Consider the following 51918-nt stretch of genomic DNA (forward strand, 5'->3'; position numbering starts at 1 on the left):
GTCTGGTTGGGGCACTTTAGCCTCTCTCCTGGCAGGAGATCTCCCTCACCCATTCATTCATTCACCATGCACACAACCATACACACACTCGACACTGCGACTTGCTGCGCCTGGGCCGCACCGACGCGCACCGCCTCAGATCCGCTCTCTCTTACTCGTTGAGCATGCTGTGTCTCGGCAGCTGCAGGCAGCACCCCCAATGAGAGGATTCGATGGCTGCTCTAGCGCCCTGCAGTCCTCCTGCAAGTGTTCGCCATTCTGAGCAGCAGACTTGCAACAGGGGAACCAGCAAGCCCGGCTCCTGGCGTGACTTTGGCTTTCTTCTGATCTCTGATCCGGTGGGCTGCTAGTGGTAGTCTAGCAACGATGCTAGCAGAATGGTGCTGACGGGCTGGGCTGGGCTGGGCTGGCTGACGGGCGGTGGAGCGAAGCGAAGCAGTGCGATGTGCCGCCCTCGCACGTACGTCTCGTCTCAGTTTCCAGGCAGCAAAGCCCCGTCCCTCTCCCGACCGACACGACGAGCAAGCACAAGCAGAGACTCCACCTATTCAATGACGGGTGCGCGTGCCACAAGGCTGCCCAATCCTTGAATCTCGTTGGCCAGCTCCCGATGAGATGCCGGCCCCTAAGCAATAAGGCAGTCTACGAAGTAACAAGAAAGAGTCTGGGGCTGCAGTAGGTACGAGAACTAATGCAGTTCTGGGAGGGAGGGTCCTGGTAGCTCGATGGAAGAGGAAGAAGAAGAAGAACAGCTCTGCCGGAGGAACATCGCAGGCTGCTTATCGACTAAGTTGATTGAGGTACTGTGCAGTCCAGGCAGCTTGGTCGACCTATACCACTGAGCCTTATTATTCTAATGCAAGTGAGGCTTTGTTTCGTCCCATACCATCCAACCGTCCATTCACAATAATACTTAAGAAACGCGCTGTTTCTTTCGCCCCCAGCTTCCCCGCGTCTTTTCTTTCTCTCTTTTCTAGGATCGCTCGTCGGTCTCATCTGTGCTCGTCTCCTGCCGGCGTCTCCCCCGTTCCTCGCTGCAATCTGTGATTCTATCGATTGGCACTTACTTGATTGTGTGACTTCCTGTTGCCCACCATGGTCTACGACGATATAAAGGTCTCGCGTGAGGCCCGCCGCGTACCTGATGATCAGGAAACTTTAGCCAGTTTCGATTATCAGACGGAGTATTCTGATGACTGGACCTTGTCCGGCGACGATGAGGACACCCACAGCCTCTCTGATACCTCGTCCGTGTCTTCGTATGATTCGATCATTTTCGACCGCACGCTGCCGTCATAGTTTGTACAATGTTTCCAGTTTGAATTTCCAAATGCTTACTTCTCGCAGTCGTGTGCCCAAGGAACAGGGTGTGAACCAGCCTGTCTACGAGGCATGGATTGTGTACTGCTCGCCTGACAACAAGGAGGTCGTCACTGGGACCAAGATCTGTGGTGTCAATGTCTTCCAGCACTACGACCAGTTGTATGGCCATATTAATACGCGTCCTGTTGCACGTCCTCAATCCGAGCTCAGCGGCTGGCATCTCTCCGCCCTTGATCGCTACCAGACCGCAAACAAGCGATCGTTGCCCTCTCGTCTCATCCGCGGACGAGCCAAATCCTATGAGCAGGACTTGGACGATCGTCTGCGGAAGCTTCCCAAAGAAGTTCAGAGCGAGATCAACAGTCTCCTGGTCGACCGCAGAGGTAACACTAGCAATCGCTATCATGCTCGTGGATGGAGTGTCGTCATGATGCGCGAGCAACTCCATTATCGTTTCAATGCCGCCGATCCCGAGGAGCTCAAGAGGCACAAGCTGCGGTTCTGGAAGAACAAGGACAAGAAACAGCCCACCGAGTTCCTAATTGTCATCCGCGGCGAAGAGACCATCTTCCCGAAGAACGACAAGGGCCACTTCACCCACACAAGATTCGGCAATCCATGGAATAGAGTCGACAGGCAAGAGCAACGAGCCAGAGAACGCGCTAGGGACGCAAAGAACTTTGAGTTCGACAAGCTGGGCGGCCGGCGCCGCACAAGATCGCGCCGCAGGGCATCTCCACCTCCGCTATATCGCCGTGCTCGAGCTAGAAGCATCACTCCGCCTCCGCCTCCGCCTCCGCCGCCCGGTGTGATGCCCTATGCCCGTGCTCCACGCCCGTACATTCCGCCGCCGGCTCCCCCGTTGCCTCGCTATCCGTCATACCCCCCTCATCCTGCCGTGCCGTTCGGCCCTAGCCTTGGGCCTTACTTCACCACTTCTTGCGGACCAGCACAACCTCCTCCTCCCCCACCGGTGGCCATGCCTCCTCAGGCAGGCATTCCTCCTCGTCCATACCCGTATTCGCAGAACCTGACTTATCCACCGGTCGCTACTTGGAACTCCCCTGCACCCCCTGCACCTGTTCCCTTCGTCCCGATCTCATCTCGTCCAGCTTATCCGACTTACGGTCCGATCGTTATGCATCCTCCTCCTCCCATGGCAGGTATGAGGCCGGATTTTCCGCCTTCTCCCCCCCTGCCGATGCCCTTGTCTCCGCAGTATTTCCCTGCACCTCCACCGCCGCCAATGCCGAGCAACCTAACCACACCCACGTTCACCGCCACAGCTTCAGAGCGCAGTATTCCCCCTAATTGCACCTGCAACCGACCACCACCTCCAAGCTGGACTGGCCCCATCCCGTCAATACCTTGTGCAGCGTGCAAAGCAAGCCGCAATGTCGCAAGAAGCGACGCAGATGTCTCGGAACTTGCTGTCGAAGAGGGAAAATCGGCCGAGAACAAGAAACAGGACAAGGCGACTGACTCGGGACTTGGAGACGACTTCGACGATGATGCCCAGTCACTGTATGATTGATTGCCACACATATGAGACAGAGAAGGCGAAGTGAGCTCTTGTTGTAGAATTTGGGCTTCTGTCCTAGCCAATCTTTCATCTCCGTTTTGACTTGGGCTATACTGTTTTCTTGGCTTCGAATTCATGTGTTGTAGTTTCATGGCTGTTTTCTGGGACATTGAGGTGGGAACAAACATGTTACGATGAATAGGCAAACTCCGAAGACTCCTCACGTAGAGGGGGAGCACACACGATACGTTGAATGAAATCCTTTCGGTCAGAGTGTTAATTGCATGGTTACCACGAGGGGGCGAGGAGGGTCAGATTGACAGATGAATCCGATCTGGTGGTCTCTGATTATCTTCTCCAATATTGTCAGGGTCATTGCTTCTCATTCCTTTCTTTGACCACTATCATTCTCGATTCTGGCTTGTATTTCGTTACTAAGGCAGCTTTGATAGCTCAATCCATTTCTACCATGGACCGTAGACCGTGCTCATTCCAATTATTCAGCGTGCGTTCAAGAAGGAGTACCTCGTTTGTAAGCTCTACAGCAACAGTTTTTGCACATAAGCATCGGTGAGTAGTAGTATTTTAATTGAGTGATTTATTTCTTAAACAAAAGTCACGAGCAACAACTCTATCCTTACGCTCAAGCAACGAAATCATCGCAAACAGTAGCCTTTTCACACGCACCTCGTAGTAATGAATAAAACGCTGGTTCCAGATGGTAAATGAAGACAAGGAGAAAGACCCCGTACCCTACCTTTCTACTACCGCCCCACCGCCCGTCGCGGACATCGTTTCTCGTGCCGGTTGCGGTTGTCCTCCCGGCTGCTGGAGTAGGTGCACGCGGCGTCGACCCGGCAGCTGTACTGGAGCCCCTGGAGCCCGACGCCCGCGTGGTCGGCGTCCCACTTGGCGCGGCTGATGATGTGCCGCTCTAGGCTCTTCTTCTCGGCCGCCTCGTAGCCGCACCCTGCGACGGGGCACTTGTGCGGCTTGGTGTGTTTCTTGACGTGGACGCTGTGGTGGGAAGAACACATGTTAGCAAGGCCATTAATCAGGTCTCAGAAGGCTTAGAATCTCGACTTACTTGAGCTTCGGCTTGGTCTGGAAGCTAGCCGAGCAAAAGGCGCACTTGAAGCGGCATGTCTGGTCTGAAGGGCCTGCGCTGGGCGAGCTAGCTGTTGGTTCGTGGGGGCTCAGGAACTCCTCAGGGGATGAGCCCCAGGCTGTGTCGAGATCGGAGGGCAGGTCGAGCTCAGGCACGGCGAGGTATTGAGCTGAGAAGTCATCCGGTAGGACGAAGTCAGAAGATGTGAAAAATTGCCCCCGAGGGTTTAAGGGAGCCTGCATATCGTGGAAGTGAGCCGTAAACGAGACGTCCGACTCGGAAGGCGCGGCCATTGACGCCACGTCTCCGTAGAAGCCTGGTGAGAGGTCTTGGAGGGATAGGTCGTAGCCGAGATTCGGTATTAACGGAGCATTGTAGACCTCTAGGAGACCTAGATCTAGGGTAAGTGGTGATTGGGTCGGGGGGAATGATAACACCCCTTCGTCGAGCAGATACGTATCTCTCTCAGGGGTGGAAGTAAACGGATCAGGAGCAGCGTCGAGCCCCGTTCCTCCACAATGGCCACATGGACCTCCATAGTGTGGTGTCATTTTGTTGGTTAGGTCGTGAACGACCTGAAATCGCTGGTGTGTTGAGAGTTTTGGGGGCCGAGCAAGGCCGGCGGAAAGCTGGTGAGTGTGATTGTGTTCGGTTGCTGCAGTTGTATACAGTTGCCACCGCATGCGATGGCGGAGATGGGGGGCGCGTCAAGCCTCGAAGAGAGTCAAATTTAACCTGGATCTTCGAGGAGACTGTTCATGCACTTTGAGCCTGCGATGCCGCAGTCCAGAAATCTTCGGAGAATTCTGGGTGGTAGTGCTGAGCTTGCTGATCTGGTGAGCGCTGGCGATATCAATGTGTGCCAGACAAGGGCAAGGGTCGGCTGTATAGCTGCGATACTCGACATGGTACTCGCAACGAGTCCCGTGCCGGTGGATGTGGCCATCCTTTGCAGGAACAGTGAGATCATTGCAAGTTTCTCTTGAAGCATCGTCTTCTTGTCGGTCGTAGTGTTGAGGTCCCCGTCCAGATCCTGAGCCTTTTGCTCTCTGGCTTCCTTGAAATGGCTTGCGATGTATAGCCTCGAAAGCTTATCCCACGATGGTTTCATTCCAGTGGGAATTCCAGTGGGATATGGGGCTTGTCCATAGTCTCCTCGGATGACCTTTTCGAATCGATGAACGAGGTAGTCAGAAAGTTGATCTCGGTAACAAGCATCGTTGCTTGGCAGCCCGTCAAAGGCTTTGACTTCGTCACGAAAAGAAGAGTGCGGCGTCTCGTAGGTCTTCATGACCGACGGAGACGAGCCTTCATATCCATAGTTGCTGAAATCGCATCCATTGGATTGAGTAGAGTATTCCCTGGGCCGACTCTCCTGGCCATGTCCGAGGAGAGATGTAGGTTCTTCAGATAGCATTGTCCTCACGAAGAAGCTCTTGCGGCCATATCCCGTTCCGATTGTCACGAGGATTTTGTGGTTGGGACTTGGCGGGAAGGTGTGCGGGTGTGGAAGACATGCACCTGAGCGCAGGGAAGCTTGAGATAGCGATTGATGCCCTTCAGTGCACGTCCAGTCGGAGGACACGTTGGCATCGTTGTATTGAGGTTTGCGGTGGGCGGTATCTTCAAAGTTGCAGAAAGTCCCATCACGATCGGGGGGTTTCTTCCGCTTTGGAGGACACACTGGACATGGGCTTGTCGTCCAATCCATTTTAGAATGATGAACAGCGGAGATGCCTGCTGAGCAATGAGGCTCTCGATATCAGAAAGGGGATCAGTCACTTGAAGAAAAGAGCTGTCTAGACGGTAATGCAATAATGAGAATATCCAAGAGCAATTCAGTTGTTGGCGATGTCAAGAGAAAGTTGTGTTGGATGAAGGTGAATTGGAAGGTGAGTTGCTCTGGCAGGGGTAGAGCCGTGAGGCTTATGGAGTCACTCGGCGAGCTCTTTATAGTTAGTTGGAGGCTCGCTAGCATCCGCCCAGATCGCTGCAAAACGAGAGGGAAGCGAGGCGCGCAGCAAATCAAATCATGGATTATGGGCTCCGTCTTTTGAGGCCAAATGTGGCGGAGCAGAGAATGGGCAGAGACAAGAATGAGCTGCCTCATTTTGAGCTTCCTGCCTGACCACCGGCCTATCATTGTTTGCGCATCATGGCATTGGCATTCCGAAGTTGACACAAGGCCCTACGAGATTGCGTCACATGCGACTTAGACCGAGATGGCCTCAGGAAAACTCAGGAGACTTGATAAATGCAGCAGTTAATAATCGTCCCCGTCAACGTTTACTGCCAGTCACTGCCAGTTATTTTACCTCGACCGTTGAGTAAGTGTGTTTATGTTTATGGCTGATAGGTAGTAACCAGTAACTGTCTAAAAACCTCCGCGCGGTAAGAACAGGCCTCCAAGTGCTCCAGGCCACCTATTGCGGCGATGGTCGCCTACCTGAATAGCTGGCTGGGACAATGCGAAAAGCATCGACCACAGCCGGAAATACGCTGCCCATCTTTTCATAGTCCCATTTATGAATTGAGTGATGTTTTTTTTCATTAGAATTAATTCTACAATCAATTCAACAAAGCAGAATTTTAACTCTTAAAGCCTCCTTACTCTCCATGGTACTGGAAAGGTGGGTCGAGTCTGATTGGCTCAATTGACCCCTGCACGACCCCACTTCTCCAGGCTCTGTTTTACCAAAATTTTTGGCATCGTGAAAAGCTTCAAGCTCCCAAAAGCCCAACGCATCACATATAACCACCTTCGACTATACGGCCTCAGTGCAGCTTGTCGCACTCACCTTACAACTACTCCGAGATTGAGAGACTTTCATCGCGGTCATCATGCATCTGATGTGCAACGTCGACGCCTCGGGCAAGCGTGCCTACACCCTCAAGAAGATCCTCGAGGGCAAGGTCACCAAGTCTGCCCACCCGGCTCGCTTCTCCCCCGACGACAAGTGGTCCAAGCACCGTGTGCTACTGAGGAAGCGCTTCAACCGCCTGCTTCCTGGTCAGGGTGAGTGACTCAAAATCTCGCGTCGCTATGAAAGCATTGGCTAATGGATACTTGTGTAGGCGACGCCGAGTTCAAGGGACAATAAGCGATAGGAAAACAAATCTCGGATTACAATCTCACGGCCAAGCAACAGACCTCCCAAACTGTTGCTAGTCTCCAATCACGATCAGTATCTGCGTCGAATGGCCCGGAAAGGAAGTCAACCATTTGTGGTGGTAATCTTGCTCAGGTGGTGTGGGATATGATGGGCTTTTTAAGAATTGACCATGTCAAGGAATTGTTTGTTCAGGGAGTTGGTGGCTACGGACTTTCATAAGGCGTTTTGCATGGAAAATACTGGTTCGAGATTCATATAGAGGGCATACGTGCGCCTCTGCCATTTGCATTGGTATCGCGTCTATAAACTTTTGAATGCACCAAAAATTCCCCAAAACCCCCGTCATGATATGTGTTGTCAGCGTGCTGGGTGGTTCTACCTTCTCTTCTTCGAGTTGACAGTTCTCCCGGCACCAACCTTGATTCTGTTATTTCCACCACTTCTCTCACCGCTGAGCAGATTGGGTAAGTAATCCTCGTCCATCAGGTCGCGGTACCTCGTCCTGCGGTCTTGGTCAACCTTCTTCACGTATTCCTTCTGGTCCTCGGCCAGAATCAGATCCCGGCCCCAGCCATTCTTGCCACCTCCTTGGCCTGCTGCTAGCCTGCCGTTTGCTGTGCCATGTGTGGGCTTCGGTATGCTGTAGACGTTGCCTCGCTTGTTCCATTGGAAGTTCTTCTTGAGGTGAAGCTTAAAGTTTCCGGCAGCGTCCGTGGAGCAGCTCGTCCTTGTCAAGGTGGGCTGACCACATGACGGGCAGAATTGTTTGTTCATCTGCTTTGTGACTGTGAAGCATCCGTGGCATCTCATAACCCATGATTTGAGCATTGTGATGCGAGACATGTTGGATGGAGCGAGCAGGTTGAGGTTAATCCTGTACAGTCTTATTAGCTCGCAATCCTCGCAAAGTAGAATGTCGGTTAATCCTCACCTTAGGGCAACGTTTTGCATGGCATAATCCGAGGTTATTATGGCGACCTGGAGAACTCTCTGTATGGGCTGGTTGTGGCCAGCCGTTTCTTTGTCCTTGGCTTGGTGTTTCTTCAGGTTAGATGGCGTGATCCAGCCATCCTCATCGTCGTCTTCAGAGGCATTCGTCTCTTCCTCTTGAGCTTGCTGCTCCCCTGTTCCTTCATTCGCAGTCATGTCAAGACTTAGATTCTCCAATTGAGTCTCAACCGCTTCCTCTTTGGTCTCCGCCTCGACGTCCGTTCCTTCCTCCATAACATTCGGTTGAGGCTGGTCTACCTCGTCTTTCTCAACGGTATTTTGAGGCTCACTTTCTTCGGTAGGCTGCACTTCCTCCTTGGCTGGTGGTTTTCCATTCAGTCCTCGCTGACCAGGCTCTTTCCTTAACCGCCAATCGCCATGATTTCTCTCCAGCTCCAGTTCGTATGTCAGCGCCAAGAGATGTATATCCTGTCTACTTAGTACCTCTAGGTCGCCCGTCCGCCGCGCAAAACCACTGATGAACTTGATGCTCTCCGGGCGCGGACTGCGTAGCTTCAGAAATGGCACGAGGGTCGTCTGGACCCGTATCCTGGTCGCCTCGTCGCGGACCTCGGCGAGGACTTCAGGTGTGGTGTACAGCTCTTCAGCCTGCGCGAGAAGCGTCGAGACAGACGGCTCGTTCTTGATGAGGGCGCCGGTATCGATCACTAGACTGTGGATGGATTTCGACTTGGTCGCTTCTTGGGACTGTGGCGCGGGTGGTGACTGCTCGGCTGGCGCGGGGGAGGGATTCGACTCGGTTTGCGATGGCGCCGCCGGCATCTCAGTTGAGGGCATCTCTGGCTGGGAGGTCGCCATGTTGATGGCTCGATTTGTGGAGGAGTACTTTCTGAATCAGTTTGATCACAGACAATATCTCCTACTCTGCGGGGTTTGCATGATTTGATTGAGGCACTACGTTTGGTGCTGCATTTCGGGCACCAAAATTTTGGCGGGGTTTGCTGGCAGAATGTAAGGCGGTGAGTGTGCTGTAGACTTGAGAAAACTGCACTGACTCGCAGTAAGATAAGCCAAACCGTGCTAAGGTCCCTTTTTTTCGATGCACCGACTCCTCCGTCAGGGTAATAATTGTTAGTTCGGCAAGGGTATCATTACCTCCTTCAAAAGCGATTACTCATTGTAGATACCTTCATAGAAGTTGATAGATCCATGGTAACAAATAGAATATTCGAGAGGTTTGATGAGTTTTACGACTCTTAGTATCGAGTATCTTTACTATGAAAGAATTTAACATTTATTACTCATAACGTTTAATACCTGAGTACGCCGCTACCTATCCAGCATACCTGTTGGCGGATGAAGAATTGGGCTTGTATGCTAAGGATGTAAATGGAAGTATCATAGGAGTGACACGTGAGAAGGTTTCAATTTTGATGTTGATTAGCTAAAATTCAGCCCCTGATTCTAGCACGTGAGTTTAGTATCGCCTTTCCATTCAGCCGCAATTTCCTTCACGCATACTTGCCCATCAGGTCAACAAACATGGTCGATTCTAAGACACCTCAGATACAGTATGGACCCATTATCAGCGCTAGGGTTGGCGGTGAATATATTCGCCGTCATTGATTTCTCTGTGACATGTCTCTCGTTTCTAGACCAGATTGCGGAAGCTGGATCGACTGCGGAGAATTCCCAGCTCGAGACAATTGTGAAGAGTCTAAAAGTCTCCAACGACGTTGTGAAGCAATGGCCACGGGCGAGCGCGGCATCAATAGACTACAGCGTAAGAAAAAATGTGTTAACAGCTGGTTTGATAACTGGCGGGGCATAATGGAAATAGTTCTTTGTGACTGATTGTCTGAGACAGGCTTTGGAGAATACCGTGAACGAGTGCGAACGAATCGCAGATAAGCTACTTGTAGATCTTGACAGCGTATCATTGAAAGGACGCAATAAATTCATCAATAGGTTCAAGTTGGCCCTGAAGACGGCCTGGAAAAAAGATGAAATCACCAAGACAATCTCACAGTTGAAGTCGATGCGGGACCAGCTGCAATTCAGCATCATCGTCGCTATTGCATCGAAGGTCGATCAGATGGCGATCACGACAAGCTCGGAATTTACAGCCCTTGATGCCCAGACTCAAACTCTAGTGAGTGCCATATTGGGCGGCACAAAGAACATTCAGGCAATAGTCGAGGATCAAACCAGCAGGATCTATCAACAGAATGCATTAGGCCAAGCTTCGTCTGAGAGGAGACACGCAGAGACCTTATCCGCGCTACAAGTTGTGTCGTCGAGATTGGATCAATTCACTCCAGAACCCGAGAAATTTGGTGGCATTCACACCGAGGAAGAGGCTCTTAACCTAGTCAAAGCGAGTTTAAGCTTCGATAGACAGGACGACCGTTACGAAGATATTGAAGCCGCCCACAAGGCCACCTTCAACTGGATATATGAAGCACCACCAACCGGAGCTGTTGCCCGGGATGATTTCGCTGACTGGCTAGAGAAGAGTGACGGAATGTACTGGATCAGTGGCAAAGCCGGCTCCGGAAAGTCAACCCTTATGAAGTTCTTAAGCGGGGATACCCGGACATCAAGGGCTCTTACACAATGGGCCGGAAGCTCCCGGTTGATAGTCATTTCCTTCTATTTCTGGAATGCTGGGACACTTTTGCAAAAGTCTTTGGAAGGGCTCTTCCGTTCTATTCTTCTGCAAGCAATCACAGCGGAACATAGCCTCGCCAAAAGTTTATTTCCGGATCGCTTCGAGCCATTCGCAAAATGGAGCGAGTTCCCAACTTTCCATCAACTCAAGCGCGCTTTTCATACCCTGACCACCCAGTCGAGTGTTCCTCTCAAGGTTGCACTGATTATCGACGGACTTGACGAGTTTGAAGCCGGTAAAACGACTATGGGGGACCTTGCGGAACTATTCATTTCCGCAACTCAGACTGGAACGGTCAAAGCCATAGTATCAAGTCGACCTTTGATCGAGTTTGAGAATGCTTTCACAAGCTGCCTAAAGCTACGTTTGCATGACCTCACCAGAAGAGACATTACAGATTATGTCAACGACAGAGTCCACGGGAATCCTCAGATGAAGGCTTTGATAATAGAAAGCCCACAAGAAGCTACGGCCCTAGTCTCTGAGATTGTCACCGCAGCAGATGGCGTTTTCCTTTGGGTCAAACTCGTAGTTGAGTCGCTCCTCCAAGGCTTGCAGAACTTTGATACTATCCCAATCCTCGAGCACAGACTCCGCGAATTACCAACGGATCTTGAGGCTCTTTTCGAGCATATGCTCAGAAAGATACCTCAGAGGTACCGGGCTTCTTCCTCCAAGATATTTCAGGTCGTTCGAGCTAGCAGCGCGCTCGACTCTCGCAATTCTAATACAATGTTATTGGGGGCATCGGCCCCTCTAACAGCTTTAAGTATCTATTTTGCGTTACTCGAGTCGAAAGAGGTATTAGAAGCTAATCTTCAACACCTCGCCGTGGAAAAGGTGACACACCTGGTAGAACTTATGGATACTCGTATAAAGAGCCATTGCGCAGGTTTAATCGAGTTGCGAGCAAGCGAAGCCACTATATCCGAGACTCGTCGCCCCAATGACAGCATTAACATAAGCGAAGCTACTCAATCCGAGACGGGAAGCCATATTGACAGCATCAACATCCCAGCCGTTAGGTACATCCACAGATCCGTCGCCGAGTTCCTGGAGCGGAAAGAGGTATGGGACAGGATTTTAGAGGGAACATCCGGAACCGAATTTAATTGCCATAGTGCTCTGCTCCACTCGATCGTAATGCAGTTGAAGAAAGTATATCACAGTGGAAATGCCTGGAGTCGAGTTGGCATGGCTATGGAACTATCATGGCTACTTGAACGTGATATTGGATCTACACAAGAAACGGTGCTTGACGAGATGGATAGGGCAATGTCTTATCATTTCGAATCATCACCACCCTTACATATGAGCATTATGGTGGCAGGTCAACCTTCTAGTTGGTGCGATACTATTGAGGAGGACTACCATCGTCCAGAACTATGGCATGATAACTTTCTCGCATTTACGATCCGGTTTGGATTAAAGCTTTACGTTTTATCGAAGCTCAAAAATGGAGACTCGAAAATTCTTTCAAAGCCAGGACGACCGTTGCTCGATTATGCATGCAGGCCGGAGCCTGCATACCCAGTTTGGCTTAGGGGTACAAATCCCGCCATTGTAGAGGCGCTTCTTCTTAAAGGGGCAGATCCGAACGAGAAGTTTAACGGCTTTAGTCCCTGGCAAAATGCTCTTTATACGCCGCTGGGCGACATGACAAAATGGATGGCACTGCTGAAGCTTCTCCTCCAGCATGGTGCCGATCCTAATGCTTACATAGAAAGAGGCATTCGACTTTCGAAACGGTCCTGGACAAAACATCGATACACGGCTCTTAATACGATAGAACAACTTTCCCATTTGGACAGCTCTAGCGAAACAAAGATGCAAAAGGCAGAACTCATCAAGTTATTGAAAGAGAAAGGAGCAGTTTCAATAAAATGGCGGAGACGGGAAGGTCAGTTTGAGGTATTTGAAGGGGGAGGTGATCAGAAGACGGTTAAGCCAAGGAGGAGGATTACACGAGTAGCACGCTTCATGGGAATCTGGTTAAGGGCCAAGCTACGATAAGATTCGCAATACAGAGTTGACCTTGGCGTTTGAGAACTAGCTTTCTTTCCCTAGAAGCACAATATACAGATGCTGGAACACGAGAAAGTGTCAGAACACTATTTCTAGTATATCAGGTTACATTCTATCTCAGTCCAGGTCCTTTATAGTCTCCACAAAGAATTAAGAGCTACTAATTCACTGCTAGTAAATATATCCAGTCACTTTGAAGGCAAAATATATATACAATGCCGTACGGGTCTTTATTTCTCCGTAGAAAGACTACATGTCTCTAATACTCATGACAGATAGGGAAGTCTGGCTGCAGTCTGGATCAATACGCAAACTCCTGACCCACGAGCTTCTCGCTCAGCTTCCAGGTCTTATCCGCTTCAATCTCGTTGGTCGCCCACGGCATGACTTCGTCCTCGTACTGATTCGCCACATGGCCCTCATAGAGATACGCGCCATTATGATCTGCAGGGATCCAAGTCAGTTTGCTGCTTTCCGTTCATCATGGGTACTGTGAAGTTCTTACCCTTGAAGTCATCAGAGAACGACGCCAGAATATGATTAGCAATGATTGTCTCCGGGGTGCACCAGGTCAGTTTCTCCTTCTCTACAAACCTCGACCCACATTGAATCTCGGCAGCAACTTTAGAAGAGCGAACACTCGTTAGCAGGGCTGTGTCGTGTCACTTCACTTCGAAAAATTTGACTCACTCATGCCTGGCATGTCTTCTTCCGGGTTCCATTCGCGGACTAAGTTAGTCGATGTCACACCTGGATGTAGACTGTACACCTGCAGACCTCGTCCGCCCAGCTTCTTTGCCAGGTAGATAGCTGTCAGGCAAACCGCTGTCTTTGCTTGTCCATATGCCCACCACTTATTGTAATTCTTGCCCTCCTGAGGCCTCCCGGTAAGTGGTAGATCGAGCATGAACTAGGACAGGGGATCTCACAGCGAAGCCATAATCTCCAAAACGGACGCTATTGTATCGGTGTCCACCGCTGCTGACCATGACAACCCGCTTGTGGGCAGATGCAAGCACCTTGCTCAGTATCAGGTTGGTAAACAAGAATGGGCCCAAATGATTAGTTGCGAACTGTCTCTCAAAACCATCCACTGTCTTCGTGTAGGGCACAGCCATGATGCCGGCATTGTTGACGAGTACGTCAATGTATGGGACGTCTACCCAGCCGTTGACCTCTGCAGCTGCTTTGCGGACGCTCTCTAGCGAAGCGAGGTCAATAACGAGCGTCTTGATGGCTACATTGGGATTCTCTGCCTTGATCTGGTCTGCTGTCTCTTGTATCGTCTTCAAGACTCGGCCGGCGAGGATTAGTATAGAAGGCTTGGCATTTGCAACTGCGGTGCAATAGAAGGCGCCGATGCCGCCTGGTGATGTACCTGTCACTAGGACAACCTTCCCTGTAATACTAGTGCGAAGGTCGTTGACTAGTTGTGATCCAGTGGTGTTCTTATCGTACTTAGAGGCCATATTTTGAGTCTGTACTTCTCTTTTGTATCGATCTGACGATATTTACGTCTTCTTCCAGGGCTCTCCAACCTGACAACAGTTGTGAAGACTGTTTGGATTTATATCTATCCATCGCCATGGAACACCACGGCGGCAACTCCTCTAGATAAGATATTGCATATCTACTCAGATACTACTGGATTGTGTGGCTCGATGAGGATACCGACGAGATGGAACATGACGATGTGGAGGGCTTTCTACTTAAGAAGGGTGCTGTGTTGTGATTGGCTTAGCGGGTATTGATGGCCTGAATGTTACCTGACGGACAATTGCAGTGTCTAAAATCCGAGCCGAGGGGAGCTTTGTCAGCGCCTTTGAGACTGCAATTCAGCCAATGAGAAGGATCCGTACTCCACGGCGTTCAGATCCATCGCCACGGAGAATCGACATGAGAATGGAATCATCATTGTACAGTATTTGGGTGTTGTTTGTCTTTAACTCTTTGGAGACCGAATGATGTAGTGCATTGGCCCACGTTATCGACTCTTCTCCTGCCAGCAGTGGTCTTGGGCCACGGGCGCTTACTCTGATAAGTGAACTCAGATCTACTTGGCTTTTGCCTCCGACTCTTCGGTATGATCTCTAGATGCAGGTTGGTTTAATTATGTTGTAATGTGATCCTGACGAATCAGACACTTGTGTCACTGCCAAGTCGAGTTTCATGCAGTTCCGCGTCGAAATGAGACAAGCATGTCAGTGAGAGTAGGGCAAAATACTGTAGAGTATTTACGAGCTTTATTTTTCAGGAAAAGCATCCATTCGGCCTTATGATATCCAACCCATAGCAAACACCGACCTGAAGCCATAATCAGGTAGTGTTTGACACTCGAGAAATGACTGACAAGAGCTCTCGCTACGCCAGTAGACCGGCAAAATTTGTGCGATGCTAATAGGCCAAACTATTCGTAAGCTAATGCTTTGCGGGCTTCACACCGTTTTGTGCCTCGGCGGCGGTGTCAGGCAGTTTCCTGCGTGTCTTGACATTCAACAAGAGACTGGGTGATGCATACCACGAACGCTGTCCATTGTCCTTGCTAACTTTTCTGAAAGGAGACGCCGGACCAAAGCACACAAGTCCAAGGCTGGTTATTCAGCTCGTCATGACCACTGCCATGTGGAAATTGCCATTTTGATCTAGTGTAAGCCGGCGTCAGGCGGCACCGGTAGCTACGGCGTAGAACTAATTCTACACCCGTGGCCGAAGGTCTAGCACCGCTATCGCACGTGGAAAGAAAAGCAAAAAAAGCCTCTTCTGTGCCAAATTATGGCCAGCCAGCAATCTGGAATGGCCTGAGTGCTTCCAATAGTTCGGCTTCGGGTGAGGCGCCGCCATGGCGCTTGTGTGAATAGCATGGCGGGACTAGTTCCAGATTGGGGTAGGATTGTAGGTCGAGCTAGGTCCACTAGGGACAGCCACTGGCCAGACCTGACAGACCCATTAATTGAGGCGTTCTTGAGTAGTAGGACGATGAGAGAAGAGACACTATCGAGGCTTCGAACACTCTTAATGCAGGGGGGGATTTTCTGTGATGGCACTTGTGCGACAAGAATTCCCATCTGGGTTCTCTTCCTCACGCCTAATTACATCTACCGCACCACCCAACGGTCCTTTATAGCTCATGAAAGTGGCGCTTGCGCCCCAAAGAGTCGTGGGTATGGGGGTCTTGACAATTCTTCAGGGTCTAGCACCTCGTCTTTCTGTTGAAAAGTCAATATCACAGTCAGGGTGGTTAGTACCAGATTCACACCAGCTCAGCACCAGCGGCAGCTCCGAGCTCAGGATGGCGCGATGTCTAAGCGAGGATGCGTCGCTATGGACAAAGGAGAAGACTATAAGGTCATCATGTGGCGCTGCAGCCGCTACAATCACAATAAGTAGCGTTTGGGTGTTCTGCAATAATCTGGCGGCTGCGAGGCTCTTCAGAAGTAGCTATCTTTAGCCATCCTTATTTCGTGGCGCTTCTGTTGTCACTTAACGGCTTTCGTTGATTGTTTTTCCCTGAAAAGTCGTTGTATGCGCATGATGTCGCCTTCCCTCAGCCGAATGGCTACTGCAGCCATCCTAGTGTCTTTTGCCGCTGCTGCACTCGACTGTTCCAATAACAAAAACAATGGCATTGTCTATGAAACTAGCGACGCTTCGTACGACATCATATGCGGTAGTGATTACGCCGGTGGCGACCTCAAAACCCAAACAACAGCTTCCTTCGAAGACTGTATCGACTTGTGCGATTCTACTGCACGGTGCATCGACGTTTCTTATGTCCCCAGCCGCGCTCTTTGTTACATGAAAAGCAACTTGGGGACACTCACTACCAATGGCGATATTTGGACCGCTCGGAACCGTATCTATGAGACCGATACTTACCTGACCTGCGACAACAACCATTCAAATGGAACTCTCTATGATACCACTAGCGGCAACTCATACGAGATTCTGTGCAATGTCGACTATGCTGGAGGTGATATGGCTGCGTCGAACCAGAACACGTTCGTCGCATGTCTCGAAGTCTGCGACAATACACCTGGATGCATTGATGTCTCTTACGTCCAGCCTAGCTGTTACCTGAAAAGCTCTCTAACAAAGTTGTCCGCAGCTGGGAATGTCTGGACTGGTAAAAGAGTTAAGAAAGTCATTTCATCTTCGATCTCTTCTTCCCAGGTCCAAAAAAGCTTCAGCACTACTATCTCCCCCTCTATGCTCTCGAGCTCTGTCCCCATCCAGCCTAGCTCCTCATCTTTTGCACTGGGTTCTTCGACTTTAACGCCTAGCGTACCTTCAAGCCTTCTCAGCTCTTCGTTTGTCGAGTCGACCTCGTCTGCTGTTACGAGCATCTTGTCAACTGAATCAATCCCAATGTTGACCATACTGAGCTCTTCAACTGAGCTTCCCAGCTCATCGATCTTGGTTAGCTCATCTACACAGTCGTCTCCTTCTACCAACCTTCCGAGCTCTACTTTTGTGGCCAGCTCGTCAGAGCAATCGAGCTCCTCCAGTGTTTTGGCTAGCTCTATTATTTTGACTACGAGTAGCAGTGCCTCTTCAGAGCAGTCTTCGTCGTTGACGAGCCTTTCTGGATCAGAGATTTTCTCTTTAAGTCCCAGTTCGGATATACTATCAGGCAGCGCTACTCAAACTTCGAGTCAAGGCTCCTCAATTTCAATTTTGGCCAGCCTTTCCAGCAGCGGAAGCCTTGCTACTTCAGGATCAACTTCTTCTGTCAGTAGTGTGACGTCTTTTGCGAACTCCGGAACTGTAACGGTGACTGGATCGACTTCAAGCAGCCTATTCACAGCTACTTCGACGATATCAACTTCGGTATCTGCTGCGCCAACGCAGACTCCTCCTTCTTGCGTCAAGGGTGCCAGCGATGGGACTAACTTCACAATGTCTACGGGAAGCATTTACGAGATTAACTGCGGTTATGAGCATTATGGAGGCGACCTGTATGCCGCATATGCTGCAAGTTTTGAGGGTTGCATGAGCCAATGTGATGCGACAACAAACTGCGTCGACGTATCATACGTTGGAACTACCTGCTATATGAAGCAAACCGTTTCTACGCTTGTGGTATCTCCTAACGCCTGGTCAGCTACTCGAGTGCAGAACTCAACCAGCACTACTCTTGAACTCTCATGCTTCCATGCCAAAACCAATGGCAGTGTATTTTCAACGGAAGGCGGCAATTACTACGAGATTCTCTGCAACATGGACTTCCCAGGAGGCGACATATCGGCTATCAAAACAGATACTTTTGAAGAGTGCTTGAACAGCTGCGACAAGACCCTCGGCTGCATTGATGTCTCTTATGTCGCCCCCTCATGCTACTTGAAGAGCTCCACAGCAACGCCTGTAGTTGCGCAGAATGTGTGGGCTGCCATGGCAGTTGAATCACCAGCGCCAACAGCTTGCGCCGCCGGGGGCATTGACTTGTACCCAGTGCGAAACGAGGACGTGGTCGCCACCGCTCTCAGTATCCTAGATCCGGCCATTAATGCGACCCTGAATTACGCAGAGAAGTATCCTGGAACCAATGCAGTTTCGCTGTACTTGAACATGCTGTACCCTCAAGTCAGCCTGGAGAACTCGGCGCTACTCGGGACCACTTGCTCAAACACAAGCTTGACAGTCACCGCCAACAGCCAGACGACTTTAGACTATATCATGAACCACTGGCCCTCATCCGGCCTTGTGTTCTTTACTAACACAGAAGCGTGCAATACTGAGAAGTCCCGCGGAATTTACCTGACGACCAGCGCCATTGCAACCTCTGGATCACTCGCCATAGTTTTTGGTGTGGCGCAGAAGAACTTTACGGATGTGGCTTCTGACGTCACTATCAAATATGGCACCATCACCTATGATGCTGATGATATCGCTGTGGACGACCCTCAGTACACTTCCACCTGCGCTGAGACGGGAACACTCACGGCGGCACCCACAGCAACTACCACATCCTCCAGTGGGTCGGCCACTGTTTTAGATGCAGGGGCTCAAAAGTTTTACGATCTGCTTGCGGCTGCAGTGCAATACAACGACGACGGGAATATCATTGGGCACCCTTCAAACACGCAGAACGTCACTGTTGACGTTAGCCCTTACGATCCAACCAACACAACGGAGCAAGCTGCGCTGGAGGACTTGTTGGAAGCTATGGGCTTGGACTCTCCTGAGTCTCTCGCCAGCCAAGCGTCTAATGGTGCGAAGGGTGTCTGTTATGCGCCTACCAAGACATCGGGCGCTTCCGCGGTGTCTCGACGGTCGAACTCCAAGAATCTCTCAAAGCGTCTGTCATGGGATGATATCACTGAATATGCCTGTGATGACACTATTGATGACTTGGTTGGGATTGTTACCGATGCTCTTGGAGACGCTTGCGCGGTCAATAATGCCGTTGAAAACGCGGGGGCTTTGGGATGCATCCTGAAGGGCGGTTGCTACACAACGACTACGATCATCACGTACTACACTCCACCTCCTGCAATGGACTACACCTTTGACTACTCGTGGAACGTTGGGTTTGGCCCAATCCAACAGGATGTTGTCTACGGTGGTGCTGGCAAACGAGTTTCGTGTGTGAATTGTGGCTTCTCGATCTCGAATTTGGAATTTTCCGGAGAGATTGTCATCAACATGACGTCCGGTATCATCAAGCAAGCAGATATCACAACTGGTATTAGTGGTGTTGCTAATATGGTCGCTGGTCTCAAGTCCGATGGGGCCTGGAACGGAAATTGGAGCTACACGTACTCAACAACCAACTTGGGCTCAATTTCCATTGATAGTGCCTTCAACATTGTGTAAGTTTCTGAACACCTTCAGTCCACTTGTTACCAAGCTGACAAAATTAGACCCACTGTTTTGTATGGCATTGGTATTAATTACCAGACTGACTCCGCAGTGGACACCTCCGGAGGTGCCCAGTTCACGCTCAACAATGCCGTTGCCTCCATGAATCTACTGACTGGAGACGTGACCAAACAAACGAACTGGAACCCTTCAATCAGCTTTACCAACCCCGCGTTCACCACTGGCTCAAGCATTGAATTGCAACCATACATGAGGTGGGGTGTAAATCTAGAGGTTTCTATCTACGGCCAGGTTGCGCTATCTCCGTACATCGCATCGCAAACAATCGTTGGTATGGATTCCCAGTATGCCTTTGAGGCACAAGGCAGCTGTCCGGCAAATAATTTGGCCGTCACCTCATATGTTAGCACGAAGAACACCATATCCAACGGAATGGGGATTTCAAAGTCGCTGTACACTAACCAACAATTTAACTCGGAGAAGTGCTACGACGTTCCAAGTAATCAGCCGGCACCGTCTGACATCGCCTCTCTCTCTTCGGTGGGCCAGGCTTTCTGCACATCGTATATCAACTACAAAGCATCAACAGCTTTGTATTTCTCGACTTCCACCACGACGGTGCCATCCACTGTCGGAACTGTGGATCACACTGTCACAATCACAAGCACTCCTATTATCACAATCTATCCAACCTCTACGATTGAATTTTGGTACACAGCCACCGCGGCCTCCAGCACTGTCTGGATTTCTGCCACCAATAGCGCCTCTTTGCGCGCGGATCTGGTGAAGCGAAACGCAATAGCCGCACAGACCTCTGCTCCTGAAGTGAACAAATGGCAGGAGGAGCAGGGCATGTTCGTTGCTGAACCTGTTAGAAGTCTCAATGCTACTGCCCCCACACTGGCCAAGTATGATGGTGTCGTTAGACGAGCTGCTACTCCGGCACTCGTCTCTGACTGGCCGGCATCCAAGATTTCATATGCCTGTTCGCAAATTGCCACTGGATCAACGACAGTGACCAGCACTGTCACTGCCACTGCCACATCTGGAGCTGTCACAGCTACGCGGACTGTCACAGCCAACGCACAGGGGCCTCTTTCGACTGTCACTCAGGTGTTCACCACCTACGCTTTTCAAGGATTTACTACGACAACAACGGCTGGAACCAGGACATCCACGACTTACAGCTGTCCTCTACAAACTGAGGTGTCGAGCTGTATCACGATCACGGGTCACGGCCCCCAGCACATCGACGGCCAGCTTCTCAGATACGCTTCTATGTACACCGGCCCAAGCTTTTCACCAAATTATGGCGGCTACATCTGGTATCTCAGCTGCAACGGAACACTTGAAGCGCTCACAACCCCCAATACTATGGCGTTGTCAGGTTATCCATCTGCCGGTGCCTGGGTTTCGATGAACTGGGACTGGTACATCGACCGCGCTAATCTTCCATTGATGACTTGCACAAAGGACCCGTCAACGAAAGCCCTGAACTGCAACCAAGGCGGTTGGACTGAGATGTGGGTGTTGCCACCGACGTACATCAACTACTTCTCATGGGACTTTGACGATCGAGTCGCTGAGCCGTATTGGGGACCGGACTCATACACGGAAGGCAACCGTGGTTCAGCAATCAGCTTTACCTACGACGAGGTAGAATGTCCGTGTGACAACAGTCACGCTGTTTTAGGATACCCTCTTGTATAATTGTTTCACGACCTTTTCCCTTTGTGCCGACTTTCTGTACATATCATGCTTAAAGTTGCAGGCGAGCATCCTGCCATCTTCCTCCTTATAGACTAATTTATAATACTCTATCCGCCAAACTCCTTGCGTGTCTTGAAAGTGTGTGTTCAAAGCTTACCTGCTACTACATTAGATCAAAGCCCCTCTCCAAGGTCAGATCATGAGCCACCCCATATTGCTGCTTTTGGGTCTCGTTTCTCATCTTGGAGCATTCGCAACTATGCGACATGAAGTGACCGCCGGATCGGCAATCTCTATGTGGAATTCATACCTCGACGATCTTCCGTGAGACATAACCTACGACCTAAGATGGGAATTAGAGGCCTGCTGCTCTGCTCGTGGATGTAAATATCTGCAGCATGTATATTCGATATTCATGAACTTCTTGAGCGGCGTAGGGGACTTCTCGTTGGACTAGTGTTTAGGAACAAACGAGGAGAAACATTTCAACAAGGAGCAGCAAGAAGAGGGAGCTGTAAGGGCTTTAAGAGTCCTGCTTGACTTTTTGCAAGATAATTTGGACTATCCTATCTCTGGTGAGATGATCTCTCTCGCAGAAATTTACGATGCCGCCAGAGTAGGTGATGCGCAGCTATTGAGAAGTTACCTGCGCAAAGGCATTTGCCCGGACACGCCGAATATCCGGGTCAAGCGTTCTCTGTGGATAGCTGCAGATGGAGGTCACAAGAAAGTGGTAGAACTTCTTTTGGAGATGGCGATGATTGATTTTCGATAGCATATCCTAAGTAGGACAATCACCGATATTTTGGCCGTGCGTTTACGGATACACAACGATCGTCTCGTTATTGCTCAACATTGGAGACGAGGCCAGCCAGAAGCAGCCACTGTTAAGGGATCGACAACACCGGTACTTCCATGGCTGACTCACACACTGTCTCTAGGCCCTGCACTAACCCAAATCAGATATTATGTCTACATCAGAAGTGGACGGTGAACCTGGATATTACTGTACATTACAGCCCAGGATGCCTTGAAATAACATCACGGTTGCTCTGTGCTGTGTTTACGGGACTCAAAAATGGATGCATAAAGGGAAGACCGCTGCGCAATCACTGAACCACGCAAATGCGTCAAGCACCAGGCAGCAACTCGTTCAACAACTGTCATGCGATACTTACTGCAGCGTCTTGCTTCGCCAGCGGCCCCTCCCGCAGCTTGAGTCTCGGCGTGGTCAAACGACTGGCCAGCAGCAGAAGTACAACGCCACCTCTTGGCCAACTTGCATCATTGCTTGCAACCATTAGTCAAATAGAATCTGCCTTGCAACGTGATCACCAGCTTCAATTATGCTTCGGAGTCATCATAAAATGCTTCGTGTGAAGCTTTGGAGTCGAGCTCCAAGTTCGGCTTTGTCTCCATTTGCGAACTTGGAACCCTATCGTGCATAACGACCGTAGCAAGGTGTTCCAACAAATGAAACGATGTCAGCAAGTCAAACTAAACAAGAAGTCACGCATGGTGACTTCATCCCCGCCGACCACTCGAAGGTGCCGGTTCGATGGATGACAGCAAGCGACTGGACGGCTTGTCGTGCCGAGATTACTCATTTATACATAGCTGAGAACAGATCGCTCGCTGAAGTGGCCCTCTTCATACGCCACAAACATGCGTTGCAGGCTTCGTAGGCAGTCTTTCACATAATGAGGTCATACCCAGAGTTAACCGTTGATGTACCAGACGCCGTATGTATAAGGACCGGATCAAGAAATGGGGGCTCAGAAAGAACCTCCACGGAAGTGATGCGCGGCTTTTAGCTCAGCTAAAGGCTCAAATGGATCAGATCGGGAGACGATCTGAGTTCACTATGAGCGGCACCAAGCTGGATTACAAGAGGGTTGAACGCCATCTCCAGAGAAAGGGGTTGGCTCACCTTCTTCAGAATGATACAACTCACGATGACACTCATTCATTTACAAATGGACTACCTATGGCCTTTGAAATTATGGCACCGCTACCGAGCATTCAAGCTCCAACCCATCTACAGACCATCGAATATACCTTTCATGCGCTCCGCTCTTGGATTGCTGGCAATATCGAAAGCGGTACCTGGAAGCCGAACTCTCTCGGGCACGTTGCTGATAACAAAGCTATATGCTCAGCCTACCGGTTCTTCTCTGAGGGTGCTAGGTCACTGCGTAGCAGTAATCAGCCACAAAAAGCATTCCGATGGCTTAATCTCGGGTTTCACTCCCTGAAAGATGCTCTCGTTGAGCAGAACTCGAACATTGTTGTTTGTCTGCTTCGGCTGACTCGGGGGAGACTTCGAGACTCCCCGGAGATATCCATTATGCTCTGGGCGTACCTTAGAGAACTTTCAATTATAAAGTACGGCGTCTTACACCCTCTATCTCGCATCTCGCAACACGTGGTGGATGGTCATCTTCTAGCAGACGATCCCATCCAGCTGAGCCTAATAGCCAGGTTCGTTGCTGAGAGTATGGAGCGTTACCTCGGATTTTGTAACATTACTGTAATCAACTCATACTCTCAGTGGAGCAATATGGAGCGACTAGCGAGAAATGACAACGATAGTGAAGAAGCACTGGTGCGGCAGCTCATCAGGAGGCTTGATGAAGAAGGAGACTCGACCAAAGGCAGCGCATGCAGAATGACACTGCAAATCGACTTGGCCTGGATTTTATACGATCGACAAAATCTTGACGCTGTAAAATGTATTCTGCACGAGGTCATTGATTGTCCTTCAATAGGCAAGTACGACCTACTCCGAGCATACATGCTCATGGGCCAGACTGAATTGGTCCTGGGTAACTTGGAGGATGCAGCACGCTGCTTCAGGGATCGACTCAGGCTCAACGATGCAATATGGGGCGAGCTGGACAGTGACAGCATACGGAGCCTCCGTGATCTTATGAGAATCAAGTTAGGACTCTCGTGTCATGCAGAGGCACAGAGATTGAGCGATGAGATTGACCGCCGATTGGACATTATTGAGAGCAGGCTGAAAGTGGAGCTTCTGGTGCAATCATGGCGGTAATCATCTCCATTGGGAAGAAATTCGCGAGCAGCCGCGGTCTGATGCATATTTACACTTCTAGATAGCATGCGATGTATGTCGGCATTCAACAGGCGGTAGACCTCTGACGGGCCAATGAGCCATCAGGCTGCGCCGACGCTCCGCCGATACAGCTGCAACGATGACTTTCTCAACGATGGCGGATCGGGTCGCGTCGGCAACATGTACAATTTTGTCAGACTCTACGGCGGAATAGGTTCAGATAGTATTAGGTGGTGTAAGTAATGAGGGGAGAAGCGGCCGCTCTAAGCGCTTGTCCATATAAACCCACCGACCTCTCGATTCTCTTGGAAACATCGACTCTGATGAATATACCACAAAGTAGAATTGCGTGGTTATTGGCTTCAATAATTTTCCCCAGATCCATGTTAGACATGTTACGCAACACCGTACATGCTGCTGTGCTCTGGCTCAGTTTGTCTGGTGGAGTGAACTGTCTTTTCCATTCGCATAAGCATGATCAATGCAGATATATTCCGGGTGACAAAAGCTTCCCAGGAAAGAATGACTGGAGTAAGCTTAATGAGACTGTTAGCGGAAGACTTATCGGTACAGTCCCTGCGGCGACTATTTGCCACGGAGATGATTATGACGAGCAATTGTGCAACAATTTGAAGAAAGAGTGGGACCTTCCACAGCCTCAGTCAGTTCATATAAGACTTCTGAACGCAGGAAGAGTTCTTATAACTGACCGTGAATCAAGTATATATGAGTCTGCCGAAATAATGTCTCCGTACTGGCAAAACCAGTCATGCGATCCCTTTACAGCACGAGAAACGCCATGTAATCTACGCAATTATGTGAGCTATTCAATTAACGTGACTGGACCGGATGACATTAGGGCCGGTATCGATTTCGTCAAACAACACAATATTCGACCAGTCATCAAAAATACAGGACACGAGTACGTGATGCAGCTTAAATATGCTTTCTGAGGTGATAAGTTGTCTAAAATTACTACCTCTAGTTTCCTTGGACGATCGACCGGGAAAGGGGCTCTTGCTTTGTGGATGAAGAACTTGAAATCAATGACTATTTTGCAAGACTACAAAAGTCCACATTACTCTGGGCCAGCAATACAACTCGGGGCTGGTGTTCTGAGCGCCGAAGCCTACGTAGAAGCTCACAAATATGGCTTACGAGTCGTTGGAGGCGGGTGTCCTTCAGTCGGCATTGCTGGCGGCTATACTCAAGGCGGGGGCACTCACTCCTCACCAGCACGCATGGCCTCAGTGCCGACAACGTTTTGGAATGGGAAGTTGTGATTGCTGATGGAAAACATATCACTGCAACTCCAACTAAACACGGAGACCTTTATTGGGCGCTGAGTGGAGGCGGCAGCGGTAATTACGCCGTTGTCTTGTCAGTCACTCTGAAGGCACATGCAGATGGTCAAGTAGGCGGGACGTATCTGACATTCAATTCTTCTGGCATAGGATTAGACCTCTTTTGGGAAGCCGTCGAGACTTTTCATGCTCTATTGCCGTCAGTTGTTGATGCCGGGGCAGCAGCTCTGTATCAGATAGCGGACAGAAGGTTTCTCCTCTTATCCTTGACAGCACCAGGCCTAAGCCGAGCGGAAGTCATTCAGCTCTTATAACCTTTCGTTATGTGGCTAGATGAACACAACGCCTCGTACATCTATATGCCAACCGAGTTTCCGAGCTTTTATGACTATTTCGCAACTACCTTTGGGCCTCTCCCTTACGGACCAATACCGGTTTCAGACGTCATATCTAGCCAACTGATTCCACGCTCAGTAATTACTGAACGACCGACCGAAGTTACTCGTACCTTCCGCAGCATTGTCGAAGGGCAGCCCTACTACCTGGGCATAGAAGCAGTTAACGCTAACAAGACCGCAAAGGGTGCCCCTAATAACGCCGTTTTACCAGCATGGCGGTCCACGCTAATGCAGTTGATTATCGGCTCTCCCTGGGACTGGAACATTCCACGAGATCAAATGCTGCTTCGGAACCAAAAACTTGTAAAGGAAATTATTCCCACGCTAGTCTCCTTGACGCCCGACTCTGGAACATATATCAACGAAGGCAATGTCGAACAACTCAATTGGCAGCATGAATACTTCGGAAAGAACTATCATCGTTTACTGGAGGTTAAAAATCATTACGATCATGATGGGTTGTTCTACACTGCAGCTGGAGTTGGAAGCGAATGCTGGACTGTTGACGAAGAGAGTCGGCTCTGCTACGATGTAAATCATAGCCCCAAACGTGCTTCTCCACAATATGATGAACTTTAGACTGTCATGCGTAGACAAGCTTAGAGAGACCGCCATGTGGCAATGTAATGATTTTAAAGGGACCTCTTCAGCTATCAGTCCTTAACAGGAGGCGATCGTTTTGTCCCTAAAATGCGGTGTATCTCTGCATTCGTTGCGCGTAGTCTGAGAAAATGAGAAACGTGTTTGTTTACGGTGTTCTATCTTCGGTAATACAAACATAATATACAACGATTATTTACAAAGATTATATGCAAAGATGAATTGTTGGAAACATGTTTTCTGGTGCCAACAATATCGAGTTTGACGCCCATGTTGTTAATAGATAAGGCCGTACGAGCCTCGCATGCATATCATTCATAAAGCACTAGGCTAGTACTAGCAACTTGTGAAGCGTTCTTCTGCCCCTTTGCTTTGCCATTGTACTCCCAACACTAATGAGTTACAAGCCTGTACCCTAGGTTCCACATGCACTTTATGCCATGCTTCTATGCTGAATAAGCTGCATCGTACATTAGGCATCGCACGCAAAGCAGGCCAAGTCATAGTATAGCGGCCCTCCTAGAACTGCCACTGAGCCAGACTCCTCAATAGTTGAAGTCTCGAGATAGCATATGTATCCATTCACGCCTGGAACGGGATGGTAAACAAAGAACTCAATAGATTCGCAACCATCGGTGTGGTAGCAGGTCGTAGCGCAAGTTTCTAAGTCCACTGATAGCAAATCACCGATCCGAGAGCCACCAGCTACTTCAATCAGCTGATCGCCACAGGGTAGACCTGACGGAGCTGGGCTGAGAGATGTATATGTAGGACAGTATGCGCTCGACGTGGCGCTTGCCGACTCGCTTTCCGTTGAGGTTGAAAGGTCGCCCGTAGATGTAGGGCTACTCGACAATGACGTTTCTGTGAATGTACTTGTGAAAAGCTCAAAAGTCGAGGAAGAGCTCTCGACGACGGAGGTTTGCGTGCTTGTGCTGGAGCTCCCGACTATAGAGGTCGAGGTTTCTAGCGTTGACTGTGGAATTGTACTGGCTGATTCTGATATGCTGTAGAGGGCTGTGGTTGTCGAAATGATGAATGATGAAGACGGTTCATGCTTGCAGCGGTTGGCAATTACTCCCTTTGACGCTACTATTGCGCCAACAATGGCGAGGACTGTGGAGGACACCATTCTGTAGTGATAACGGAGATTGAATCTGAAATCTTCAACGGTTCGGTTGAAACATCGGAATGATGGGTTTTATATGGCTATGTCTAGAGTAGAGCTAGCTAGCATGCTAATCTAAGTCGTTTCCAATAGTGCCGATAATGCTAAAGATCTTTCGCCATATATGGTAAGGTCGAATAACTAGCGTCACTGACTATTCACGTTCAGCTCTCGGGCGATGATCAACTTAATCCAGAAATGGAAGAGTTTGTTCAGGTCAATACGTATGCCTTGCGAATCGGCGGTCATCAACAGGTATATACTCCTCCACTAGGATAATAAATTTGAGTTCTACAAGGACAGTATCGCCTCCTCAGCAAGGGATTACTACCTTTGTAGAATTTGATAAATCCATGGTAATAAACAGAATCTTCGAGGCCTTGATAAGTATCAGAACTCTTAATATTGAGTATCTTTACCCTTCCAGAAGTAACGTTTATTACCCAGGCGGAGGAGTACCAATTTGCACGAGACGATTTTACGTGAAGAATTTGTTGCATTCTCTGTGCTAAAAAGTCAACCATCATCAATAATTTACGCCAGCATCAATCTTCGTTCAAGTCTACCTCCCAGCTCGAACCAATCAGACTATCGAAGAAAGCTGCATCAACTCCTTGGAATATCCACTCATCGGCACCGGCCATGAAATCTGGCATTTCCATATCGAATGGTGGCTGTTCGGCTCGTAATATATCATTTGGCGGCGGGTCCTCTGGTGATATGAAGTCCTCACACCGGCCGAGAGCTTGCTGTGAATGAAATGAGACAGGCTGCATCCCCACAGGTCTATTAGTTATTCGTGAAAATGGGGTATCTACTTCGAAACGAGGCAAGGAATGAAACATAGATGTTGAACCATTTTCCTGCTGTTCACGCATTTGTGCTAGCCCCGAAGAGTTTGTGAGAGATACCTCCCGTGAGACCTTAACTGTTCCGAAGTACGGAATCGTATGATTGAATACTTGGCCCGTGTCTTTCGCGTTGCATTGTTGGCCTTCAACAATCTTCACTTCGTAGGCGTTATGACCCTTGACACACTCTGTTTCGAGGTCTAGCAATTTTCTTGTCAAAGCGGCAGTTTCTCGACAAAATTGGTCATTATTCAAACGGTTGAGGTCATCCATCATGTCCATTGCCTTTTTGATCAAATCTCGATCACCAAGTCGCTGATGTGTAAGTAGTCCAGCAGAGATTTGTCGATAGCTGTTGAAGTGGGCAAGAAGCAAAGTCAGCGCCGCCGTGAAGGCACAAAAGTCTACCAGGCGGCAGCAGAAAACAACGCTGACAATAGAGCGGATCTTGATGAACCTGTTCAAAACCTCTCGACTTGAGTAGGTGCACGTAATCTTACTGTAATCAAATCGATGATCTGATGTGTCATGTATAAGGTAGGGTAAATGCAAAACAGTGAGCAGGTTGTAATGGATGATCTGCATCTGTGCACTTATCACCTTTGACATGATGTCACTCTCTTTCGTACCAGGGCGCAACTCCATTGGTGACCACCAATTTGTTGACAGACTATTGGCGACTCTGTTCAGTTCATGATCGATCTTCTGTGTAGTGGCGAACTTATGATTTTGATCCTGATTTCGATCAATAATTTGCTGGACTACTTCGATTTGCACTTTCTCAAACCATTCAGAAGAGATTCCTTCGGGCCCCTTCTCTTCTGTCGCGAATCGAACTCTTGGAGTGGAAGAAGGCATTCCGAGCAGAAGAGATATATATCGCTCCAGGTAAGCAATATGTTTCAGATGACAGTACAGGATACACGGGTCGTTGCGTCATGCTTCTTGATTGTCCTGGGTTGGTGAATCCGATGTAAGCCCATGAATTGTGCCAGTGTTGAGGCACGCCGTAGGCAGGCTAATGCCCGTCGAAGACTGCCATCATTGACAAGATACACTGCCTCGCACATTAGACATTCAATGCCCTCGAGTGAGTCGAGAAGATCATCATGACATGTTACCATGCTTGAGACAAGACTATAGTATTCTTTCATAGCTTCCTTCGGATCCTTCCCTAGGCCAAGTCTGCTCCTATCGAATGAGGAGTCAAGCTGTTGGATACAAAGAGCAGTGTGAAGCAATTTTCTTCCAAGTATAGCGGGATGAAAATTCACAGAAGGGAGAGCGGCAAGAGTCGACAACGATTGAACATTCCACTTAGTAAAAAGCTCGCTGTACGAGTTGCATATCGCTTGGAGAAACACCCCTGCGCGGCCAGCTTCGAGAAGTATGTCTGCATCTTGCTGTGATGGCAAGGCCGCGTGCAGAGTCCGACAAATATCGGTAAATCTCTGCGGTTGGTACCGAGAGATCTTACTATGTCTGTTATTTTGGTCCTCATGAATTGTGGGCGGCCCATTGGAAGGACTAGGTGGTAACTAGATTACATGTCAGGGCTGGGTTGGCTATAGGGTAGAAGCAAGATCACCAACCTTCAAGCCAGTCGTAGTTTCATTATCGTATTTGGCTCCACTGTTCACGAGGTAGGCTGCTTGATGTTTTCCTGTTGTGACGAAGGCCTCTGCTGACGATGCATCCAGCGAGAACTTATCCTTATCGTCAGCTATCGGGTCACCGGTGTTGTATTCAGGAATTAACGTTTCTACAAGCCTTTCGAGCATCTGCTCAACTGTTTTCAGTCTATCATCGCTGGTTTTCTCCTCTGTTGTATCGAGATGAGGAACATCGATGAACTCTTGGCTGATGCAAATCGTTCCCCGGCGCTGGCAACCCACACAAGTTGCCGCAGCAGAACGCTCAAAAAATCATCGGGTCTTTCGTCTTTTACCTTTTTTTATAATTAATATTGTTAAAAATGCTTCAAGGGAAGGAGGCTCTCACATTCCGCGCAGCTCCGTGTACCTTTACGAAGCAGCCTCTTCGGTAGGTGAGTATCCATTGAGCCCGCACTGCACCGCGCTCTCCGTTTCAGTCAGAGGTACAAGGCCCTTGATGGACTTGAATACGACACGGTGGATTGGAAAGAGAGAGGTAACGGACCCGGAAAGTAAAAGGGCGGTCCATGCTGATGCTTATGCACCTTTTCCGCCGCATTCCGCCGAGCTCACGTGAGCCCCCTTGTAATCCATAGTCCTCCCAGTCCGGATACTATTTCATGCCATCAGCAATACCTGAGTGTTCTATGAGACGAGATATGACGTCTCTCAAGATTAAAAAAAAGCTCTTCTCTTTCTGTTCTGTTCAACATTTTAAAGGCCGCCTTGCCTCAAATTGCCAACTGCAAAGCGCGCACTCCAATGGAGCAATCAATGCTCAAAGACTTCCGACAATTCACGTCTTTACCAGCAGAGCTGCGAAGGAAAATATGGGAAGAAACAAACCCTCGACCAAGCATACAAGTATTTGACGTTTGTGTTCCATCCAGCTTTGGCTACAGTCGCGTCCGTCGAGCATTTGAAGCTCGAGATGGTACCATACGGAACGAGAAGCAGTATCAGAAATACAAAGACACTGTGTTTCTTGATGTTGCTGAGATAACACCACAGCCAAGTCAGAATTCAACTTCTAATGATATTCATGAGCCGGCAACACAAGGTCTCTCGCATGATCCCTCCATGTATAGAGCAATCGAAAAGATACGGTCCACCTGCAACGAAGCCAACGCGTCTCTTCAGCTCTATCCTAGAAACTCAACCATCCTCGGCAATGACACCGAACCGACGCTCACCAACTCTGTCTATCTCCCGGGCCGAGATAAATGGGTAAAATACGACAATACCAGCGATGTACTTCTCCTTCGTTTTGGAGTATCAGGGAGCATACAGAATATTGCGCAGCAAAGATTGCTTGGGGACATTGAAAGTCCGCCGGTCTTCTCAAACGGGATCTCTGATGTACTTGAAGGCATCTGGAGTTCAGAGATAGCATCTACACTTTGGGATGCTAGGAAGATTGCACTGGACGTCGCTGATACATGGGCTGCAAATGAGTCAACACCAATCATGTACGAAGAGGTTGCCTATCTATCCTGTTGCCTGCAGAAAGATTTGAAGGTATTGTATCTCATAGATACATATCCGGAAGAGAACCGTAGGTGGAAAATGGATCAGCTTTCTTCTGAAGACCTCCGTCAAGATATCACACTCATGTCTCAGTTGGATAGTTCGATCAAGCAAAGAAAACCAGATGTTATTCATGGAGTAGGGGTCGAGTATCATGAGAAATATGATCTGGAAATGCTTGGATGGAGCGAGAATCACCCAACGTTTGTGCTCGCTCAGATGTTTAAAGAAATGATTCGAAGCCAGCAGGGAGAAGAATGGCCATTTCAAGGGGTGCGAATACTGGTTAGTGTGCCAGAGAAAGAACTTGAAGTATCTTTTCAAAGCATGTGCATATCAAACTGAGGCAGGGGTCATTCATTGTCAGCCGGAGATTAAACTTGGTCAAATTAGCACATGTCTGAAAATATAGAGATATTGGGTAAGCTGATGCGTCAAGTACTTGTCTAGTACCTTCATAAAAACAAGGGAAGTCAAGAGTGTGGTTATCTTTGTCGTTGGATGCGATCGCTTTATATACGCACTTCTGCTCGACTATTTTTATGCAACCAACTGCATTGTCGTCTCCCGTATTCTCGATGCAATCAACAAGCAAGCTCAGACGTGGTTACCGGGCTTTTGGACTGTTCATCGCAAATTATATACAAAATGTTCACTTTCTTTAACAGCTTTTTGTGTCATCAAACCTTAAAATAAGAGGCTAATCAAAGTTTCAAAAGGATATCATAAAAATAGATCTGTTAGAATTTGATTTTTTTTTGGTGCCGTTGGATCATACTATCACCTCCCCTTTAGTTAACCTTGACAACGCTACTACAGCTTGTTCTAGTTCTGCTAACGAGCTACAAGCAGCGAAAGCAACTCTGTCCGGTCGTAAAATAACGTAACTCATTCCTCGAGTAGCTTTAAGCATGCCTAGTTCATCATAGTGCATAGGCGGTGGGCGGAGCGCACACAACTCTTTGGTAGAAGCAAATTCCTCTGCAGTTGCAATTCGGTAAATGTTATCTGAGTGTAAGTCTTGATTCTCGGAAAGATCGGTATCGTGAATAAAAACAGTAGCTTCGTCGATAGACAATTCTCCTCCAGATAGCGATTCGATCTTGTTAAGCCTCTCATGAGACTCTTGCAGCTGATGATAACGATTTAATGAACTCAAGAGAATGACGATCTGAAAGAGTCGAGTCTTGGAGTTGAAGATAACATCATCTGTAAATAGCACGGTAGACAGCCCCGTGGCGGAGCTCGGACGGATTCTCTTGCAGTAAACTTGAGGAAATAGAAATCCACCTGAGCGAGCAATGAAGGCAACATCTTGTTCTGGCTGGTACCGAAACAGGCCGTCTCGTCGTGCGCCTTTCTCAAGCCAATGTTTGATGCTAGGAAGCAATTGCATGAATCCTAACACCCAGTCTCGTACCATAATTTTGAACCAGTTTGACTCTGTAACGAATTGACCGTTCTCGATTGTCGCGGCTAACGACTTTTCCAACTGTTGCTTGCGCTCCTTGCACCAACCACGAAAGAGCCGAGCGTATGGTCCGCAATCAGGCCGACTTGCTAGCGTAAGCCGCCACGCAAGGCCTATTGCATCACGAAACCCTGATGTGATTCCTTGGCCGCCAACTAGACATTGTTACATCTTATAACATTCAAACGCAATACATCACACTTACAAGGAGGAAATACATGAGCCGCATCACCGCAAAGTATTACCCTGTCTTTGAACCACAGGTTGCAACTCCTGGCCATGAATTTGAATGGCCTCGACCGGAGGACAGTGATACAGTCCTCAGGGTAGGTAACATCTTTTGTAAGGCTAGCAAATCGTGAGCCAAATTGACTGGGCTTTAAACTCAGACATCCGTGTCAGACTTACTCGTATTTTGATGCAGGATGAGTGATGTACGGATGTACGACTCGTCTTATCATGTCTGGCACTGCCATCTCATCTGGATTTTCGCCCTTTTGAATGACGAACTCGAATCGCCAAAGCCTATCTTCAAACAGGCCAAATCGGCCACAGACAGCGGGACGACGAGGATTGCACAAGAAACGAAAGTCCTTTGGGAAGAATAGGTCGTAGACCTCCTCAGGGGTATATCCCTTCTCCCAGAGAGGAAAATTGGGGTGTGACTTGGGCGTAGGAAGGGATATTTTCCAATTGAGCGCAACCCATGTCTCCTCGTATGACGTCCTAAATAAGCTTTAGTCGTATTCTGCAATGTTGAGGGCCTTTTGTCTGGAATCTCGTACTTAGTAACTTTCTCCATTTGGATTCCTTTAGGTTCGAGGTAATTCTTGCGAGTAAATCCTGTTTTACCATCTGCACCGACTAAAAATCTTGCCCTGACGTTGTATTTGCAACCGCTTGCATCATGATATTCAACATAGACCCAGTCTGCGTCTTCCTTGATAGAGCACAGCTCCATGCCTACACGGATCTCCGATGACGCACATTTCTTGACAGCAGATCGTAGTGATGACTCTAAGGCAGGTTGTTTATGGCAGATGAACCCGACATGTCCTGTCCCACCCTCCGTCTGTTCCAAGTTAGCTAGAGATTGGCAGAAATGATGTCAGCCTAACCGTGTAGTAGTTCATTCTCATGAATGGCTTTCTGGTCAAATCGTGATGAATTCCGCCGATGAAATTGAAGTATCCCATACCTATTGGCGTGTTAGAGCGACTGGTAGTCGTTCAATATAGGTGGGTCGTGACTTGCATGTCCCAATTTTCGAGTATATATCGTCATACTTGCCAATGCCTTGTATGGCTCGAATCCCATCTTCATCAAGGGCAATGCCTCTTGGATCCGTTGTAATCTCCTTCTCCTTCTCTATGACGATGTTTCGCGTGCCTTGCTGCCCTAGTAGAGCTGCCAGCATTGCCCCAGTTGGACCGCAGCCGCATATAACCACGTCAGTAGTTTCATAGTCCATCATCACTTTGCTTGCGGATGCTACGGGCCTGTATTGTCGGCAGAATGCGCTGTCCTCAGAGAATCGCGCAGTGGTCTTATGTTTACGGACCTTTGGATAGCATATCTCTGCACATGACTAGCATCCTGAAAGCCTTAGGAAGGTCCAGCTTGGTCCCGCATGTATGACTTGTGGGGCTTGCGGGACCTGCGGGACATGGTCCCTCAGATTTCCCCGGACTTTGCAGGCAAGTTGTGTATCAATCATGCTGATCAATGGTGGGGACTGACCAGAATTCCGGCCTTGGCGGTTTGCGGGCACATGCACGAGTATTCTTGCTTCTACGTTCCGGTGGCTGCGTCTGTCGGAAGTCAGTAGTAGCCAGCGAGCGACCGACCTGTCTCGGGATCGACACACGTAAGTTTTCCCCGAACCGAAATGCTATGCGGCAAGGATTTCAACTGGGACTACAGGGGGTGTAAACCCATAATGTTTCAAGCATTTATAAAAGCCATATTTTCTAGTATTCAAAAAATAGCTTCTAGTCAGGTCTACAGAAAATCGTGCCGAACATTATTGATGAGTGTCCCAATCTTTTCGATTTCCACGCGGACGTCGTCCCCATCCTCAAGAACAATCCGCGGCTGCCTGAAGTAGCCAATGCCAGCAGGAGTCCCGGTCAAAAAGATCGAACCTGCTTCTAACGTAGTACCTTGGGACAGGTATGAGATCTGCTGCCGCAAATTGAATATCATGTTGCTTGTGTGGCCGTCCTGCACCACTTTTCCGTTGTAGAGTGTCCTGAGGCCGAGAGCCTGCGGATCAGGAATCACTTTAGGCGATACAAGCACAGGACCTAGGATATGGTTTAAGATGAGAGGAGTAATGGTAGAGAACTTTTGAGGATTGCGTACCTATTGGGCAACTGCCGTCGAGTCCTTTTGAGAAGCACCACTGTGCTGTCAATAATTGCAACTGTCGAGCAGATATATCGTTGGACGCGGTGTATCCTAATACGTAGTCCAGAGCATCATCCTCAGGGATGTCACGCCCAGATCTCCCTATCACAGCACAAAGCTCGCCTTCATAGTCACTGGTCCCATCTTGTGCGCACTTGGGAATATTGATGGCTGCCGGATACGGATCGGCCAGGGCTGTCCGAGGTTTCGTAAACAAGATCGGGGCCTTCGGGAGCGGGAAGCCCCCCTCGCTCGCATGGTCGGTATAATTCAGCCCCAAGCAACGGATGTAGCCACAGTCTGCTTGCGATACTGGTGACAGGAGCTTCAACAAGTTGATTAGTCTCGGAAAGTTGCGTGTCAAGAAACCTGCTTTGCTCAGCGCACCTTGTCGACGGTGTAGATAGCGGATGTCACAGTTCCGCTAAAGATTGTCCCGTTGATCAAGTAAGCTTTGACCTCGACATTATTCACCATGTCTAGCCCAACATCCCTGGTAGTGTCGACTGGCTGCCCCAAGTGAATGATTTGGTCCTCCTTTGCAACAAAGCGAATTAAATGTGTCCAAGAAGTCATTCTTGCCCTGTGTGATCGACTGAACTTGACTTGTTTTATCCCTGCTAGCTTTCGAGAATGTCAAGTATCTAGAAGGTTTACGAACCTCTTCGTATGCAAAGCAACGGTCCTAAATCGCGGCTCTTATTACATAGTAGTCTCCCGTCCCGCCACAGCCATAGCCGCCAAGAATTTGTAGCTAGTGGGCCTGCGTCGCCACGCGGGACGGTGCACTCCAGATTTGTGCCCCGCGATGTTCCCTGACCCAACTTCCAACTCGCGCGGGGGGTTGTTAAAGAAACACAGCTGGCCGTCTCAAAGATTTAGAATCCTAAGATCGATCCTGCTCAAAGAAGATATGGCCACCTCGACGCCGAAGCCGAACCACGGCACTACAGTGCCAGACTCCCTTGCAGTGGGGCCTGAGCACAAGAGCTTGGCTGACTGGCGAGCGCAAGCCGGGATAGACACCTCCAACCAGATCAAATTAGTGAAATTGAGCCACATGCGCTACCAACATCCAGACTTGGACAAGATTACAGAGTTCTTATTAGGTAGGTGTATATAAGAACGCCGGTTTGAAAGGAACTGTGTGTGGCTAACCAGACCACGCTAGATTTCGGCATGACAGTGGCCAAGCGGACTGACACCGAGGTCTGGTATCGTGGATACGGAATTGACCCGTACGTCTGTAAGTCTCTTGGCATATCACCCCTTTCTGCTGTATTATGCGGTGCAGGATCGAGATTGCTCATTGCGCTATCCTAGACTACGTTGCAAAAGGCCCGAAAAAGTTTCTCGGCGGCACTTACGTTGTCGAATCTGTTGAGGACCTTGAAAGGGCATGCCAGCTGGGAGACGGTGCTACTATCAAAGAACTGTCTAATGCTCCCGGAGGTGGCTCTGTGGTGACGGTGTTCGATCCAGAAGGCTTCCCAATAAACTTGCTCCATGGCCAAGAGCCAGTACCCGCCAAAGATCCACCGCAGAAGATTACGATCAATTATGAGAATGACAAGCCCCGCGTTCGAGAGTTTTTAAGATTTCAACCCGGACCGGCTGCCGTGCACAAGGTGAGATGAAATCTTGCTAGGATCCTAGCTGTGTTGTGGCTAATACAAGAATTCGACATTTTTTACAGCTCGGGCACTACGGTTTGTGCGTGCAAGAGTTTCAGAAACAGTCTGACTTTTATCTGAAAACATTCAACCTCGTTCCAACCGACTTCCTATATATCACCTTACCTGATGGCACCAAGAAGGACGTTGCCATTTTTGCCCACATCGACCGTGGCCAGGACCTCGTTGATCATCATACATTCTTCATGAGCACAAGCAAGACCAGCCACGTGCATCACAGCTCGTTTGAGGTTCATGACTTCGACACCCAGATGCTAGGCCATCAGTGGCTGGCTCAAAAGGCTTACGACTCAGTATGGGGCGTGGGACGACACATATTAGGTTCACAGGTATTTGATTATTGGTGGGATGTCGATCGCAATATGATCGAACATTATGCCGACGGCGACCTCGTGAATGATCAAAGTCCAATTGGTTATGGCCCGGCTGGCAACGAATCACTCGCTGTATGGGGTCCGGACGTCCCAGTGGAGTTCTTAGACTGATGCTGGTAACATTGGAATTCCGTTGTACTTGAATCTAACAATTCCTACATATGCACCAAAGGTATTCATGTGTGTATGTAACGAGTGACACATGTTGTTGCATGATTCTGAAGTTGCACACGCCTGCCCTAGTCGCCGTCCCAACTTGTCGCCACTTTGCTCAGTGGTTAATTCGGCAATAATTGGAATAACTCAGGATAACTTAGGGTTTATTTAGCCTAGCTTAGCTATATACTTTCTTATAAGTAGCTCAAGCTTTCTTATGGACGGTAAGTAGAAAGCTTTTCATGAGCGGGTGGATCTGATAATTTAGCCTTGGCTGCTTCTCTTCAGTTTTCAATGGTTCCGTTGCGGATGACACCACTGTCTGGGCTTTGTTGTCGGAACCTGGGGTGTCTATAATATATTTAGTAGCTTTTTATTAGCTAACTACATATAGCTGATACAGTTCTCGTACTTCTTTGACTTACCCATTGATTGCAGACTTACCTCTGTCCACATATTGTCAATAGCGTGGCCCCGGAGGAGGCCGTACCCCTAGGAAGATATCGCAGAGGCTGAGCTTTAAGACTTGACGGATACCTAGTTTACATTTAATTCTATACACCAGACCAAAATACATCGTTAACGAGCTCAAACTCTTTCTCTAATATCTCGTCTTTGGGGTCAGCGCTCCGAGCAATGATTATCTTGAAAAAGCCTTTTTCGGCATGCCATCTCTCCGCTTCTTCATCCCAGTAAGAGAGGGCATGTTTATCTAGCTCAACACTGGCAGTGACTTTGGCGCCTTTCTCGATCCAAACCTTTGTAAACCCTTTTAGCTCTTTGCGAGGCCGGGACTGTGCACATTCAACATCTTGAACGTACACCTGAACTATCTCGAAACCATCCCTGGCCCCTGTATTCTCGACCTCAACTGAGACACGGAAATCTTTATTCGCGCCATCGTCAAACTGTACTTCAATCGGAACTCGGAGGTTTGAATATTCGAATGATGTGTAGGAGAGGCCATAGCCGAAATAGAATAAGGGTCGTTGTGTAGCTTCTCATAGTATCTGTAGCCGATGAATATCCCTTCACCATAGAGGATTTCACGGCTTCCTTTTCCAAATGTCAAGAAGGCTGGGGTGTCCTCCAGCCGCTTTGGGGACGTTACGGACAAACGCCCGCTAGGATTATGTTGACCAAAGAGCACGTCTGCAATGGCATTGCCGGTTTCCTGGCCTCCAAACCAAGCATGTACCAGCGTCGACGCTTTGCTGATCCAGGGCATGGTGATTGGACACCCTGCTTGAGTCACGACAACCTAAAAGGAGTGAAGTGATTAGCTAGTTGCAATTCCAGTATCCATATTGTACTCACTGCTCTTGGGTTGGCCTCTACGACCTTTTCGATCAGCTCGTTAAGACCAGGTGGCAATTCCAAGTCTTTCCTATCGGAAGCTTCTGTCTCATTGTCGGCGTTGAGACCGGCAATGACGATTGGCACATCAACCTCCTTGGCCATCTGTACGGCATCTTGAAGGGCTTTAGCTGCGTCAATCTTGTCGCAGCAGCCAATGCGAAGTCCTCCAACACTAAGGGCTCCTACTCCAGCTACAGTGCCGTGATTCCTTACCAAGGCTGTGATTTGATATGTCTTTCCCTTCTCTACCTTTAGGTCGGTTGTCTTCTCCATGCTGGCTTGATTGAACATAGGCGTGTCCAAAGTCTTCTTTGGCTGGCTTGTCCATAGGTCTATAAACTCTTTACCATCTACATAAAGCCGCCCGATACCAATCACGCAGAGTCCCAGGTGGATTATACCAGTCCTGGGGGCTAAGTATTGTGTACGAACTCGAACCCAGAAAACTTCAGGGACATTTGCAGGCTTGCTGTCAGCAAAATACATTTGTGCTTGTGTCGTCGTTGTGAAATGAAGGGGTTGCGTATTTGGGTTCTCGCTAGGGTCTTCGCCATACCATTCGACAGCATAGCCTGGGCTACTACTGCTGGGAATGTAGATATACTCCGACAATAAGGGCGTGAATATTGAGTTGGCGGACAGGGGTCCTGTCCTATATAAGGCTTGGAGGGTTCCTCAGACTGTAGTAGTAGAACTCAGACTGGTATTATTACGAATTGGCCTGCTACCCTGTATCAATATATGATCTGTTCTTTAGGGCTCGAAGTAGTCTTCTCGACATTTACTATAGAAGCGACACCCCACTGAATGGCGTGTCTTCAACTTCTCACTGGTTGAGTTTCGTGAACAACTTCGTCATGCGAAGATGTGAAGATGTAATGCGAGTGTTGTGAGAGTATGGCGCCGATCTCAACTTTGAGTATGACACAGGGCTTTGGACAATATAACGGAAGTGTATAGCACGGATGCATAGTGTTCCTACTGTTCGTACTTGGGGCAGCTACAAGACTGCAACTAACCCCTTTCTCCTGGCATGGGCTAAGTACCAAAGGGTCGGGTGCCTTTAATTTCTCCAGTGGAGGTAGTCAGATACTCCAGAATTGGTCAAAGGAGGAAGGGCACGAACATATGATAGATCTTATACTGGAATTGTTGTTTAATCGATGAGTTGTTCGCCCACGCGGTTGCCCACGCTAATGCCAAATCTACAACCGTGCTGCCTTTGAGGCAGAACTTGGTGAGCCGCTCAAAAAGTTAACCAGTGAAACACTATTGATTGCGCAGAGACTCATTCAAAGTCTCCGCTGTAAGTAGTCCTCAAGTTTTTCTTGTATTCGATGTTATGAATCATAATGCAGAACTGAACTAGCTATCGTCTGTATTGTCGTTGATCAGGTAACAGGGCACCACGCTGCCATTAAGTAATCTAAGATCGCTGCATGCTTTCGTGAGCGCTCCCAGTGCCCTACACGGTTCAATACATCAATAACACGATATACAGCCGATATCTCAATCGTCTCAGATTGTCCCATATTGTGAAAGGGCGAACCTGCTATTTGGCAGGCGACATAGTCCACGGCATGAAGCTCTGCTGATATGATTTCTGACTTGCCAGATAAATCCTCACGTGGAATATTGCTTGCCCTGCAGCAGCAGAATATAACAAGACCGGCTCCAAACAGAATGTGCGGCACGTGTATAGCCGGTTCCACGTTTAACCGCAGCTTCTCGGCAAGCCGCAAAATGCAGATTGCGTGCATGGCGCCTTTTTGTAAATCGTGGTCATTTAGCCTCCTCTGTGAGTCGTCCGAAGCCCCCGTCACCCCATTCATTCCTTCCCTTCCTACTGATCTCTCCAAAAAGTTCATATCGACATACAATGCTATGAAGGCAAAGTGCCAAAGAATCAAGAGGCAAAATGAATCATGTGTCTTGATGATCGCATCATCGTGATGGTCAAGCCACTCCAATAGGGACCTACGGAACTGATCTGTAGAGATTTCGTCCAGGGAATTCAGTTTCCGAGCCTCCAAGATAGACGCGCTGATGCAAGCAAGTTTGGCGTAACCATAAAACAGGCCTTCTGGCCTCTGATGATTCGTAACTACGGTCTGTGAGCCTGATCTTGACTGTATGGTGATTGCTGTCTTGAGTACGAGAGATTTCCAGCGAGAAGCATTGGGGGCATGAAATAGCTCCTCTGAAGAACAGTGCGGGATACTGTCCGGATTTGGGCGCAACATTGGCTCGTGATGGAACAAGCCTCACTTTTCAGTTCTTGGACACTCAATGTATGGTGCCATAAATAACTTACTACAGAGTATGACATCGTGGATGTAAAGACCAAGGGAAACCCTTGGGTAGCTCTTAGCACTGTTTCGGCTCTTCAGACTCGAAAAACGACTAAACTTACCGTATTCTTTCCTCCGCAAGTATCCACTTTTTCCAAGTATGGTCTAGTTGAGATCCTGATTGCTGGGAGACATCAGGGATAGGGCTTGTCTCAAGAACTGCATTGTTTTTTCGTGCCCACTAGCATGGTGAGAAGCCGATATGGGTAATTGCGGAGACTACACGTACCGAAATCACAGTTCCGTGAAAGGCATCAACAATTGTCAAATCTTTTGGGTTCTAGAGATGCAATTAGCAACGAGGGCTATAGCCAAGTGTGGATGCAACTACATTCGAGAGAAGCCCAAAGGTCTGGCCCAGCAGTGAGGATTGAGTGAGGCACAATCTCTCACGTTCCCCACGAGCCAAGTAAGACTCCCACTGCATCTGTTAGCATCGCTTCATCCAGTTGATATGAAGCGGTCAGACATACAGTAGCCAAAACGACCTTATTGAGGCGCTCGAAGATCATGGTACCTTGTTTCGCAGCTCGAGCATTGCCAATAAAAAGACTGCCAATAGAACTGATAGAGAGTAGCAAGTACGCATTTTCGGACTGGGGGCGAAAAGTCGGTGCATGTACTAGCGGGAAAACGGGGTTAAATCTCTCAAAGAAGAGTCGAATGCAAAGATTCTGTAATATGCTTCGTCAGTCGCTGGCATAGTTGTGTATGTTATGATGATCATATATGAGTTACTATTACCAAGAAGTCCGTCGAGGGAAGAAAGATTGGATGCTCTCGAGGCCGGAGTCTGGTAGACAGATCTTCTCGATAAGTGCCATCCACACGGCCATGGTTCTGGTTTGCCTCGATGGATGGCAATGTTGTAGATTCTTGAGCAAGGTGGTTCTGGTTTGCCTCGATGGATGGCAATGTTGTAGATTCTTGAGCAAGGTGGGTCACCCATAGCTGCTGCACTGTTTGCTCGGCAATGTTGTCATCATGGCGAGGCTCTGGCCAAGGCAAAGAGCTCGGGTCTGCTTGGCAGTTGATCGGCTCTGTTGCAGGATAGCCCCATTCAGAAATGGCCGCAGATATGCTGGTGTTCAAAGCTTGAAGATCAAAATCTGTTCCCAGGAGCCAGGAAGCATCGAAATCCCACGCCTGCGGGGGTGAGGCCAAAGAGGTTCCGCAGTCTGAGACTGGCCCAACGAAGGTGAGTGCCGACGAAGACGCGATAGTCTCCGAGGCTATTAACTTCGGAGAGTTGGGCAGTTGAGAAACACGGTTGATTGAGCCCTCGGATGTGCTGAACGCCGCTTCACACTCGACTGGAGCAGAATTCACCGGGTCTTCCCCGCAGGAAGCAGGTTCTGCCACCAGAGCACTGTCCGCCCGGAGCACTGGATGAGTCCCGGTCGAGTCTAAGCCATCCGAGTGGTGAGTTCTTAAGTGCCGGAGGAGAGTGTCACGGGGCGAGTTGTTAGAAGGTCCCACAAGGACATGTTCATAAGATGCGGTGAATGGGTGGGTGGACTTAGGGTTCCTACTTGCGAGTATACATCTTCCCGCACGCGTCACAGGAAAATGGGCGCTCCTTTGTGTGCGACCGGACATGTCGAGCAAGGTGTTCGGCCTTGGAGAAGTGCTGGCCACAAAACCCGCACTTCCGCTCCTGGGCCCTGCGTCTATTCACTTCACTATGCCGTAGCATTGCCGCAAGCCAGCCGACCTCCTATTGGCGTAGGCCTAGGCGTAGAGTGCCTGCAATGTCTGGGGCTGCTGCACTGAAGTTGGCACACTGTCAGGTCGGGTCCCGTGAGGAGCGTTTTGTGCGAATTCACAAATATACTACTACTAGTCGACCTGGGAGGTCATAACCTGGATCCCGACTCCGCTCATTCGTCGAGCCAGTCGTGTTAGTCAACCCCAGAAGCGGGGGAATGCTGGGGAAATGCTAGTTTTGTGGAACGGTCCCGCAGCCATGCCTGAAAGGGAAGGGAGAGTGGCTTTCCCCTGTGTTTCCCCCAAGTTCCACCACATACATGGTCATAGGCACGTTACGGACGATAATATGATCATAAATATTGGTCAGACCTCACAACCACGATCCCCAGATCTAGTGACAGATCAACAGGCTGACTGACTGCCTGCTCGTCCTACCGTTCATCTGTTCCAATCAAATCGCTGTCAATATGGAGCCCAGCCCCGACCTCGCCGCCGAACTGGTCCCCGGGACTGAAATCATGGCTGATTTCTCGGGGATCCATCTGGTCCATGAGCGCTCGTCTCCCCAGTTGGTCGTCCTCATTCCGCAGCCGAGTGACAACCCTCATGACCCTTTGGTATGTCCTCGTCATGTTTGCAGGAGCATTGGTATTGGTCTCTTATATGGTTCATGTCGTCTTCGCTTACACCACGTCTGACTTAGAACTGGACTCGTCTCTGGAAGACATTGGTCCTTCTATCTCAAGGCTCCTTTGTTTTATTCAGCGTCATCACCAATCTTTCCATCGCACCTTTGACGCCAATATACATCGAAGAATGGGGCAAGTCGGCAACCGAAGTGGCTCTTCTGGTAATGAGCCCCTACCCAGTCTGATGGAACTGAACTGACAGCAGTCAAGACGGGATCTACAGTCCTTGCTTTGGGCTATGCCAACTTTATCATCATTCCTTGCAGTGAGATCTTTGGGCGTCGAATCGTTCTTCTCGTCTGCGCTGTAATCACTCTCGGCTCTTGTATTTGGCAGGCCACCGCAACAAGCTACAACTCGTTTCTTGGGGCCCGTATTCTTACTGGTCTCGGTGCCGCGGCAAACGAGAGTATTATGCCTGTCGTTGTTGCTGACATCAAGTTCCTCCACCAGCGCGGGAAATACGTCGGTTTATATTTGTGAGTGAATCAGTTTTCCTCTGCGGCAAACAATCTCATTGATCCAATCTAGCTACTGCTACTTCATGGGCCTCTTCTTGGGCCCTATTATATCAGGGGCTATTGCGGAGCGCACTTCGTGGCGCTGGTTTTTCTGGGCATGCACCATTGCCCAAGCCGTTAACTTCGCATGTCTCGTTTGTCTGTCTCCCGAAACTCGACGGCTTCTGTATGACCCACCCGAATTGTCTCTTGAAAGCACTAGTGCCCAGGTGCAAGAGCAAACATGTAGTGCAGATATCTCCGAGAAGGAGCACCAGGAACGAAGAATTGAGGACAGAGCCAATGGTGATATTGATGAGAACGGGACGAGCTCAAGGCATCTAGATCGAGGAAGACCGAGTATTGGGCAATTCAATGTTTTCCAGGCCGTAGATCGACGTGCACTTCGAACTATCATTCATCACTTCATCACCCCATTGGAGATCTTCTTCTTCCCTATCGTTCTCTGGGCTGCTATGTCAATGGGCGCCGCAGCCAATGCCCTTCTCTGTGTCAACCTCTTACAATCTCAAGCGCTTGCAGCGCCGCCGTACAACTTCACTCCCCAGAATGTGGGTTTTGCAAACTTTGCCCTGGCAGCTGGCGGTGTTTTAGGTCTAGCAGTCGCGGGACCATGGTCTGACTGGGTCGCAATGCGAGCGACGAAGAAGAATAATGGAATTCGAGAGCCGGAGATGCGACTCGCGGCCTTGTTGCCATTCGTCGTAGCCTCAACATTGGGCTTGACGGTATGTCTTCTGCTTGATCCATTTCGCAAACCGCGCTCCAAGCCATCTGACACTGTATCTAGATCATCGGTGTAGTCATACAGCGTAGCTGGCCGTGGGAGGTCATTATTATCGTGGGCTTCAGTCTCACAGGCGTCATCGTCGTCTCTATCCCTACCCTGTGTATCACGGTAAGACAAATAGACATGTATACTACGGCTACAGTCAGGCTTACTAGCTATCAGTATGCGATCGATTGCTATAAGCCTATTGCCGGTCAAATCATGGTAATATCGACAGTTTGCAAGAACACGTTTGGGGTGACTCCTCTCTCACAACGTTTGATTTTCACAATCGAAAACTGACACTGAACAGTTTGGCATGACTTACTATATCAATGAGTGGGCCGCTAAAGACGGGTTTATACCCCCGTTTATGTTGTTAATGGCGATGACTTCTGGATTCACACTTGTGGGTGTGATTTTGTTTATGAAGTGGGGTAAGACGTGTCGTCACTGGACGAGATACTCGAGGCTCCATCAATTTTAATGTCATAAATAATTTGCCAACATATATGGCGAAGGTATTATGTCTTTGTACTCCTCCACCGGGGTGATAAACGTACATGCTTATAGAAAGAAATACTCAATTATGAAGGTCATAATACTTATGAAGCTTTGAAATATTATGCTTATTACTATAGGTTTATTAACTATTTAAAGGCAGTAACCTCTTGTTGAGGAGGTCGTAATGCACTTGCTGAACTGACAGTTATTACCTGAAGGAAGATTATATCAGATTTACAGAAATGCTGGGGCACTCTTGTAAGTGCTAAATATAACATCTAATTTTCTGTCATAAGGAATATCCCGATTTGTGGTGAGGTCGTCTTGATTCCACGCAGATTGCAAAAGACCTAACAGCAACTCAATGTTTTTTGAGTTCATTGTCTTTGATGATTGTTGGATTGTTTGAAGAATTATGATCCGGCGATCATCAGTTCGTGCTTCTAATCCAAGAAGGAACAATAGGAACGGATGTCGGACAGCTCTGGTTTCACTAAGTATTCCAAAAGCCGACTCCGCCCATCCATCAATTTTTGACGAGTGACCAGAGCAACTCTTTGACATGCGTTCGAAGTAAATAAGTGCAGCCTGTGAAAATAGAATTCTGTCTATTTTCGACTCGTGGCCTTTTTGATGACGATGACAAAGTTGCTGTAGCCTAGACTCCAATGACGATAAATACTCTTGATAATCCTCTGTGTGATACCGTGGATCAGATGGAGTAAGGATATTTTCAAATATTTCCGAACCAATATTCAGAAAGGATAATGTATATGGAGAAAGAATTTGCACCTGCACAGGATGAGTGTTTTGAGTCAATGATTGGAATTATAACACTAGTACCTGAGGAGGCATCTTTCTGACTGTGAAGTTCATCGGACCCGACAAAACTTGAGACTTGTCGCGGGCAAATTGCCCTCCTCTCCAATGTCGAAGGGAGAAAACACCCATGAGATCATAGTAGTAGAGCCAATTTGCCATTGCAGAACATTCGCTGGGAAAGGCATCTGACTTAGTGTTAAGGTTACTGAGTAGGCCTTTAGCCCCAGTAAGATACCAAAGCCATTGCGAAGAATTCTTCGAGCTTGCTGAAATCTTTAATGGCTTGGGCGTTAGTAATATCCCACATATAGAGGCTATAGATACGAACTTCCAAGACGCATAACAGCATATTACTTGCGATATGTTGTACGTTCTCCAGATCAGTTATGTCTCGCTTGACAGATGTTTGCAAGGCACGAAGGGCTTTGCCCTGAAACCGCATAGCTTGAGCGTCGAATCCATCCCGGTACACAGATGCAATGGCGAGCATCGAAAGCAGAACTGCCTTTGAGGAGTCTGTTCCATCGGATAATGCCAAGCGGCTCAAGCTTCCAAGGAAATCCCCAGCATCTTCTTCGCATATAGTTATCGTATACGGTAAGATAAATTCAACTGGGAACGGGTGAGTGACATGCCTATTGGTATAAATCTACTTTTCAAGTCTTACAATAACGTAACAAAGTGCACTCTTCACTATTCAGGGGCGAGGGGATCCAAGATATGGTCGGTGACAGAGGAGGATTGGAGAGACACACACCGGTATCTGCTTGCGGTCAGACATCTCCGGTCTCCACTGAGCATAGTTCAGGGAAAGGGTATTGACTAACCTCGAGGATGGAGTAGACTGAAGAGGTGCCGCTGTAGTTCAAAGTCCCGGGACCCTACATTCACCCAGCTGAATGATTCGACTTGTGCAGCTTTGATAACGTGAGGTGTCACTAGCATTGACTTGGTCCTAGAATTTTTCGGCCCTGTCAGACGGAGTCCATACCCCTGACATGCTCGATTCGATTGGGTGCAGTTCTTGCAGGCCGGGATTGTGCGATCGCACCGAATTTTGCGCCCTATGTTCAAACTTAGCGATGCAGCTCAGACTCTACAGGGTCATGTACGTCTAGCTAATCTCATTCCATGCATAACGAACCTTTGCAAGTCCAACACCTAGCTCTTGACATCTCTGCTAAGTCACTGTCACGACTACATCCCGGTTTGGCAAAGGACATAGTGGTATTACGGGGATTCATGGAATTCGATGGGCTGATTAGATAGTTTCGCGGCGATGGTTGAATGGAAGTCAGAACTTGGGGATGGCTAGCTGACAAATTTGTGCATGAGTAGTCCGGTCCCTAATTGCAGCTTTAAAGCACTACTGTTAGTGATTGCCGAATTCGGAAGAACGGCAGCCATTTGCGCAGTCCTATAGGATTGCTGGTATGTACTCCACTTCGGATTCGCACTGAGTTTGCGGCTGCACAAATATACCGCAAATCCGGAGGAGTTCACCCTGGAAAAGCTAACTATCTCGAATTGGAAGAGAGGATTGAATCTGCGCAACGGGATGTTTGGGTTGAGCGCCGGTCTGAACACCATGACTGAGAATCGGAGACATTTTGCCTTCAAGGTTTTCCTTGAGCTTCGACTCCCGGCAAATATATAAACCAGGTGCTTTCTCATAATTTGGCTTTGGGACTTGACCATTGCAATCAACTACTCCAGACTTTCTTCCTATTTTAACACGCAGCCTCTTCAAGATCTAGTCAAGTTGAACTCCACGCCGCACAATGCCTTCCTACGTTGTTACAGGAGCTTCTCGTGGAATAGGAGTACGTGCTCTTGAGACAGTAGATATTGAGGATTAACCACATTATCTAGTTCGAATTCATCCGCCAACTTTCGGAAGACCCGAACGCCACCGTAATTGGTCTTGCTCGTGACAAGGAGTCGACAATGACGAAGATAACACAAGAGATCCGTAAATCAAACATCCATATCATTCAAGCAGACTTGAAAGACCACAACTCATTAAAAGTAAGTAATCCAGTATTGCAAGGGCATTCTCGGTTAGGAGGCAACATGTTCAAATACTTGAGGATCTAGGAAGCTGCGGAGCAAACTGCCCAAATCACTGGAGGTGGCTTGGATTATCTGATCGCCAATGCGGCATACTTCTCCACAAAAGCCGGATTCATCACGGTTTCCGATCTGTAAGACGAAGCTCCAAATTCACCTAGACAGCGATAAAAGAAATTATTGACTCACAAAATGAGCAATACAGCATTGAAATGCCAGATCAGTATCTAAGTGATCTGAACGAAAGCTTTGAGGTCAATGTCATTGGCAACATTCAGCTTTTCAACGCTTTCTTGCCCTCTATCCTGAAAGGTCAAGTGAAAAAGGTCATAACGATTGGCTCACTAAATGCAGATACAGAGATAACTGCCAAATATGATCTGGCGACATGCGTGCCCTACTCGATCAGCAAAGCTGCGCTAAATATGGCGGTTGCAAAGTACAGTGCCGAATACCGCGAGAAAGGTGTCCTTTTTATGAGTGTTGCACCTGGGTCCACAGAGACGTTCACCTCTGCCAACAGTGAGTTTGCAGAACTTTAACGATTTCAGCCTTCAATGTTGACAATTCGCCAGTGTCTGAGAAAGAACAAGCGAAATTGATGATCGACATGCAGCGCTTGATGGCTCATGCACCACATTTCACTGGCCTAGCAAAGCCTGCCAAGTCGGTGGCCCTTGTCAGAAAGGTCATTGAGAATTCCAGCATCGAAAAAGGCGATGGTGGCTCCTGGGTTTCTCAGTTTGGAAATAAACAGTGGCAATAGAGAAACAAAGCTTTGCTTGATGTTACAGCCTTGGAATATTCACATACAAATTGTCATGTATGAAATATTGATTTCTGCCTTTCTTTTATACCGTTGCTGTGAATGCAGCTCTTAGGCATGTCCTTGCACATTGCCGAATAGCTGCAAGCCTGCAAGATGCTGCGTATACGTTGCGCACCTCAAAGCTAGGTAGAGATGAAATAGCCATGTAGGAATCCTTCAGCGCAAAAACGTAACCTATTTAAGCATTCCTTAGTTCCATTTGTTGGGTTGTACTGCAAGGCTCGAGGGTTGTGACCGCTTCGGATCCATACCGATATTAAAGCCAAGGCCCTAGCGATGCAGTGGCACCTCGGTCCCAAAATGGTTGGTGGTCGTTGGCGGGCTGCAGTAGTTGCTGACTACACAAATCTGAGTGGCTTGGTTTAAGGTTGTGAGACAACATCCCCCGTCCGGCAGTGGCACCGACATGAGTAATCGGCTGCTCATTTATGCAAGCCACAGCATGTATCGCTATCACAGATATAAGACATGGCAGACCAACTCATCAGACAGAAAGCTCGAGCTCGCCTCAAGTATCGCTGTCGCGAGTGCTAGAATCAGTACCATCACTAAAAATTCTAACCAAGCATGACGGATTTGATCCGAGATGCCCCCATCGGGCAATTGATCAGACTGCTCACACGTAACAAGTTCTTAAAGTACCCCGAAGAAGATAGCGCATTTCATTGTCCCGGCTGTTATAAAGAGCCTGAAGCAGAATCAGTGGTATCTAAGCCCGAGTTAGTCCCTGAAAAGAGTGCGAACACAAACACCGAGACTCAAGTTAGCGAACACTCAGACAATAATGCCACATTGGACGACGAGGTGCCGGATCGAGACGTCTATTCGCCGGATATTGAAGCATTTGAGCCAATCAGACCTGGTTCTGCTGGAACCGTATCGACTGAAGCGACTCATCCTCCCACCCGAAGACAAAGTCTAGCCCGAGTCGACACAAAGCTAGCTCTCAAGAAGTCAGTCACGCGAGCAGATCTCGAGGAGCAGTTTGCAGAAGCAGTCAGAGCCGAGACACTGTCTCCCGAGACAATAGAGCCAGAGAAGCTCGAAAGCGGCACGGTGCTCGTAGACTGGTATACTACTGACGACCCAAGCAACCCGCAAAATTGGACTCTCAGAAAAAAGATCTTTGTGTCATCAATCATCTAGTTCGTGATTAGCTCCCTCAAAATGAACTTCATTACTAAATTACTGTTAGTATTTACACATTTACCTTCTACCTTGGATCTGCGATATATACACCGAGTGCACCGGAAATAATGCAGCGATTCCATGTTTCAGCACAGGTCGCATCCCTAGGTCTATCAATGTACGTGCTTGGATACGGAATCGGGCCATTGCTCTTTTCGCCGTTGAGCGAAATTCCCGCTGTCGGTCGAAATCCCCCGTACATCTATACATTTGGTCTATTCGTAATACTCTTAGTACCAGCAGCACTTGCCAAGAATGTCGCGTCTTTCATGGTTCTCAGATTTCTTACTGGCTTTTTCGGTAGTCCTTGCCTTGCAACTGGCGGGGGCAGCCTCGCTGATATGTTTTCTTTGCTTAAACTTCCATATGTGTTAAGTGCCTGGGCTTTCTCAGCAACAGCGGGACCTGCACTAGGTCCTTTGCTATCAGGTTTCAGTGTCGTTGTGAAGGGATGGAGATGGTCAATGTGGGAACTTCTTTGGCTTGCTGGTCCAGTGTGGATTGTCATGTTTTTGTTTCTCCCGGAGACCTCTGCCGACAATATTCTCCTTCGACGGGCACGGAGACTCCGCAAACTTACTGGCAATCCAATGCTGAAATCACAGGGTGAAATCAACCAAGCTAAACTCACGTTCCGCGACATACTTATTGACGCCTTGTGGCGACCTATCCAAACAGTTATGTTAGATCCTGCGATCGCTTTTACTGCCATCTACACGGCACTGATCTACGGAATTTACTACTCGTTTTTTGAGGCCTTCCCCATAGTGTACCTCGAATACTTCGGCTTCAACCTCGGGGAGATGGGATTGGCGTTCTTGTCAATCATAGTGGGAGCCATAATCGGAGTTTCTCTGTACTTGGCATATTGCTATTGGGTTGTCGAACCAAGTATCCGGGCCCGAGGTCTAGGTGCCCCAGAGAGACGCCTTATACCTGCTTTGGGCGCTGCATTCCTCTTACCTGTCGGACTCTTCATATTTGGTAAGACGCAAATCTCCAAGAATACAACCTTGTCTCCTCTGTTGAATCGAGTCGCTAATGCTCTCTTCACAGCTTGGACTGCTAAGCCCGAGCTGCACTGGATCGGGCCTACCATTGGCGTTATGATCTTCACACTCGGGATTTTCGTTGTGATCCAGTGCATTTTCTTATATCTGCCGCTCACCTACCCACAATAT

At 48.7% G+C, this 51918-nt stretch overlaps 8 protein-coding genes across 8 annotated transcripts; 5 read left to right on the top strand and 3 right to left on the bottom strand.

Annotated features, from left to right (window-relative positions):
- Positions 1-1095: 1095 nt before the first annotated feature.
- Positions 1096-2857, top strand: UCRPA7_3503 (hypothetical protein; the record flags this gene model as incomplete). The annotated part of the gene is made up of 3 exons (XM_007916091.1): positions 1096-1298; positions 1348-2078; positions 2700-2857. 3 exons carry the CDS (start codon positions 1096-1098, stop codon positions 2855-2857), a joined length of 1092 nt encoding a protein of 363 aa, XP_007914282.1.
- A 752-nt stretch (positions 2858-3609) lies between these two features.
- UCRPA7_3504 (putative zinc finger protein nv- protein) lies at positions 3610-4246 on the bottom strand (the record flags this gene model as incomplete). Its single annotated transcript, XM_007916070.1, has 2 exons — positions 3610-3862; positions 3933-4246. 2 exons carry the CDS (start codon positions 4244-4246, stop codon positions 3610-3612), a joined length of 567 nt encoding a protein of 188 aa, XP_007914261.1.
- A 2548-nt stretch (positions 4247-6794) lies between these two features.
- Positions 6795-7054, top strand: UCRPA7_3505 (putative h aca ribonucleoprotein complex subunit 3 protein; the record flags this gene model as incomplete). Its single annotated transcript, XM_007916150.1, has 2 exons — positions 6795-6969; positions 7029-7054. The coding sequence occupies 2 exons, from the start codon at positions 6795-6797 to the stop codon at positions 7052-7054; spliced, it is 201 nt and encodes a 66-aa protein (XP_007914341.1).
- A 387-nt stretch (positions 7055-7441) lies between these two features.
- Positions 7442-8875, bottom strand: UCRPA7_3506 (putative 20s-pre-rrna d-site endonuclease nob1 protein; the record flags this gene model as incomplete). The annotated part of the gene is made up of 2 exons (XM_007916092.1): positions 7442-7940; positions 7998-8875. 2 exons carry the CDS (start codon positions 8873-8875, stop codon positions 7442-7444), a joined length of 1377 nt encoding a protein of 458 aa, XP_007914283.1.
- A 4139-nt stretch (positions 8876-13014) lies between these two features.
- UCRPA7_3507 (putative retinol dehydrogenase 13 protein) lies at positions 13015-14182 on the bottom strand (the record flags this gene model as incomplete). The annotated part of the gene is made up of 3 exons (XM_007916069.1): positions 13015-13157; positions 13491-13587; positions 13643-14182. 3 exons carry the CDS (start codon positions 14180-14182, stop codon positions 13015-13017), a joined length of 780 nt encoding a protein of 259 aa, XP_007914260.1.
- Positions 14183-17930: 3748 nt separating this feature from the next.
- On the top strand, positions 17931-19526 carry UCRPA7_3508 (putative isoamyl alcohol protein; the record flags this gene model as incomplete). Its single annotated transcript, XM_007916140.1, has 1 exon — positions 17931-19526. The coding sequence occupies one exon, from the start codon at positions 17931-17933 to the stop codon at positions 19524-19526; it is 1596 nt and encodes a 531-aa protein (XP_007914331.1).
- A 17235-nt stretch (positions 19527-36761) lies between these two features.
- UCRPA7_3509 (putative trihydroxytoluene oxygenase protein) lies at positions 36762-37880 on the top strand (the record flags this gene model as incomplete). The annotated part of the gene is made up of 4 exons (XM_007916067.1): positions 36762-36810; positions 36873-36947; positions 37025-37329; positions 37398-37880. The coding sequence occupies 4 exons, from the start codon at positions 36762-36764 to the stop codon at positions 37878-37880; spliced, it is 912 nt and encodes a 303-aa protein (XP_007914258.1).
- Positions 37881-48431: 10551 nt separating this feature from the next.
- On the top strand, positions 48432-49486 carry UCRPA7_3510 (putative short chain dehydrogenase protein; the record flags this gene model as incomplete). Its single annotated transcript, XM_007916099.1, has 5 exons — positions 48432-48473; positions 48523-48678; positions 48748-48854; positions 48968-49242; positions 49296-49486. 5 exons carry the CDS (start codon positions 48432-48434, stop codon positions 49484-49486), a joined length of 771 nt encoding a protein of 256 aa, XP_007914290.1.
- Positions 49487-51918: the final 2432 nt, after the last annotated feature.

Source organism: Phaeoacremonium minimum (genome assembly GCF_000392275.1).
Source record: "Phaeoacremonium minimum UCRPA7 unplaced genomic scaffold PA7_03_scaffold_288, whole genome shotgun sequence".
In the NCBI taxonomy this organism is placed as follows: domain Eukaryota; kingdom Fungi; phylum Ascomycota; class Sordariomycetes; order Togniniales; family Togniniaceae; genus Phaeoacremonium; species Phaeoacremonium minimum.